This window comes from Lupinus angustifolius, chromosome LG10 (genome assembly GCF_001865875.1).
Source record: "Lupinus angustifolius cultivar Tanjil chromosome LG10, LupAngTanjil_v1.0, whole genome shotgun sequence".
Lineage (NCBI taxonomy): Eukaryota > Viridiplantae > Streptophyta > Magnoliopsida > Fabales > Fabaceae > Lupinus > Lupinus angustifolius.
In genome coordinates, this window is record NC_032018.1 from 3042903 (window position 1) to 3112086 (window position 69184).

The following is a 69184-nucleotide window of genomic DNA, read 5'->3' on the forward strand; positions in this document are numbered from 1 at the left end:
CAAGCATCATATATTTGATCTGTTTCTTCTGGTGTTGGTAGTGTGTCATTCATAAACTTGAACTTGTCCTTTGAAATGAGTGCCCTCCTCATAGCTTTGCTCCAAGAGTGGTAATTATTTCCATCTAGTCGTTGAGAGACAAGAACAAAACCTGGATTTTCTCCAGGGTGTAGGTAGTATGGATTTTGTGTAACATCCAAGCTAAGTTGTGTTTGATGGCTTTCTTCTGATTCTGCATCCATTGCCCTTTGATGCAGTGGTTCCGAATGTATGGCTTGTAAGATGATTTGTATACAAGAATGCTTCTTGCAACAGAGCTCTCAGATTGAGAGCTCTGATACCATATTATGAAAGTGTGATGAGATGTTTTGAGATGTTTAAGAGAATATTGCGCAATGTATTTTCATTGATTGATTTGTGATGATTAGTCACAAGATTTATACAAAGATGTGAGTGCCTTGCATAAGAAGTAACGACTAGAATATACCTAACAACTTCTAACTAACTCTTAATTCACATGTGTTAATATAATTATAACATGTGCTAAAAAGATCTAAGAGTTTTGCTACAAGTATTTGTAATGCTCTGCTACAAGTAGTAATGCAAGTGTTTGTGATGCAAGACTTGTCCATAGGGAGTGAAATTGTGCTTATGTCTATATGTGTAGTGTCTTAGCATCCTTGAATAGAAAACTGCACCAGTTTTAGTAGGCAACTGCATTAACTTTTAGCCTTTCTTGTGTGTACTCGTGGTATGTTTCTTGAACATCCTCAAGTCGCTCTATGATTGTTATATCCTATGTGTAGTATTCTTTCTTTTATGATCGTTGTGTTATGTACACACTGAGATGCTATCTGTAATTGCCGCCTTTTATCTATTCATGTCGTCTTGATGGAGTTGTAGGTATATGTATAGTATGTGGTTTGTGTTCTTCGATTGTTATGTATATGTTGCTCTCTGATCTCAAAGATATGCGTGGGTATTGCGTATGCAGATTGCTCTTTGGTAATGGTATGATGTGTGTGTGCTTATTCTCTGGTTTTTATGTGTTGTATACTAGATATCTCTCTAAAATTCTTTGAATTGCAATCTCTCTGATTGTGTATCCTGTGTGTTTTTGTTTCCTCTATGATTTTTCTTATGGTTGTGTATGCGTATCCCCCATCTCTAGTTCTGTTCTCTGCCTTTTATAGCTGATTAGTTGGGTCTCTTGGGTTGCCAATTGAGAGTCATGAATAGTCCCGACTTTTGTATTCTGAAACTGCTTAATGATTGCTTATTCATGCTGATTATTGCATCTAATTACAGTATTAAAGCTGCCTATGAATACTGATATTTATGATTAGTAACTGAAATGACGATTACCTGATTGACATCTTTTGGGCTCTCTTCATGGTTGAGTCTGTAACTAAAAGACTTTTGATCTTTGCTTCTCTAGTAACTCATGACTGATTGCTTTTTGTGCTCTCTTAATCATCTCATATTACTGCTTTCATTTGCAACAGTTTTGCAAGGAAAATATCTACTCTACCTGATGTTTAGTTTTTGTTTTGTCAGGTTCTCATCGTCCATTTCATAAAGGTGGAGAATCATTACTAGTTATGTTCCCAATATCTTCAGCTTTGGCATGCAAGTTTATGGATATAGCAATCTCTAACTTTGATCACCATACTTTGCAGTGAAGTATAGGTGCCCAAACTGTGCGATCCTGTATTTTCTAATAGGAATCCATGAAAATAGACAGTGTTAGCACATATGTTAGGAACAGATCAAGTGCATAATCAATGTTTTCATATATCAATTGCTTGTTTCCTTTGCACTATTGTTTTGATTCTCTTTTGTCTACTGTAGGTGAGGTCTGAATGCCAACAACTGCAAGGTCACCTGTGACAGTTTTGGGTCCTTCCGATGTTGTTTTTGAATGGTAGTATTTGATTATTGGCAACTTGGGAAACACAAATGCATAGAGAAGAACATATAGAAGCTCAAAGAATTTTGATATGGCAAAGAACATAATGACTCCTTGTATGTAATGATATCATTGAAGAATCATCCTTATCCGCATATTGAACCCATGGTACAAGACTTAGCAAAAATAATATGTAACAATAGTCAAACAAGAGAAATAATGATGATGTAGCATTATTGTTCTTCAATATTCCATAATTATTTTCGCAATGTGGATCTGTCAAGCATCACGTGATAAGACCATGTATGCATGCAATAATGTGCAAGAAAACTATTTAGTAAAATGGGAGTAATCACAATTTAGCAGGTTTGATGTAGTTAACTTTTAATTGAAATATTTTCATACACTATCCCAATCCATGAATGTTATTGTTATTAAACACATCAATTTCAAACTCACTTTGTTATAGTTGGAACTTAATTTTGAACTTTAAGAAATTTGGTTGATACCGAATAAGAATTCTATGTTAATAACGTAAGTATCATATCAGTAGCAAAAGTCATGAGAGTAACTAGATATATGATAAACTTACAATCTCACTTAATTGCTTCCACGCTTCAACTGTCACTATAGTTTTGTAGTTGCACTTATAACTTTTTAAACTGAACCACCCATAGCAAATAGGTCGGACAAAATTCAGTGTTCACAATTCTTCATAAAATAATTCAAATGAATAATAGATGATATAATGAATATATGTAAATTTTTACATATACAATTAAAGATATACACTCATTTTATATATCATGTATGTGTATCTATTGGACACATTAATAAAGCATCAATGCATACCTTTGACTCCATAGTTCATAAATGCAAGGCTATGTTATTTGAGAAATTTTATTGAATAGCTTAAATTTAAACTTGAAATTTGTGAATAGTTCATAACTAGAAGGTTACCTAACTTACATTTTTTGTGAGAAGATTTATTGAATAGCTTAAATCTGGACTTGAGAACATCCATTAATTATTCCTATTGTAGATGCCTATTTGTTGATACTAATTAACACTTGTTAATCATAAATCATAGTAATTCAGCTGCATATCCCTATAAGTCTGTAATCTCAATTCATATTTCTATTTATTTTTTAGCTCCAAAACTATGATTCCCCTTCTTCATAGGCCTTTGGTGTTTTCTATTTACTGTGAGCAACAATTTTATTTTATTTTATTTACTGCATTGCTGCAATTTAATTTGGAAAATTCAACTACAGCGTATTAATTGATTAACTCAAGACTACATATTTAAAATCAATATATGTTATCAATAAGTATGTTATATGTTCCTATTAGAATGCTCAAAGTAATTATTATCTATAAATCCAAATGAATTTTCAGATTTGATAAAGATAAAACAAATAAATTAATTATAGAAGATTTGTTATGCCACATGACATATGTGTTACAACTTACAACCAAGAGTTGTCTACAACTACATGTGAGTCAAGATAAATTTCATTTTTTAGAATTAAGATAATTAGTGATAGACCTGTCAAACATAAACCATAAATAGAACACAAATCGATTATTATGAATAAAATAAATTCGTAACCATACTTAATTTCCAAATAGTTTAACTATATATCAACTTTGAGTATCTATATAAAAAGAGACTAGTCAATCACTCATCAAATAAAAATACAAATACCAACAATTTGTGGTTTAGTAGTGTAAGACTTCACTTAATTCATAGAATGATCAAAATGTCAAGAGTTCAATTCCTTATAGTGACAATTGTTGAGAGGGGCATCCACACATTTCGAAATGAATTAGTTCATCATCCAACATATGAGCCCGGGATACTTACGATAGTACAAAAAAACAAAAATACAAATGCAAAAGAAAACTCTTTGAAGCAGAGGTTAAATAAAGAACTTAGAATATATATCCGTATACAAACATTAATTAGCAATACCCAGGACACATGCACCAAATAAATGTGATAACTCGTAATTTGATATTTGGTATTTTGACATTGTGATATAATTCAGTCCCCTATTGGAAAATTAAAAAGGCCATTATTGTTGGGAGTTAGGGATAAATGTAAAGAAGAACCTATGCTTCTAGAAACCCTAGTGTGAAGGAAACATTCAGGTACATGTAGGAGTCACTAAGTTCTTGTTAGGATTGACATTAAGGATGCTTTGAAGATTAATACATGAAATAATGAGGTAAAAGGTACAACATAAATTAAGGCTTACCTAGCTTTGATATATACAGTCCAATGGTTTGGTGATCATTTTAACCACTCAGTAATATTAGTCTCACGTACACAACCTAAAAGAATATGACAAAAGTGTTGTATATGAATTGAATAGTACATTAAAGCTCTTCTTGGTAATGTCAACATAGCTTTAGTTAAAAATATATAAGTCATGATTCATCCATATAAAACATGATATTGCTATATGTAATCTACATATGTTCATAAAAAAATATTTCACCAAATATATATTACTATATCTAAAACTAAAATGCCATTGGTACACATCTGATGATGATGAGTGAAAAATATTATATTTTATTTTAATAATCATGGATATTATGCATATATTTATATATTTGCTTTCCCTACAATTTGAGAGAGAAATAAGACGGTGCAAATGTAGACAAAAGACAAGTGGCAATAATTAAAAATTAATTATAGAGAATATGGTTACTGTTAGTTCATGTTCCCATTGGACTAGTGAGAAAGGTTTGGGTGGGTAGAAATGGGTGAAGGTGGTTGCACTGGATCATAGAAATCAAAAGTTGGAAATTAATATCCCTAAGTATGATGGTGTAACATAGACTCAACCCCTCGTGCGCATAATTAACAGCAACTAGTCCTCTTAATAAACTTAGCAAACTCATATTTTTTTATCTTCACAATTTTATATATTGAATTAATATGACATACATATATATAACACAGTACATTGATATTGTCAAGGTTGCAGGTATTCTTGGTTTTGTTTAGTAAATATAGAAAAACTAAAGTGACATTTTGGTAAATCTAACCAATACTTAAGAGGAAGAACTTATTAGTTATATTTAATTGAATGTATATTTTGTCAAAGAGTTAGATACACGTATTTAACAAAGATATGATAAGACTATCTACATGGATGCTTCTTGAAGAAGGGCTAGCTAGTTATAAAACTATAAAGTGGAGAGGCCTTAAGACCTGATCTTTGTGATGTTATTGAGCTTACTTTTTAGGATCATATATTTGTGGTGCCCTCTATCTTCACTTTTTTTGGTGAACTTGTTCAAGGAACATAGCAAAAGGTGAAGGTTGAATTCATTAGAGATGGTGGAAAATCAACCTCCTGGCTTCAGGTTCCACCCTACAGATGAAGAGCTCATCACATATTATCTTACAAGGAAAGTGACTGATACTAGTTTCACATGCAAAGCTATAACTGCTGTTGATCTCAACAAGTCTGAACCTTGGGATCTTCCAGGTAGTTTAAGAGTTCTTAACTTCTTCTACATAACATGATTTTCTCCTTTCACAGACACACATATATATACACATACATACATATATGTTTTTGTTCCATGTCCCTTTCTTCAAAAACTACCTTCTTTTTTCTCTCTTCATATATACATGGTATTTCACTATTAACTTGTAAGGGCTTATGTTCTTTGGCACAAATTTTTTGCATGGATTATTTGGGAAGGAATTTTATTGTTGGATATATCTATAAAGACAATTCTGAAATTGAAACAAAAAAGTAGAACAAAATTCTACTCAACCTTTAAGACTCGAGATATTCTTCTCTTTGCTCTCTAAATTTCTTCACTTTTTTCTGTCTAAGAAGTACAACTAATGAGCTAATATGTACATAACTCTTACTATGTATTCATTTGTTCTTGAGCTTGTAATTGATCAACATTACATCAACTCTCATGTAAGAATTTAGTTGGTTTTGATTGATTCAACCCTTACTATTGGATGAATCTGTTAGTTGATAACTAGATATAAAAAGGTTTCAGTCTTTCAGATAATAAAAATTGTATTAATCATATTTTAACAGTACAGATGGTAAACTACTTGATCATATATATAAAAAACAAAGAAATTGACCCATTCTAATTTGAAATAAATACGATGTTTGAATTCTTTATTTTTCGGTATCTAGTAATTGTAAGTAGTTGACAAATTCATTGTTATGCAATAGCAAATAGATATAGTAGAATATGGGTTAAAGGTTATAAACAATTGGATACTGGTTAGAGATTAGCTAGTATACAAACTATATTCTATATAATGAACGCTCCTTATAATCACTTTCCCTCATTTTATCATATTCAAACTATTTCAATAAATTTTGCTCTTAATATTTTCCTCTCTTTGAGGACTCTTGTATGTTTAGTGACAATAGCCACTAGCTATATATATATATATATATTCTTTGAATGAAGAAAAACAATCAAAATAAATAACCTATATAAGGAGCATGAATATTTACTTGTGTGTGGTAACAGGCAAGGCCTCAATGGGGGAGAAGGAATGGTATTTCTTTAATATGAGAGACAAGAAATATCCAACCGGACTTAGAACTAATCGAGCCACTGAATCAGGATACTGGAAAACGACAGGGAAAGACAGAGAGATATTTCGTGCTGGGGTTTTGGTAGGAATGAAGAAAACCCTAGTCTTCTATAAGGGTAGAGCTCCAAGGGGTGAAAAAAGCAATTGGGTTATGCATGAATATCGACTAGAAAACAAGCATCTCTTTGCACCTTCAAAGGTTAGTATATGCATGCATGCATCATAATTCAAATATAAGATTTTATCATCTAAACATAAGATTTTACATCTTATATATAGTTTTTACACCTATTTCATATGTAAACAAACTTTATCTGCAAGACTAATTAAAAGTTTAAATCATAAATTCGTTTGCTCAAATTTGAATGTAACTAAAAGATATATATCAATACATGTGTGTGTTTCATAGTTGAGAATTTAACTCTTGTAATGTTTGCATTTTTAGGACGAATGGGTGGTTTGTAGGGTTTTCCAAAAGAGCATATCAGCAAAAAAACCACAGCAGACAATGATATCATCCTCCCAACCAGAGTCCCCATGTGACACAACTTCAATGGTTAATGAATTTGGTGATGTTGATCTTCCCAATAATTTAAACAATATTGTAAATCCATCAAGTGCATTCACTAACATTAATTTAGGACAACCTTACAACACTGATCTTACCAATGTCAACACAAATATGAACTTGACCATGAATTGGCCAAGTGAGGTTCCCTCTATTCCATCTCTTTCATGGCCTTCAGGGTTTCTGAATTCAAATAATGTATCTGTAGATTCCTTGCTTCTCAAGGCATTACAGCTTAGAAGCTATCAACAACAAAGAGAAGCTGCTGCTGTTGCTGCAGCTACTGATCATTTTGCATCATATAATAATATGGCTCAACTAGGAGTTTCACAAGTTGGAACTCATGACCTAAGTTCATCAAATCTCAATGCTTCTTCTTCTTCAAAAGTTTTAGAATGTATGCCACAACAGCAGCAACAGGAGCAACCGTTCAATTTGGACTCCATTTGGTGAAGCTGTTTAAAGTGTGAAGCTAACATGCACTTGTAAAACATCCTTGTGAATTAATGGTTAGCCTTCTTATACATAAAATGGTACAGGTATTCTAAGTTAATGTTGGGATTTGAGGACTTTCTTAGACACAAATTTAAGTTATTTAAGATATATGTTGTCCCACATCAAAGTGTGTCACAACCTTATGCCACAGATTTATTACTCAAATGATTTAAATATTCAATAATTGATAATAAGAGATGATAATTCTTGGTTAATTAGAATTCATAAGATATGGTTGTGACACACTACGTTAAAGAAGAGTATATGTTATCTTTATCCGACTTAATATAGTTGGTGTCAACATTTCAAATCAGTTGTTGTATTTAGGTGTGAAAATAGGGAACTTTAATTTAGACATATGTCACTCCTTCCTATTCAATATAAAGGAGGAATTAAGATCTCCTAAATCGTGTTCAAGTATTAACTTCAATATCGATGAAAATCTCAGCAAGAAAAAATCACTTTCTGTACTATTGTACAATGAATTCAATAGTTCAGATGCAACTATAAAATATATCCATATATATATATATATATATATATATACACACGTGTCAAATCTCTTTCTGCTTGCATTCTTTCATATCGTGCAATACATTAGGCATGCAATTATCAACAACAAAATATATTCTCCATGCATGGTGGAGTGATATTACTTTTAGATTAATTTGGATTTTTCAATAAATTTATTTTGATAACGTGTATAAGTAATTAATTTATAGAAAATTTTAAATGAAAAGTGGTGCATTTAATATTTAGAAATTATAATGTTTTTTTTTTATTTTTTTATTCCTTACAGATAGATATCTTGACCCCAAAAAAAACCTTGAAATAATAGTATCATCAAATTTGACTAACATAATTAAATCCAATGTAACAAAAAGGGAAGTGAACAAGGTATGCAATTACAATATGGATAGCATATTTTGGGGGCTATACAAAATTGTACCTCTTATCCCATTACATCCTTAAAATATGTTATTATGTTACATTTATTGGATACACCCAATAACAAAAAACAACAAAAGAATTATCCTTTACTGTAGTGGATGACAGTACATGAGTATAGCCTAGTACAATGTGATGAAGGATTTACAATAATCTTGGTAAAAGTACATTGAGGCAGACTCTACTATACAGCAGAGTGTTTGTTCATGATGAAAAACCAGAGGGAAGCAGGTAACATAGATGATGGATTTTTGCTGATGCAAGACCAGAAATGACATCTTTGCAGAACTTTGAATAGATCAAACCCCATATTTTCAGCTCTAACATAAAGGAAGAACTATTCAAGTTGTTGTAAGTCTGCCTCTTGATTACCCTACGTATAGAGACAATCACTATATTTAGTGCAATTAATCCCCTTAGAAAAGAAGAAAAAAAGGCTCATATGTTCATGAAAATTTGCTAATTGTGCATATAGGAATAGGACCAAACTGATCCTGGAAACCTGTTGAACAAACACTAAGGTAACAGACAAAAGACTAACAAATAGAACATTTCAGTTCCACTAAAAGGAGTGGAACCAAATATAACAGAACAGGATGTTCTGTCATGTTATGTCTGCATATTAAACTTACTACCTAAAAACTGCAATCAGTCATTATATCAACTAGTTTTAGTATTGAGTATCCACAGCGCAAGAATCACAACTTTGTATGCATCAGAATTACATAACTCTGGAGATCAATCTTTTATAGAAGCACCACATGAAAACTATTGTTATAAACTTACGATTATGCAGTCAAATAGCAATGTTGATTCATCCAGAAACATCAAAAATGCCGATGTATATATGCCAACCTGTCTTCAAGGATCCCCGGAATTTTTTTATTTTGAAAACTCAGAGTCCTCATCATCTTCCTAATCGCTGTCTTCCATATCATCAAAACCACGATCATTATCAAAATCATCAGAATCTTCATCCTCGCTCTGCAAATAACAACCCAACAAATTACTTGTCATTGAAATGAAAAATTACTTTTCTACTTTATGTTCTTCCATCAATCTCTCTCCTCCCTACTCTCTTTCAGATGATAAGCAAATTAATGTTATAAACAAACACATACTCCATACGAGGCATTCTTATATTAGATCCCAAAACTTACAACCCAATTTTTCTATGAGAAATTGAACTCAAGCATGAGGAAATTATATACACCAATGCTATCACTTGAAAATTATATTATATCGGTTGGAAACTGGTTGATAAGCCTTCCTAAAGTCAAGCAGACAAGAGAATAAGGAGTATCTTACTTCATTGAATTCTGAGATGTTGTCTATTTGGTTGTGGTCCTCTACGCTCCACCTATCTTCAAGCTCCAAATCTTGAGACATGCCCTGGATTTAAAAAATAAAATTAAGACTAGTTGATATAGAGACCTTAGAGAAACCATAATGCCAACCACTCAATATGTAAACAGTTGAAATTATCTAGCAAGATATAAATACCAACATTGGAACAAAGCAGATGTGTGGAATGCAACCAATAAGTCATTTAACTACTGGACTTTTAGGAGTGACCTCTCCTCTACATCAAAATATAGCTAAATATATTATAACAAGTCAATACTTACAAGTTCTCTTCTCATTTGATATATAGTTTTCTCCAATTCAGTAATATGCTGACTCAGAGCCTGCACAGTTCATACGAGATCAAATTTAATATCGCAGGTATAAAAGAGATGAATAGATTAGTAATTGTGATATAGATAACGGGAACCTCATGTCGTTGCATGGCTACTGAACGCTTCAATGCTTTTGCCTTCGTTAGAAGGTTTCTAGGCCTTATAGTAATGGGCCTCCTATAATTCTTTCCACGATAGTAAATAAGAGCAAATCCTTTGGGAACTCTCTCTATTGCCACTAGTATTCCACCACTCTCATATTCCAGTAACCTTGCAGTGTCTTCAACAAAAGCAAGAGTCTTTTGCTTTGTTATCAATTTTACAAGCTCTCTGTATTTCCAATGCAGATGCATATTCTCAATGACACCATCGAACACACCACGTATACCTGGAGATTATCATAAGCAGATGTAAGTGTTGGAAATTGGAATAAAACTTTTAACACAGTTGAAAATTTAAAATTACCCACCAAGTGGTAAGTATGGCTTCATTCTTAAACCAACCCTGCGGAACATAGCACATTCTTCATCTGTGATTGTTTCCTGGTCATGATCAGGACCAGCTGGAATCATGGATGCTTCTATTTTAGACATCAGTTTTTCAGCTCTATGCTTTTTGCCCTGGGCCTGATATGCATCAGAGTGATAAATACAAATCAGGTTAAACATTGTTAAGAAGACTCCAAAATGTTAGTTTTTCATTCTATCCAGGACCCAACAACTTATGCTACATCCTTGTAAGAATATATTGTTGAAATATGGTATGTCAAGCTGATCCAGGCTTTATAATTCAGATTAATTTAAAATCTAAGTTGAACTCCATGAAACTGCAGGCAGACAAACATGCAAAAGCAAAAATTATCATAAAGATTCGACAAAGTTTTACATTGGTTGTCGACTGCCTAACATAACTTTCACCTTTATTTGGGCTTAGGACCAACTATGTATAGCATCAAACATACATAGGCAATTTATGCAAACGCAAAAATTAAGGGGGGTGAGGGGGAATAAGCTGAGAGGATTTATATTTTCCAGCAATCAAGAATTCCAAACCGTGGACTAATCCACAAATGACTATAAATTAAATCTGAATTTGTGTTAATATAAACCAAGTACTATCTCAAGCATATATTTATGAAATAAGCAGATACTTACAAGATCTAGTTTATGTTCAATTTGTCTGACAATCCTAAGACTTTTGGCTTTGGCAGCTTCTTCCATCATCTTCTCACGTTCTTCAGCAGATAAATCCCTTCCCCATCTTGCCTGAACCTCATAGAACTCTGCTAAAGATCCTGCATGTGGTGTTGCTTCATCTTGCCCGGATGGAGTTGCATCAGCAGCTCCAAACCGCACCTTCTCTTCAACATCCTGTACCTGTTTTGACAAATCCTCTCTTTCAGCCAAAATTGATGCCACACTTGTTGGAACAAAGTCCTTCCCCCGATATATAACAACGAAATATATATTCCTTGACAGCAAGGTGCCTCCTGTTAACACCTGAACCATAACAAAAAAACAAATCACTTTTCTTCAGATTTTCAAGTTAACAGAACTAATGCCCTTATTCTCTATTCTTAGCTTATCACGCGTTCGCGACAAAAGAATATGACTATGCAAAGAGAATTTAGCTTTAGCCACACTATTACATAGATTCTGCATACTTTCTTGATAACATTAAATAATGGAGAGAGAAAATGCATTTGGCATGTTTAATCCAAAAGTCTGCACTTTGTCCAGAATGTGATACCTTTGACTTGATACAAATTATACAATTACAAGCAAATATTTGGCAAATAGGAAATTACAAATAACCAAACCTTGAGCTCCTCAGACATTAGTTTATTGTTTGTGTTTTGGATACCACGTTTGACAGCAATCTTTGCAACTAAACTTTTCTCCCAAAGCTTAACAATAGCACAAGCCAGACCTTGGTGATGTCTATTTCTCCCTTCAGAAACGTCAGATTTTTTTATGTAAGTAAAAGGAAAATAAACAATAAAATATAGTAGTGGATGAATTTTACCTAAGGCAAAATGACAAGGAAGTGATCTGGCAAGGTTCCTTAAATTGGTCATCTCTGCATTTGTTAGATTAGCACGCATGCCAACAGGAAGAAGCCTAAAAGGTGTTTTGTAACCAGGAACTGTAGGAGGAAGTTTATCAGCATCAACAGGAAGTATTCCAGTACCCCACCATTCAACAAAACGAGGACCTAAACCATCAAGTAAGGCATTGTATTCTGCTTCTTCCTCTGTCATATTCTCAGACTGTTCTTCAATCTTCACAACTGGCTCAGTCTTCTCCAGAGTTGATGTTTCATTACCGTCTTTTGTTCTTGACAAACTTCCTGATGACACATCTGGTACGAAAAAGCCATCACCTTCCCTTTGATTGAGTTGAATCTCAGACGCAGGCCCTTGGTAATTAATACCACGATAAACCATCATAACACTTCCTGAGCTCCATGTAATTAACCCTCCAGTTCGACGCTGCACACTACAACAAGTCAGCGGACATGTTCTTGAAGTTTAACACAGTAAAAACCAACCTATAAGCATTGATCCATGTGCTGAGCACAGTGATCTTGCATAGCAGCAATGACATACTGACATAAAAATAAGAGAATTGTGCATCTCAAAAGCAACTCAAAAAATCCACCAAAACAGAAAGACAAAGAAGTAATTACTCATCTCCCAAAGAGACTCACAGCTTAAGATTGGTCCTCTAATTATAAATACATAAGATTGACTGTTTAATGTTACTTCATGCCATCAAATTGGTTCCTAAAAGCATGAAATTTAAGTGAATACCATTGTTGGGCAAATTTGTCTTTTTATGGTAAACCATATTTCTTTATATGACCAAAAGTATTTGATATGAATATGACAACAGCAAACAATGTGTGTGTTTCATAGGTAATTACTCATATCCTACATCAAAAGAAAGAAAGAAATGGAAGCAACCTCAACAATCTTATGAGCAGTTTTCATATCCCTAGCAAGTTCTTCATGAAACTTTAACCTCACCAGCTCCTCCCTCCTCCATGTCTTATGAATATTATCCATCACATCTTGTGTGAGCCCAGCTTTAGGCACATTAATCCTCTCTCTAATTGTCATCCCCTCTCTCCTCAACCTTCTCAATAATTCATCTTCAAGTGTTAATTCCGCCAAAGATGGTGCCTTTGCTCTTCTTTTACTCAATCCATTTTCTCCTTTCTCACCCTTCTCATTCTCCTTCTTATCCACCTTCTCATACTTTTCTCTCTCCCATGGCAAAACCATTTCATCATTCAACTTATCCTCATCCAACAACAACATAGAATCTGGCCTAACCCACTCTCTACTCAGCAACTCACCCAATCTCTCATCTCCTGTCACTGCAACAACGTCGTTACCCTTATCTTCTGTTTCTTCTAATTTAGCCTTTGCTTCTTCTTCTTTTTCATCATCTGGAGTTAACCCCAAGTTCCTTAACCGGAGAAAAATTCTCTCAACCGCGTTTTGCCCTTTATCACCACTCTGAAAGTGCCCTTTATCGGTTGCATTAGAAAACAAGTCTTTGGTGGTGGATTCGGTGACCCTTTTGGGAGCATTGTCCGAAGAAGGGGTTTTGGTAAGCCAGGGTGCAGAGAGGTTGGGTTTTGAGGGAGAATTGTTATGGTTATGGTTATTGTTATTGTTGTTTTTATTGTTATGTTGGGTAGTTCTTAGAGAAGAGAAAATGAGAGTGGGGAATGGGAAATTGGAATGAGAGAGGAAGAGAGTGGAGGAGCGAGGAAAATGGGATAGTGATGATAAATTTGACTTGAGGAGAGGAAATTCTGATAGTTTAGAATGGCTAATAGTCAACGCCATTTCTGGTTGAATATTAATGTTGCAGTGTTTCTGAAGCACATGAGGGGAAGATAGTGCCTTGTTTTGGAAGGGGAAAGAGAAGTGAAAAAAAGAGATGAGGTTTCTACTTCACAAGGTTATTTTTGGCACTGGATAAGAGCAAGTTGGAAAATCAAAATTATTCTCTTCTCAAAAGGTTTTTCAATTCTACACACAATTTTCTCTCAAAAGATCACTTTTTTTATTCAAGTCAGGAAGAAGATTGTTTTTTATTGTAACTTTAGAATTTATAGTAGCTTATTCTTTTATATGTAAATGATTATAAAATAAGCAAACGTTTTATCTCTTGATAGATACAAATTTCATGGAAGAGAATTGAAGAACTCGTGCAAACATTTTTAACTTGTCCAAATCCATCACTTTCTCTTTTTTATATTAAATATGATGTACAATATGTTACAGTTGTGTTTGTGTCTATATCAATCTATACTCTGTAACTTAATCAAATCAGGCTAAAAAATCCTTAAATGAAAATGACAACTCGCATGGAGCGGTCATGTGTTGGTTCTAAGTGATATATGCCACTAATTTTCAATGGTTAGAATCATATTTAGACATATCACATTATCATTTATATCAGATTCTATGTCATACAGTTGTACCTTAGTTAGTGCATTAGCCTAGTGGATAAATGATCCTCAGTAACAAGCATGGTTTCCAAAAAAATCTAGTTTTGGTTAGACTATAGAGTATAGACAGAAAATTTTCCCTAACTACATAATAGCAATCAATTATTATTTTATCACTTCAGTTCACACAAATCCAAAGTCAAAGAAACCTAATTCCCTATGCAAATGTGAAAACATTATACAGATTATAAACCCCCTTCCCAAAAAAGGAACTTCACTATAGAACAAAGGAAATGACTAGTATCAAATAACCATGTACAAGCTATATGTGCATGTGGTAAACATGTGTAAAATATGTCTTATGATAATTCCCACAAGTAATATTGTGCATGGGAAAATATCAACTATTAAGTAGATGAACTTCAGTTTCCACTATCAGAAGAAAATCTTCTGCTTAGGGAATGAGAAGAGCTTAAAATCTCTTGGCCTAGTTCCTTTATTTTGCTGAGAAGAAGCATTTGTTCAGTCTCCAGCTGAACTATATAGCCTCCCTGTGTATCCTCTAAAGTTTCTAGCTCACTCAAAGTTGTAGAGAGTCCTTCAAGATTTCCATCATCTATCATAGACCTACATTTGATCATCATCTGTTTTATCTGACAGAAGTTCAATTTACACGATGCGTTAGAATAGCAGCATATAATGAAAACCAGAATAATGATAGCTTCGCGAAATAAATAGTAGCATGTTTGGTACATGTTGAGAATAATTGCAACTTACTTTTTTATTTTTTGAAGAAAAAAACTATGTTAGGTATAATTTGATACATGTTACTGTTATATGGGGGAAACCAACTTCGAGAAGAAGCTAGAAGTTCCAACCTTCAAACTTATTTAGAAAGTTGTTTGATTATTTTGAAATCAACCATAATTTTCTCATTTTATCCCTACAAAACTAACTACTAAACAAATATTATTAAGCTATACAGATAGCTTTCTGTTTTTTTTTTAATTTACTATTAAAAAGCAATTTTTATACAATGATTACAATGCAAACAAAACATATTATCTTCACATCACTTATCAGCAAACATATCCAAACATAAAACTGATTTTATTATAATCTTCTCTTTTTAGCAGCTAATCCAAACACACAAGTATATTAAAAAGGATTGTCGCATGAAAGAAGATCTCACCTGATTAGGAATTTCGTGTAATTTACTTAAGGAAGGTTCAGAGTCTAGACTATTTCTCCTTTGAATCTCTGGAACTTTTCTAGTAATTTGGATGTGAATCTCACCCTTTCTCACCCCTTGGAGAGGTATCCACTTATCAGCCATTTGGTTTAAAGGCAACCTTTGATATTCTACAACACAATCACCTATGCTTGATGTTGGTAGCAATGCATTGTGGTCCTTAACGTGTAGTTCCAAGGGACTACCATCATCAGGGAACTCTAGGGTCTGGTTCCAGCGAGGGTTAAGAGTTTTGTATATAACCTACCACACAATGCCACAAGCTAGTAAGTAATTCATTTTTGCAAGACTGGAATAATACTAATAACAGCATGAAAAGGCAAGAGTATGTAGTTGTGATAAAAACATGGGGCATAAAACATATGAAAAGTTAGAGATTTCCTTTTAAAAATGTATAAAAGTTTGAGAAAATGTACAAATAGTGAAGCTAAAGGGAAGAAAGAGAAAAGGCAAATAATAAACAATTATAGTGTTGTGTTGTCTAACTATCCATTGTGCCATAGCTACCATCAATATCTATAATATCAGACAGATGAAAGTGTAGATCTTAGGTAGTGTTTGGCGCGTGAACTATTCTGTAATAAAAATGTTATTTTCAAGTCTTTTGTCTAGTTCTGTTTATAGAATGCACCAAATGTGGAACAATATGTTCTATTCCATCTTGTTCTGGCATATCTTCCAAATGCTACCTTTAGGACATTCAATTTCATAAAAAAGAAACCAAGTATGAAGTATTCCAACCTTTGTCCTTTTCTTTAAGTTTCCATAGTGTACCCTCACATATGGATCACTTGTGCCTCTAAGATCGGCAGCGACAAGATCCCTTGCTTCAATCAGAACAAGTTCTATCCAACCATTGCCTGATCCCACAGCTGAACCCTGTCCATTTCAAACAAGCAAAGCTACTTAGAATGAATTCGTCAGAACTGAAAATTCATCATGGTAAATAACTGAAGTGATAATACACAAATATCATGTCACAGCTTTTTGCATTCTTTTTCACATATCATAATGATTGAAAGAAACACTAATTCCTACTGAAAACACACCCTTGATCCTTCTTGATCTTCAAACTTAATTGCTTCTATTTTAAGTCTTAATTCGCCACACCGCACACCTTCAAGAGGAACCCAAACATCTCTCACTGATCCATCGGTTAATCCTTCCAAATTTACATGTGCACTACCAATGTTTTCGTCTCCAAAAATGTCTTCACTAAAGCCTTTTACTTTCAAGTATTCGCCATCCCCAATCTCATCAAATTCAAATGTCTGATTCCAGACAGGAATTGGAGTATGAGCGGTCCTTGTTTTCTGGATAGCCTGAAAATAATTTAACAACAGAATTTGATAAAGCATAACTAAGAAGAACCTATGACATCGGTTAATCAATTAATAGCAGTGTAGCCAGTCTCATAGACAAGTAGACAACCAGTGTCACTCACCTTTCCATACTGCAATTTGAAGTATGGGTCAAATTTTCCAGATTTGTCTTTCGTGGCAAGATCCTTTCCTTCTACAACAGTTATGATAAGTTTCCGTCCAGTTTTTAACTGAAGATTTGATGATCCATTAAGGGATTGCTGAGAGTTAGCCCGAATGTTGTTCAAGCTATGTGATCCATCAGAAAATTGCCACTCTTTTACTACAATGCTCACCTTCAACTATATAATGAAGAAAAAAACTAAAATGAATAAAATATCTCATGCAAAACAATTATTTTTTAATTCAGAGAGGTAGATCAATAATCCATATGTAACTACAAAAATACTCAAAGGGCATTTTGATAGGATCTCTAGGATGAAAAGCCAGTAACAAGACTAAAATAGAAAATTATGCTACTGTAAGAATATGATGCATTAAGAGGTCCCTTAATTTAGTAAGAACAATGAACAATTTGATATGGAAATCTCAACCAGAAGGTAACAGAATGCTAGTGCAATTAAAAGCATTAGACCAGAAAGACTATCAATATGAGACTCCGCCCTCCATTTTAAATAATTTATATCATATAATGTTTTAACTTGACAAATAAACCGATATGATTGAAGTCACAATAACATTCCTCTTGACATGCATAAAGAATAAATATTGAATAACTACGCAACTAGATTCAGACTCCAGATTGTTTTTATTTTACTTGATCAACATACATGTTTAGATTAGGAAAAAAGAATAACTTCGCTACATTATTCAAAGGCAAATCATGCTGCAATATGAAAACTGAAGTGTCTCAGCCATAAAGAAGAGGAGTGGGAATGATCATAATACTGTACCTCTGCAGAGTTAGCCCCCTCAAATGGGACAACCATTTCAATTTCGTCTCCACAAAACAGTGCTTGCTTTGCTATGACCCCAGAATCAGGTCCTATCGCCCACATTATTGTTGAATCATCTTCAACATGCCTTAACTGCTCAAAGACATAAACATTAAGTTAGCCTAGCATAAACGAAAAGTAGTAGCCAGAAATAGATAAATGGTAAAGAAAAAATCCTCTCTGAAATATGAATGAATATAATTGTATTGGTAGCTTATATCCTCACAATAGTACAGTATAAACCTATGTACCTTGATCTCACAACTTGCTAGATAGTCACACTTCACACTGCTGGGACAAGATTCATAAAGATTGAAACGCAGATTTCCCGCATTATCATGTAAAACCATATTAAATGGTGCATCCCATCTAGGGGTTGACCCTACTCTCACATCTGTTCTCCTTGTTAATTCCTCAACTTCTGCCTCTACAAATGTTTGGAGGTCCTTGTCATTAAAATTGTCTTCTGAAAAAACATTGGTTGTACCACTTTGTTGCCTCCTAGGTGCCTTGAAACAGCTCCTAGAAAGCTTATTTGCTGAAATCACTTTAATATATATAATTCCTCCAACAGCCTTTTTCCTTAAGTCAACGGCAGGCAATGAGAAACAACGGCGCCGAGGTTCCACCATGGTTTTAACCATGGTGTCAGCAAATAGTTTTTCCTGCATAAAATGTGAACTTACAATCAGCATAAAACATTAGAATCCAACGGGGGAATAGAGAGAAAATTAGGCCCCAAAAGAAAGTTTCTCAGAGAATTTGCAAAGAAAATGAACATACATCCAATGGATATTTTCACAGACAGAAATTCCTAACTTGACAAATGAAACATATTACTAAAACTAGTAGAAACACACCAGCCAGGAAGAGACACCAGGCCACTCGGTGGCAGGAAGTGACTGGCTTCCACCGCTTCCAAAGGCAATTCCTATTCTCACCTCAGGGGTTGATGCAAATGAATACAAAAGTGCTTTTCCATCAAGAACTGGTGTAATGAGAAGCTGAAAATGAATATAAGTGATGGTTAGATTAATAAAAAGTTAAAAGGACCAAGCAACAATTGGAAAATCAGTAGTTTGTCCCAAAAACTGAAGACAGTAAAATCTAATTGATAGCAGGAAAAAAGGTGGTAACTAATAATCATAATTCTCAAAGCAACAAGCTTTACTTACATGCTTCAAAAGTTAAACCAACTTTGTTTTCAAATCTCCTACTTTACTTTATATAACTTATTTTTTATTTAAAGAAGCAAAAATTTAAAGGAAATTGATTTACATACATCACCCTTGATATGAAGACTGTTAACCACAATTCGAGCAGTTCCAATCAATGGCTTTGCAAGCTTAGCAAGCAACAAAATGCTCATTTCATTTGTGTCCCAGTCGAAACCCACTTGCATGACGCGCTATAAAATTCCAACAGAATGCTTTATCAAAACATTATAGATATCTGGTGAATATCAATGCATAAAAGGATAAAGCAAAGAGCAATAATGTACTGGAAAAAATAACAGAGGCATAGACCTTAAGAAAAATGAAGGAGGAGTCAAACTATGTTATAAAACAAGGGAAATTCCGGAAACATAAGTAGGAAAATCAACTGCAATCATTAGGTGGAATTTGGTAAGCTAATATTCATAGATTCCTATAATTATTAGGTTATGATCTTTTTTAAATATTACTTGCTGATTTTGGCACATAGAGGTAGAAGTTATGGGAAGAATAATAATTTGTTAACGGAATATGGGAAAAGGCTATTTACTAGTGATATTTCAAAGGTGAAGTAAAACCTGATCACCAACAGTTGACCATCGCATCCCTTGAAGACCCAAGCTAGGAGGACATGATCCTAGTGAAAACTCCTGCAGCTCAACTCTTTCCTACAGAAGAATTGCTCTAGTTCAGCACACATCTATCAAATTTTCAGCATCAATCAAATGGTCCAATTGTTTCGGTAAACTAATTTAAAACTGTCACAGAAGAAAATGAGTATTGCTTACTAATAGTCTTGGCTTCCGGAGCTTTAAACGTTTCTAGAGACATAAAAGAAAGAAAAATCAAATTAGTTCATCTCATCACAATATATAATGTATGTCCAGAGAGTGTGTTGAACAGAATAAGGCATCCTGAACCGTATAACATAAAATGGGTGAGAGTCTTCAACTAGCAGTTTATCCACTTTCAAAAAAACTTCTTTACTACATGAGGGGGGGAAAACAAGTAACTCCAATGCTTATCGACAATGATGTAATCAACATAGCATTCTGCTTTCTATTATGCCATCACTGCTAGCTGTATCGTCTATTTCCACTCTGAATAAGTAGAATCTAAGCAATCTATGCAATACAACCATGATGAGTAAAAGCTAATTGTAAATTTCAGTGTTTGACTGTTAAAAAGATAAAAAGTACATCAATTCAGCAACTGGGAAAAGGCAGTGAAATTTCACCTCAACTATAGCTGATAACCTTAGTGAGAGCTTTGGGTTAAAATAGTTGGGCCAGATTTCTGTCAACAGCTTATTCAGCCACTCACAGTGCTCCAATGGTGTGATGGTCTATATGAAAGGGAAGTTGAAGTTAACTGCATACAACAATTCATGAATGTAAAAGGGAGAAAAGGAAAAGAAAGGTACCGAGGTATTCAGCATGGTTCTTTGCCATTTCTTATTCAAGTCCTCCACTAGTTGTTTTCTTTGATATCTACCATACTGAAAATGAAAGGAAAGTATCTCACATTAACTACAGATATCATGCTTAAAATGAAAGAGAAGTATCTCACATTAACTACTAATATCATATTATTTATACTAAAAAAAAACATCATCAACTCAGATGTGATAAAAGATGAAGATTTTCACATACATTCGAAACCAACTAAACATACTTAATAAAAAATGGTATGCATAAGAAATTAAGAAATGGTAGGTCAAGGGCTCAAGGCCTCAAAGCTTAAATATGACACTAATTTGGTATATTTTCTTCTATCAAACAAATACCTCTCCAAATTGATAAGAATGCCAACTGACCATATAAAAATGTAGTAAGATAACTTTTTTTTTAATTCTTTACATATAACTTTTTATCCTAATAAATTACATTTAATTACTTGAAGTTTAGACATTGAATCTGAAACTACACCAATTTAAAGATATTAAAAAAAATAATTGCATATAAGTTTGCAAGTAAATTTATCAGCCATTTGAGATCTACCTTAACATTTGTGGAAATAATATGTAATTCAAGGTTTGCCCCTTATTTGCTCATTACTCACTTTAGATTAGCATTGTCCATGACCAAAAAGAAAACTAGAACCAATTTGTTTAGCTTTATCATAAAAAGTGATTTTCCAAAATTGATTTTTTTGTGATAAGCAGAAAAATCAGCTTCTTCTAAAAGGTAAACTTCACCTTTATTTTCTTCTTCAAATAAACATATTTTAGTAAAATTCAACCAAACAGAGAGAATCAAATTGAGAGAGAGAAAACTAATCTAAGTGAAAACCTGTATAGTTGCCCAAACAGCAATTACAAGAGGAACCCAAGTGGAAAAAGGGAAGACCCATCTCTCAATAGCCCAAGCAATCAAAATCAGTGGAATGAAGAAAGGAATTTGAGGCTTCTCCTGCAATATATGATTGAAGAATTTCACTGTAGCCTCTTCAATATTACTTACTGAAAGGACCCTTTTCCTTCTACTCATTGCTTTGCTTAATTCCTTGCACCAAACCACACCCTTTTAAGGAAAACGGTTAAACCAAGAGGGAAAAAACAAACTTTTTTAGTTTTTATTTAAATATGTGATCATGTTTCTATGCAAATTCCCCATCCATGTTTAGAATAAAAAGGTGTATGAGAAGAAGAGAAAAATGAAATCCCGATAATATAGGGACCAATTGTAATGGAGTTTAATGAAAAAAGAAGAAATTGTTGGAAGTTGAAAACGTTGTTGTTGTTGGGTGTTGGCTGCTACACATATAAAGGAAAAGTGGGAAGAGAGAGAAGATTGAGTTTTGAAAAGTCAACTATATTGAGATGAATTCAAACTTAATAGATTGTTCAGTTGTTATCAATTGTTACATTTCTTAATTCTTCAATAATTGGAACTGAAAAGGGGAAAGGGTGGTTTTGGATAACAAAGTACAGAAATAAACAATGGAAGATTCTCAAAAAAGCTGAATTGTATGTACTGTGGACTTTTCTTACATTACTGAATGTTTGATGTTATATTGAGTATTCTTTTTTTATTTTTCAATTTGGGTATAAAGTTGGTAGGTTTTAAATAAATTATACATTAAGATGAAAATGGTGTATTTTGGAAAGAAATGGAACAAAAAATCTGACATCATTATAATAGTATTGGCGGGAAGAACAGAAAAAGTTTGGTATAAAAGATTAAAATAAAATTTGAATAGGAAACACATGACCAAAATATCAATTAAGCTTTGAGAGGTTAAAACTTTTAATAAGAACAAATATGATATATATTCCTTTTGTGACTACTATGAATTAGCACATCATAATCATAAGAAAGATAAAAAATATTAGGTTCATAGATTTATTCACATTTATTTATAAGTCCGTCATATAATTGTTATCGATTAATGTGGAATATTTTTTTCACTACAAGTGTATTTGACCATGCTTTGAAGGAAATTATAAGTAGAACAATGAATTTATTTGGCAAAGAAATATGTATTCATCCTTATGGCTCTAGAGAATTTTCAAAATAGTTCAAGATTATAAACCTTGTTTTGATAAGGTATTTGAAGTGACATGTGTCTTATAATTGTCTAACTACCAACTAAGTCATTAATTACCCTTTAACGTTTGGACCAAGAAGTAACTTTTAAAGTTGCAACTTGCATTTTAGGCAATTCTATCACATATGTCATGACCCACGCCTAAAATTCCAAAATGGGTGCTATCTCCCGATTAATAATATTTATGGGTGATGTGCTTCTATTTGTTAGAGTCATAGTTTGATTAAAAGGATACTTAAATTGACCCAAAAAATACTACTAGACGCGACAGAAAAAGTAAAAGGAGAACGGCAAAAGGGTAATTGACAGAGTCTTTCTCGTTATTCAAAATCAATGTGGGAGGATATAGAGATTTTGCTTTTTCTATTTTCATATTTATTTTTTTATTCTAATGAAAGTTTTGCTCTTTTATTTTGTTAAGCGTATTGATCATTAAGGGGAAAACATTTCTATTGTTTGATTATTTATTATTTTTCATAATAACAACATCATCCAAATTTCATGTTTTTTGGAAGAGCAACCTCAATTTTATCATTGAACTCTTCTCATCCACTTGAATTCTCCAAACTACTCCCTCAACTCTCACTTCACCCGGTCACAACCTCATTCTTCCCACGCCAGTATTAATGAGTTCAACTTCTCTATGGAGAGTAACCCGGAAAAATAAATTTATTATATCAATGATTTGTATTAGGATTTAATATATATACGAATAATGTAAATATTTTTTATATTGTCAGTAAATCATTCACCATTAATTTATTAATCATCATTGACTCTTAAAACAAATGATATGTTGATAGTGTAAAAAGCTCTACCTGTCAGTGCATAGATTTTAAACTATTTGTATTATGTTTAAGAGTATAAAATCTATATACTGACAGTCTAAAAATGTATTATATGCACTTCATCATCTATCATATCTGGATTATCTTTTTTGAAAAGTCAACCATAATTAAATATAAATAGTAAATGATACAATAGTAATATATAAAACTCATACACTATTAATGCATACATTTTTTTTTTTTTTTTCTATATCTATGTTTAGTGATCAATTATAATTTATAAGAAGGAATCATCAGGGTTATTTTATTCTCCCTTTTTTATTTGAATGCAAAATTTCAAACCAAGATTGACAACTCATAACTATGAGGAAACAAGATGCATGGGACAATAATGGGATCATAAAAAATAACTTGCCCCAATAATTATGATTGGTTTTATTTATTCATTTTTTATTATAATAAAAAAGGAGACTATATTTCTCAATGTGGCATACATCTATTTCTTTGTTGAAACATTACATTTAATGTTGGAGAATTTACAAGGTTGTGAACTCCAGTGGAGCTGGATCATAATTAGTAGCCAATGTTAGGCAAAATTTTGGAGCCAAAAACATCATTGTATAACCATTACTCCCATAGTGTTACTTTTCCAACTCACCTATTTTATGTTAAAACTTGACAGAATGCAGAAATAATAATATTCTAGGCACTTTTGGAGGAAGAGATTCATCTAATATTCTAATTCCTTCACTTCCAAAGTTGAATTTTACATCTTAAAACAACTACATCTGAGAAAAACAGTATTCAACATAAATATGTGCATAAACTTCACAATAGATGGCACCATCACTTTTTCTTCTTTTCCTCTTTATCTCTTTCAAGTATAACAGGAGCTGCTGGTATGCTGAACCACCATTCCCTCAACCTCCTTGTCCATCTCTCTGTGCTAGCTTTCCGTAGAGGAGAATACTTCGTAAATATCTCCAAAAACACTAACAGAGCTATGTACTTACTCGGCAAGAAAGCTAGAATCAATGCTGTTGATAGAAGAGCAGAGGCCAACTTCTCTGTGGCCTGAATATTATATAAAGGGACCAAGTATTACAATGTGTATAGAATTGTGCAATTAATATTTGAAAAGAATTATGCTTCCTAATATCAGTTTGGGTGTGGGAGCACATATCTCAGACAAGGGTATGTGGTAGAATCCAGTGCAAATGTGCAGAAAAAAGAGTTAGGACCAACTCCAATCAGATAGTGAAAAGTGTGCAGGTGTGAGTTGATGCTTCTAATGCAAATGTGTACATATATAGTAGGGTGAGCATGGGCCGGGTTAAAGCTTGTGCTTACCCGGCCTGGTCACTTTTTTGAACCCGGACCCGACCCTAAACCCGAAGCTAACCCGACCCCAAATAGCGATCAGGTCAACCTTTAAACCCGACCCTAGACCCGATTAAATATAATGCATACTCATTTTAGATAAAGACTTCTCAATATTATTTATTATTATGAATATATAGTTTGATATATAAAATGATATATGTATATATATTATTAATCATGTATATATTATGGAAAAATTAAAGAATAAATGATACTTTCGAACAAAAGGGTAGCATTACTCTATACACATTTGAGTAGAAACACGTACAAACATGATGAGCGAGTGACCATGAGACGGGACGGGTCATGCTTGGTCCCTACCCGGCCCTAAATATTGATCGGGTCTATTTTTTGAACCCAAACCTGGTCTAGACCTGATCAGACCCGACCCTATTCGGACCCGATCATGATCGAGCCGTGCCGGGTGAGCGGGTAGGGCCGGGTCCTACTCACCTATAGAAATAGCATTGTTGCAATGAACAAGCTTCTCAAATAATTTTCCAAGTGCCACAACAGGGTATGTGGTAGAGTCAAAGTGTACATATACAGAATAATGAGGTGAAACCAACTGTAATTAGATGGTAAAGTTTCAAAAAGAACAAGATATATTATAGATGCAAGTACTTGTATGGAATAAATAAAAGTAAAAAGTACAACAAAATTTCAAAAATTAAGGTACTTGTATGGTATGACAAGATAATATTATATAGATATGTACAAACATAAGTAACTAAATCACAAGATAAAAACAATTTTCATAATATTCTATTTACAAGTTTTTAACAAACTCTACGAAATATTTCGAGTAAGAAAAAATATACAAGACCCAGGATTTGAAGGGAGCAAAGTAGTAGTTTGTTTCATTTGTTAGCAAATAAAACATAATTTGATTTTTTGCATGGAATGATGAGTTGTACTTGAGTATATCAGGTGCATACTCATACTCATCAAGCGAGCATTGGTAAGTACCCATGTTTATCAAGAAAGTACCAGTGCCAACAGTGTAAGAGAACTATTTAGGAGTACTCGTGCATCATATGTAAAGACTGTCCTCATGTGTATGCAGTTCATGTATGTAGCATAAACTTCTAAAATAATTATCTAAGAAGTGCATCCAGCTCCTTTATAGAAAAAAGTACAAGTTTGCAACAGGGAATGAGAGAAAACCTGAGGAAAAATGGACAGAAACAAGCCTCGGAGCTTGAGCAGAATTATGTTACCATCCTGTATGACTTGTTCAGCTTGAGAGACGGCATTCTGAACAGCTAAAAGCTGTTCCATTGTATTCATTGGAGGAGGGACTGCTACTTTAACTTCAGAGACAGGATTATCTCGGCTAAAATATCGTGTAATCATCATAAAAGCTGAAAAGAACATAAGCACAAGTGCCACTGCATAGCCAACCCAACCCCTGCAATGATAAGATGATCTAAAGATTATAACAATGCGGCAAAAAATAATTATAAGCATAAAAATATGTTTAAAGAGAGAACGTTTTCAATATTTCTGTGTTTCTTTTCATGCAAAATATTTGGTGTTACCAAATGTTCGGTATTAAGTATTAACAATAGGAAGTGAAAATGGAGATCTTAAATTGTGAACATAAAAACCGACGATGGTGATCGGTAGACCCAATCGTATAGACAAGAAAACAGAAGAAAAAATATGTGGCTTGCACTTTACTTGTAGAGAAGACCATTGGAGAGAAAGCATGTGCCACAACCGCAGTGGTGTATTGATGTCAGGCAACATTAAATTTTCAGATCTACTTAAAAGAGAAATGATCTTGATTATTGCAACATTTCTGTTTTATCTTTCACACGATTATGATTTAAAATTTCCTGGATATGAACCAAACTTATAACCACTTAACCTATAAATGCCTAGGATGCTGCATAAATACTTAAATGTTCATTGTTTATTCCTCAAAACTCTTTCTCATTACAATAGTAGTATAGCACACCACTGAAATCGTCCAATGTCTTTCCCCTCAAAATTAATTTTCCAGTTTCTATAACATTTCATAAATTCCAATTAAAAAAACTCCCTTCTCTCCCACGTCTCAACAAATAACAGGTCAACAGAATACATATCAGTTTACGGAAGTTTTACCTGTAGATGATATAACTGAAGAGCAAACAAAACCCGGTAGACTTCCATGGATCATCCCAGTCTGCCAAAGACTGAAGAGACTTCCTAAGTTCATTTAGAGGAAAAAGTAACTCCTGAAAGCAACGGTAAATGAAAAGCATCAAAATATCATAATTCAAGGGAACAAGGTTTATTATTGTAAATTTGGGATAAGAAAATAAAGCTAAAGGATACGATATAAATTGATTTGTCCAGGTTTAATGGCTTATCCTACAACTTGGCTTCATTCCATCTATTATTACCATCATTTAGGAAAAGAAGAGACAAGTTGTGCATTGCAAACAACATGCACATTCGATGACCTACTCAAACACTTCCACATGCTTGCAGATTATCCTACCAAGAGTAAGTAGAATATAGACTAATGTATCTTCAAAATACTAAAATGCAAGACCCTTGTGTTTTTGACTTTTGACTAATGATCAACAACAGCATAGACAAGCTGAAAATAAAATAGTACCTTCATGACAGCTAAATTAGTGTCAATTCCATCAACTTTAACACCTTCAACTGTCGCTTGGGCAGACACAACCTTTTTATAGTTGTTCTTCGATTCTTTAACTGCTCTTTCCAATGATGACATTTCTCCCACAGACACTTCACCTACAGCAATCCTGCTCTCATTTGAGTTGTTTGGATTTGTTCCAAATACAAATCCTAAGTTAGAAACCATGTCCGAGGCCGAGATAGAATACATTCCAGATCCAGCCCTTGTATCATTCTCGCGATCAGAAGCCCTTAAGTTTGACATATTTGCAAGAGTTTCTAATATCAAGTCTCCGCCTGGGAGCTGATCGCATACATTAAACATGAGAAGAGTGTCATACTGTATATCGATTGAAGAATTAATATCTTGAATGGCTTGTAAACGCAAAATCCCTAAAACAGCTTTCCAAATTGCTTCATCCCGTGCAACCCCTTTCATTCTATACTTGCTTATGAATTTGTGAACATTAAGAATCTCTCGGATGATAGCTAGCCAATAATCACGACGAGCATGACCTTTAAGCTCTGGAAATTCAAATACAGCTGGTTCTGATCTACATGAGATTTTGAAAGTTGATAGCAAGTTAATTTTCATCAGTTATTCATTATCAAAATTATATAAAAATATAATTTTGAAATTACTTACAATGAGACTGAACTATATAAGACTGCTTTATCAAAGAGTCGAGTACCCCATGGTCCAGTCAACTCAGGTTTAACGACTTGTTTTAGATCATCTGATAAATCATATATTTTTGGTTTCTCATATGATACAACGCGGTGTGCTTCGAAATAGAGTGAATGATCTGTGAGAATTAACCTTCCTGCATGCATGCCACAAAGAAGGCTCGGTAAAGGCCATAATAATAAACAGTGCATACTTCTACTTTATCAGCACATATATATATTACAGTTTGGTGGGAACATATGCTTGATAAAGATGGTATATATGTATTTTTTTCACGGGCTTACCAGGCCAGGCAGATATTCCTACATGCTCAAGGACTGGCTGTGTGGTGACTGTTCCATCAATCTCAAGAATCTTCTCGCCTCTAGAGGATCTTATAGAAGAGAGGAGAGATGACTCTGAATTACTCTTCATTTTTCTTATGGCTCTATGAATATTTAAAGAAACAAAATAAAATAAGTATTATAAATAGAGGTGTAATGTCAGGGTTTGATCATAACTATACAAAGCCCTGTTATTGAATTATATTTCAAAATTGTTCCCAACAATGTAAGCTTTTGGAAAATATAAAATCATTCATTTACATTCACCCAACAATGTAAGCTTTTGGAAAATTTGGTTCTTCACAAATTCAATAGCTATCAAAGATACCATCCATATCCTTGTAAGCTACAGTTTCACTCCCTTCTCAAATTAGAGAATAATTGTCGCAGTACAAGTGAATTCTATTAAGTTGGTTTAGAAAAGTATAGGACCACATTGGCTAGTTAAAAAGTAAATGTGGGGAATGAACAGAAAAGTTTGTGAAACTATAAGGACTAAGTCGGAGTTAAAATTAACTCTGGATTACCGAATTTCACTTCCTCGAGCCAAAACGTAAATATTTTCATCTTCTCCTTTAACAAATAGAATTCTATGAAATGACACCAAAGGAGAGGACAGTAATCAGTCTAAGTTGAGAAGAATTCTATATAGGAAATGAAGAATTTTATAAGTTTATGTTCAGCACTCCTACTTATAAATATGTCTCGTGCCCTGTCCAAAGAAAATAAAGAAAGGAGAGAAGAGAAATAAACACTCAATACAGAAAATGCAGAAAGGTGGCCAGCAAAAAGGTTATCACCTTTCTAGACCACTAAGGTACTTGTCATAGGTGGGGAACTGAAGACGACCACAAGTTGACGAACTCAGCACCTCAAAAAGATGTTCACTAATGATGACATCGGCAATGATAGGAATTGCAGGAGCTATTCGACAGAAAGCCTCTAAACCAACAGATACATCCTCATCGACCTTCTGAAAATTTGAGGCTCATCATTAATACAAAGGATAGAGTATTAAAGATAACACAAACTACAGTACATATGGTATATTATATATAATACAAGGGCATAGATAATTAGGAACACATACAATTAATAAGTTATACATTTGATATGGCAATAACAAGGGAAGATAATGAATTATGAAGTTCAGAGAATTGCAAAAAATAAATTTCGAGTATAATATGTATTCACCCATAAACGTAAACAGAAATAATTAGCATTAACAGAAACATATTGTTATTCTAATATGCCAGTCATTTATATCTCATACAATATACTAGAGTTTATTGTACAACTTGCCATCAACCCAAGCAACAAAATGGCATAGGGTAAGACAAGATTCTACATGTAATTTCAATTTTCAAAACTGATTCCTGGTACCAGTAGATAAAATTTTAATCAATTCACAACAACGAATCTAACAAGAATCTCACCACTATTCTGAAAAACATACATTAGTTATAGGTTGGCTGGCAGCAGCAGGGGTCTCCCAAGCTAACATCATGTTAAATGTCAAGCGCCGGACTGTTTTATCAAAGAGATAACCTGTCATTTGTGTTGAAAGGGAAAGTGCTTTGAAACTGCAATATTCCAAAAAGTTCCTCGCATATTGTGACGGATGCTTCATAGAATCAGAAGCCTCTTGATTGAAGCTCTCTTGAAGCTCACTTGGAGATATCTTAAGGATTCTGCATTATTTGTTTGTTTTTTTGTTACACTTGAATTAACAATCAAACATTGACCATTGTGTCAAACAAACAAATATGAAAGATCCAAGGCTACCTACTATTCAAACTAAATCAAACAAGAGTAAAAGTTTTAAAACTTCTAATGAAGCAAAAATTGCTATGTAAATGAGATAGGATCCCCAGAAGCACACACTTACTTTGAGCATCTACGAACAACAAGGTTGGCAACCGGAGAGATCTCGGATATCCAATTCTTCCCAGCAGAAGGTGAATTTTCCATCTCTTCGAGCTCTTCATCAAAGTAGCTCCTCTTGCCAAGCAACCATTTAAGTGATCCATCTTTTACCAGACCTTCAAGCATGTTTCTCGTTTTGCCTGGTACGGCCAACTCCTTTCTCCTCAACTATTTTATAGAGATGAAAAATAAGATACTCAATGTATCCAATTATTCCTTAAAGCTTTAGCTTTTACTGAAACATAAATGCTGCCTACAAAAAAAATCACGCCAAGATGAATCCTCGAAACCAGATAATCAAACTAAGAATCACAAAAGGTTCAACACATGCACTCCAATCAGCATGATTCATTTCATTGATATTATAGTTTGATCAGAGTGAGCAGACATCCAGAAAACCCAGGCAGAGAAGCAACAAAGGGGATGTTTGGTTTGTTTTATTTTTCAATTTCAGATGACATGTTTTCACCAATAATTACAAACAAATTTCATTTTTCAAAGTGGAAACAAGCTAGCATTTTTTGCTAGGGTTTTGCTAAAAACATGAATGTTTATATTAGAAAACTAATACATTACTCCTTACCGCTTCAACATCACTTCACAATAACAATATTTATTTTTTGGCTCTCTAACCATTTTTGTAATTATAGTGAAAACACATCAACTGAAAATGAAAACATAAAACAAAGCAAGCACCTAATAGTTGTTACAATTTCTGAAATTTTCCAAGAGTCCTACAAAAAATTTAGGATCAAAGCACACATGCAATTGATGCAAATTAAAGATAAAAACAAGGGTGCTCACAAAAACAGAGGCCTTAGCTATTTCAATATTAAAAACCAAACATAATCATGCTTCTTCCACTTGCATAAACCCACCATTAGATTCTCATCACAATCCCAAATTGATGCTAAAAAATATATATAAAAAGAAAGCAAAAATTAACCCCCAAATGCAGCAATGAGCAAAACCAAAGTAGACCTTAGAATGCAAAAAAAAATCTCAACTTTAGCAAATGGGGTGGCTTGAAATTGTGAGATATTCCAAAAAATCGAGCACCCATTTGAGATCATGTAGGGATTGTGAACTAACCCATATAAAGTAATGTCACAATCTGAGTTCAGATCGAGAGAAGTTGAATAAGCACAAATGAATTACAAGAGATAGAGAGAGAGAGAGAGAGAGGTTACCATTTTTCTGGAAAAAATGAAGTATTTGAGTTCTTACCTTAGTGTGACAGAATATTAAGGTGCTTGCTGGTGCAGGAAATCCAATAACGTGTTTCTGTCTCTATTCTTTACCCACTTGTTGTATTTTCTTGTTATCAAAGATTTGGATAATAAGTTTATAAATCATTTAGTTGATGAAGTATAATATTATTAAGCTTTTTCCAGTTTTCCAGTCTTAATTTCAGGCAAATTTGGCAGATGTGACAACAATTAGGTTGATGATGCTATTTTGGTGATTCAGAAAACAACATTGTTGTTAGGAACCTAAATTTAAAATCTTAATATCATAATTTTGTTCCATTTAAATCATTTTGATAGTTAAGGTAATATCCCAACAAACTTTACTCTAGTGGGTAAAAAATAATCTATTAGTTATAATGTTGAATTCAAATCCAACAACTTATAAAGTTAGTTTATAAAAAAAAATTAAAGGACATTATTTAATGTCACTAGATGCTTAACTATTTTTTAACATAAATACTTGTGATTACTACATTGAATAATAAATAGTCTTTGAAAAAAATTAATTAAAATATTAGATGCGTCAAGATTCACATGACTGAATATAAGTTAAATTGTATATCATTTAAAGGTTTTATGTTGTCTTTTAAAATATATTCTGTCCTTTTACTCTTGCTCATTAATTTATGCATGTAGTTTATTTTGAGCACAATTTATATATATCTAATTGTTTAGCATTAACATTTTAAAATAATTGCACCTAATATGTATTATATTAACTATCTTAAGTGTCACATTATTCAAGTGTCGACAGACATTTTGTGTCTACCGATCCGTATATTTATTTTATGATATTAAGTATTAAATTTGTATTTTTATTTTAGAGAATTAAAATGTTTTGTATTGGATGTACTTCATGTTATAATATTCGTATTTATTATAATATCCAACTTAAAGTGAAATTTATTGATTATAGTTATTTAGGATAATATAATTTTACTTTTGAAATAAAAAATATTAAAGGAAAAATAGGAAAATAAAATCATAGTGGTAATTATTTCATATTTTGGCTTTATATATATAGTATAGACTATGCGTATAATTTTGCTTGTGCCTTAAATATTTTTATCTTGGTCATAGGGGAGAAACAGGGGAAGAAAAAAAGGCAAATGAAAATGAGAAAGCATTAAGGCACAATTATGAGTATTTAAATTCGGATAGTCATATTTGCTGCTCTAAAAATTGATATGAATATGATTAAGAATTATGTTTTTAATTTTTGTGGTATTAAATATTCTTATTGTGTCATGTTCACTTAAATATTTGTAGTCATTAACCGTTCTTTCACCAAATTTTCTGATATATCAAATGATGTTTACCTTAGAGCTGTTTTTGTTAAATCAACTTATGGAGTGGATCAAATAATGTTTACTTGGTTACAGAAGATACTTTATTCTAATTCTATATTCTTAGTTTCTTACTTTTGTTTTGTTTTGTTTTCATATCAGATTTAATGCAATGAACCAGACAGGCGTATTTCTGGGTCGTTGGACGAAGCCCATTGAGTAATTTGGACGGAGCGAGTAACGGGCTTGGGTTTATAAATTTGGGCTTTAAAAAATAATTTTATGAACTGTAGTCTATTGTCATGTATATGATTTTTATTAAGAAGTTAATGTTATGGATGATGTGTTATTTTTTACACTGTCCTGAACAACCTTAATGGAATGAGTGATTACAAGTTTAAAATTCCTTAACATGAAGAGACAGTCATCTTCATTTTGGCACACTAACAATCTTGTCAAGTCAACATCACTGGACCTTAAAAGATGATAACTACAAAATGAGGGTGATGTTTTTAATTCTAAAGTCATGAATAGTAAGAAGATATTACTCTGGTGAGGTCTTGTTAGATCCCTATTAAATTTAAAATGTTAAAAATTAAATTCTTATAAGTGATATTTGTTGGGAGGACAGTCACATACCCTAAAAGAAATTAATATTTTATATAAATAATGAGAGAATACTCTTAGTAACTAGTCAAGAACAAACTTTTGAATCTTAAATTTAAGACTATACAAACGTATAATGATGCTATGCTTTCATTCTGGCTTAATTTGGTGGGGTTATAGTGTACCTGACCAACTAACAACTTCCACTTTCACTACAAAAGCTAGTTAGTGAGCCGATTACACTATCCTTGGGTCCTTGAACTTGCCCAACACAAGTCTTCTATCCAACTACTATATCCTAAAATGTGTTGCCTAATCTAAAAGAATAGTGCTACATCTTATCCTCAATCTTTCTATAAATCTTCTTTTTATAAAGAAATAACTTAATAAAAATATCTTACAAACAAAATTACAATTATATATAACTCAGATTCATGTCGTATAAGGTTATACTCATTTTAATGATCATTTTACTTTAAAAGAAATTAGTCTCTAGTTATCAAATGGAGAATATTCTCAATAAAAAACGAAATTAAATATATTTTTCATTTAACATCTTCAATATCAAGAAGATGATATCACACATATCCGAACCAAACATGAATTTTTTAATTCATTTAGCTCTCATACTTAATTAGTAAATGAGAAAATTCCCTATCTTTTTTATTTAATTTCTATTCCATTCCAAAAATACTATATATACCAATCCTTCAAGTATATATCAACAACTTTAAGAACCTTATGTCCATATTCCTCCTCCTTATCCATGCATGTACCTCTAAGAGACAAGAAAGGCAATGACCAAAAGTAGGTCAAATACTTGTGGAGAGGCAAAGTTGGCTTTAAAAGGTTTACTAGCTCTTATCATTTTCTTCAACTTGGAGAAGCCACAATTCCAATCCTCCTTTGAGCATGCCCTGGCCCATTCAACCTGTCCTCTTCTCTCAATTCTATGGATACAATGCATCTAACCTTTCCTTCTCTTTTCACTAAACAATTACAACAAATATGCTATATAATCTTCAATGCATTTTCTCTCCTCAATCATTCATTTAAGTCTATGCATTGTTAGTGTCAAGTTTTTCACATTTTCGGCACATTATCTAACATTGATTTGTTGTGTTATTTCTGTTTATGAGTCAATGATAGTTAACATTACGAATGATGAATGATTCGCTGAGAGTACAAAAAATATTTACGTTACCAGTGTATACCTATTAATTCTTTCATTTTATGCTATATAATATATAAATATATAGTTTTCATACTCAATTTATAATTGGACTATACAATAGTGAACTTTTTTAGATTATACAAACAATACAAGAAGAATGTTAGCAACACACACTAACACTGTGGGAATGCCTCCGAGAGAGTCTTTTCTCCCCTTCAATTTAGAAAAGACTATTCCTTTTTGATAGTATTGTTGTTGCAGTGGGTCCTACAAGACATGGACCTTCTAGTTCATCGATGATGCTAACAATTCACTCTGGCTCTATCTGTGGAACTTGGTAGAACAAACATGAACTAGGATAATCTTTCTCAAAAAGTTCCCGTCTCCATGTACTAGACCAATCACATTCATCCCTATGATATACAAATATATTTTATGTTTTCATTATTTTTCTTTTTAATTAGGTGTCAGTTTTTAATTGGTTTGGTACACAAATGTGACACCAAAAGTGGGACAAGTGATATTCATTCAACAAAAGTCACATTAAAATTTGCCAAGAATTGTAGCAAAATTTGGTATTAACTATGTTCATTTTATGCAAGATTTTCCAATCTGAAGCAGCAAAAGAGAGGCACATATATACAAACAAGGGAAATATACCTTCAACTTAAAAGAGTCTAAGAGTACAGATTGATGAAGTGGAAAGTAGAACTAATACATTGCATTGAAATGCTAAAATGTAGAATGACTAGACTGCATGTAATTAGAATTACAAGGTTCAAGGACAATTTTATTCCCAAAATGATATAAAGTACCATCTTCTTTATTCGGAAAATGATAGAATCAATTCTTGTACCCATGAAATTTCAAACTTTAAAGTTCTGATATATACATCCTGCATGCTTGTGCATGAATTAATCATTGTACTCATTGTTTTATTATCTGTGCTTCAAGAGCATAAAATAATTTTTCTGCCTTAAAATTTGCTTTTTTTATTTTTTATTTTCATTAATGAATCTCACTATCTTAAAAAAACTGATTGAATAAAAAGAATCATAAGCTCAACCACCCTCAAAAGTTTATATGCAGAGAGGCAAATAATTATAATTGTTGTTTGCTTAAGTATTCTACAGTACACATACTTTGGTCACAGATACAAATACATCACAAAACCCTTATCTTGTTTTTTGCTATTGATTTTTATATGGAAAACCAGACAAGTGGTCAACTTGAATTTGACATATTGAGACAAAATTCTGTTTTGCAACTGCAACCACACCATTCCAATAAAGTTCTACAAAAATGTAGGTTCTTATCAACTTCCATTACATTTCTACACATGTTTGAGGGATTGTAGAAGCAAGAATGTCCACTTGAGTTTGTATTTGCATGGAGTGGAATGAAATTGATCTTTTAAACTTGTAGCAAGTAAAGTTGGCAAATGAAGGTTCTTCATGTCATGTATAATTTCTGAGGCTAAAACATCCAAAACTAAAGTCAAAGGGGCCATGATGGTTGAAAGCAAGTGACTCTTCCATATCCTTCTCTCTCATAATTGCCTAATTCTTTTGCCTCAGATGCTTTTGCTCTCTGCCACAAATAAATAAATAAATAAAATGTCATATTCACCACCTCTTGTGATCTTATCCATCACAATATTTTGCATATATATGAATTGAGAGATTTTCATGCACACTGAATAAAACTAGCATATAATTTTTTCTTATAAATTGGTCAATTAGACCATGGAATTTTTAGCAAGTACCTGCATTGTTTCTAAAGTATCTGTCTCTGAATTGAAGCCATGAAAGGTACTTGCTGCAGTAAGCTTCAAAGAAAGGAACTGCAAGAAAAACTAAACATAAGTTAATACTAAGTCTATGTTAAAAGTATATTTTCCTTGCAATAAATGAATACTATTTTATCACACTATCTCTTATTCTTTAAACTTTTGTTCCCAATTACCTCAACTTGATTCTGCAAAGACTGGACATAGTTGATAATTTCATCCAACATTACAGACATGCTCATGGTCTGAAATTCCATTAATAAAAGTGAAAATATAAGAGAGTGACCAATGAAGTTAGACTAAACTGATGTTTTGCAAAGGAAAAATGTCTTTACCTTGTAACACCCTGGGACAATGTTCTGTAAGCACCTTAATTTGTCATTGATTTTCCCTCTTCTAACCTGAATAACAATAAATGATAGATATGTATTATTCCACATTCATCTTGATCAAACTAGGCAAGAAAAATAGCTAAAGTAATTGAGTTTATTCATATCTATTGATTTAATTCTTTATCTTTTTGTTGTGAATTGATTTTGTTACTTTATCCTGAAGGAAGAGGACTTAGGAACTATACCCTTTCTGCTATGCTGTGACTATCAGTAGCTTGACCTCTTCTGGCTCTGACATGAACCACTTCCTTTGGTTTTTCCTCTTCTGTTACATACCTTTTTGCTCTTTTAACTCTTTCAAAATTCTAAAATCATTAAGAGCAAATAACAAATTAATCTTTGTCTTGGAAGTAAGTTTAACATAGATATCAAAGTAAAGTACTTCAAAACATATTGCATGCCCAAAAAATAGAAAATAGAAGAAAATATAGTTGTAGAACTTCACATTTCTTATCTTTCCTCCACTCTCACAAGCTGCAGGGGTTGAATTTGCTGAACTGGTCTCAGGAGTAGTATGAGTATCCATTATTTTCCTCTTTTTAACTTCATGGATTTCATTTTCTGCTGGAAAATTTGGAAGGGAAACTTGAAGTGCATTGTTAACAAGACCTTGAGAATTTCCTTCAAAGTTTCCTTGAAATTCATGTTCTTGTGAGCCAAAAAAACTGTCACTAGAGAAAGGCATCATCAAGTTCTGCATGTTCACATGTGAATTGTCTAGTGCATGTGGATTCATCCCTATGAATTGATTTATGAGTTCCATGTTTGGATCAATGAAGCTTTGAAAATCTTCAGTGAATTCAGCCATGTGATTTAATAAGTAACTAAGAATTTTTCTGAGATGTTTAACTTGTATCTGGATAATGTGAGATACAGTTCTATTTATAGTGTAAGAGTTGCAAATATATTGGTGAATAGAAGTGCTCTGATGTGGCCACGTGGCAGCTCAAGGTTCTGTAGTTTTTGTTCCCTTGGTGGCCCCATATACATGGGAAAATGTTCAATATCAATAAGTACCCATGTTTTGTGAGAAAAGCAGTGTCTATTTTTGGAGCTTTTTAAAACTTTTAATTTGGGAACCCTACATGTGTTTTCTTATTTTATCTAATATTTAGCTGTAGTGTAGAAAGTTCACTTGTTAAATAATGGAGATCCCAGTCATTGGTAGTTTTATTTGTCACATAAACACTTATTAACATAGGTTCCAATAAAGGGTGGAAGTAAAACCAATATATTTTAAAGAAAATACACACCCTCATCTCTAATATTATATTAGAATAAATAAATCTAATTCAATCTCAAAAACAACTTCACAAGGTGGACTTATTCATGATATTATAAATTGTTTTTTCTCACATGTTTAACTAAGGTAATACTTCAGCATTTAACACCATATGTCAATGTAAATTATCTCACCACCACTACTAGTCCAATCCTTGTGGCTTAAACCATTATCTTCATAGCTCAATGTTTGTGATGAGCACCATAACTTTTTATTTTTGAAGTATTGTGTGTAGACCGTAGAATATAATGGAGAGTGATTCTCACCATTGCCTTAAACCTCTCCTAGCTCCCCACTGTGGGAAATTTGATTCTCTCATTTCTGCAACCAGCTTCAATGAACATTTGGCCAGTGAGGGTTTATATACTGAACTTTTACTTCAAGCTATGATTTTGAAAAGTTATTGATTAATGATTATAATACTTTCCTTTCTAGGAACTTACCAATTGAGTTGGGTGGTATCAACATCAAAACAAGAGTCCAAAATATTTGCAAGCGAGGAATAATATTAGACATCAAACTGTATCATTGAAGCCATTGCTACACATCACAGTCACCTAAAATTGTCACTTTCTCTTGCCCCCACTACAAGCATCACCCTAAATTAGTGAACTACAATTTTCCAATATAAACACACACATATATATATATATATATATGAAATGATTATATATCTACATATACATATATATATATAAAAATATATATACACACTACATATAATACAATGACAGCCATATTATATGTGATCTTTTCCTCCAAGTTTATCTTCTAGTTTGTCCACACTTGAGACAGCATAAGCGTGGTGATTTATATTCAATATATGGACCTTATTTCTCTCTACCCTTTAAAGTATTATATATGAAGTTGAAAATATATAGTTTGATAATCGAACATGAATGTAATGGGGAAAGATAAGCAAGGTTTCTTAGTGAGCAAGTTGTATTAAGTAGTTCATTCAACCTTTCAGTTACATGCTGCTACTGTTTGGCCACACACTTTCATTTTTTGCTCACACTTGCCTAGCTCTGATTTGGACTGATATGTGAGAAATGAATGAACCAAACTTTATAACAGACCTCTGACATGTGGGGTGTATGTTTGGCATACAACATTTCATTCAAGCCTCATAAAGAGTTACATTCCAAGGTCTCACAGTCTAAAGAAAGCATATATATGGGCATTGAAAGGTAGGGGTTACCCTACATATACCCAATTGTAGCCCTTACCCAATTTTGGATATGGTTTGAACATTTGTTTTCAGGCATTAAGGGCTCACAAACAAAGACAAGTAGTTAACTTACTATAGACAATGTTTCTAAAGTGGTAACTAGCTCATTTCTGCAAATGACTATAGATCGTATAGCTTATAATTTATAAGTTACTCTAGTTAATTTATCAAATTGATAAGGGTTTATAAGATTTTTTATTCAAAAAATTTCTCTAACCAAACAAGGGTATTAATTTATTTTTTTGTCAAATAATTTCAATAACTAGCTTACAACCCCTTCAAAAGTGATGTGAAACATACACAATACATTATAGTCTTTAGATTTTTATTATTCGAACATAGTGTATTTAACGTTATATATTCCACATGGATATATTTATCTTATATACACAATTATTTGTTATCTCATTATTGTCATCGAACTTTCTACATTGAACATTTTCCAAGACCTTATTATTACCTATTACACTTTGCAAAGCCATATACCTAGTTTCATAGCTGAATGTAAGACCTTACTAACTGAACTATACAAGATCTGGTTTGTCATTTCGCACTACCCATAGTCTCCAAGTGGAAAATATCTTCCATAATATAAACGTGCAGTAGTTAACTCGCCCATGCATTTGCATTTAAGCCTTAGTATAAATAAAAGGTCTACAACTATACAAGTTCAAGGCTTGAAGAGGATGCCATATATGCAAAGATATAGATTGTAGCTAGACCAGATTTACCTAACATGTAACTACATTTTTTTGACCTTTGGGAGCTAGCTAATTTGATCACTCCCTCTTTCTCTCAAATGTCCTTATCTTATTTTGCCTTTAACTTTAGGGTAACAATTCCCACTAACACTAAAATGGTTTCTCAAGTTAGTAGAGTGATGTTGATACTAAAATTCAGAAGGGGACTATTTGTTAGATAATTGAGAAGTTTAGCGAAAAAAATTTCTTATAACTTTCACTCAACTCTAACCCTATTTGAATCTGTGCTTTTCAAAAACACTAATCTCCTTTGTATGTTATCCCTTAATTAACATATTGGAACTTGCAACAACAACTTTTAGAACTTATTTTTGGAGAAATTACATTGATCTCCCATGTAATGATCTATTTTAATTACACCGACCTCCCTTAAGGGAAAAAGAGATCAGTAGAATTGGCTAAATAATTTTTGAAATCTTAGAATACTAGGTATAATTAACTCAGCCTAACTTTGGTTTAACCCCCCACCCCCAAGGAATGCCAAATAATTAACTATACTAAATTGTCTACGTAAATTTAAATTAGATTACAAGGGTGTGAGTTATTTTCCACAAATTTAGGCATATATGGTTCCCTTCTAGAAGAAAACTTCTTGTGAAGTTTGTCACCTTAGAACAAAATAAATACTATGCATATCAATATAAACCAAACACCAAATTGCTAAAGTATCTTTCATCCACATTCCTGGTTAGAGTCCAGAATTGTTGATCTCAAACTACTACCATTAAAGTATCTTCTTATGAACAATGTAGAGATGGACTGTGTTTTCTTCTAGAAGAAAAGGACAAACTACATTTGTTTTAAATCTGTATCCCATTTTCATCTTATGAAAGCCAAAACAGTAGCACTGCATTACTACATATATGCTATTACGTGGATGTATTGCAATCACCTCACTATAGTCCAAATATTACATCTACAACCTAACAAGTCCCAAATGAATATTCAATAGTCCATCTTGTCCAATTTTCTTAGTCCTGGTAGGTAATCTTTTTTAGGAAAAAATTAACTATATCCTAGGAAAGATGACATATCATATGACAAGAATGTAGCTAATCTTCACCCAAAAGATGATTTGATATGGTACCAGCTTTTTTTATACTATGTTTAAATACATCCAGAATTAAATATTTTCAAGGAGACAAATATTAGTGGCTGTGTGAAATCAACTACAAACGAACAGAAAAAGTATGGGCACTCAATAGTTCATTACTATTGATGTGTTGGTGCGCTATCTTTGATTTATTAGTATAAGTATATTTAAGACAAGGTTCATTGAACCAGTGAGATTTGATGGAGTGGCTGCAAAATGATTGATTGATACAACTATCTTTCGTAGTTGTATATTATTATTTTTCCATTTTTTAGCATATATACTTATTTGTTTAAATTGTGTAGTATGGAACAAATTTCTGCACTATGACTAAAGTTTTCTACACCATCATATGATGTGTGCAAATTCAACCATAGGCCATGGAGATTGCATACAGAACATGCTTTTGCCTGATCAGGTTAAAAGTATGGACTACTTGAGACTATGACTGCTGTTTTAACTTCTTAAAAAAATATCCAATCTAACTTTTGCTTGGCCAACAACTAGACAACTAGTTTAGTTTCAGATTCAGTTGAATAAGGTCACATGATAGAAACATGCATATGTAACGTTTAATCTTGATCCTTCAAGTAAGATCCAATGGTTCATAGTAACTGTTCTCATTTTTTCAGAATAACACATTGTTTTCACGTGAGTCACTCTCTATATATATTCAGATTTACCGGAACAAAATCAAAGTTTAATCTGGAGCTAATTAAATAAATCCTGTTCGCAGGTCCTTCCATTAGTAAAATTCTCACTTGTTATTATCATGGTTCTCATCTAATCTTGATTACTCTTATGGCTTTTGACTAATCTCTTGCTTTGGCTTTTTGCAAGCAAAATGCTTATGTGATGGAGCTGCATGCAACTTGGAAACTTTACGGTACTAATTTCTTGTCACTATCAGCAATATTGCAATTGCATTATTGCAGGACAATTTGAAAAGAAGAAAATTATCTGAAACGGGCAAAATTATTTGACTACAACAGGACTAAATATCAGTAAGAAAAACAAGAAAACTTGAGCCACAAGGGCATGGGTTGGGCTTGCCTTGTATATCTGAGAAAAACAAACAGATATCAGATATCACATGTCTTTCTCCATATTTCATGTCTTGTCCAATTAAAAGTGTCACAAAGAAAAACCCTAAAAGCATAAAATAAGCTTCAAGACTTAACATCATCAGAGGTGCTTATCCTACAAAAGCACTTTTTTAAAGAATAAATCACTTTTTAAAGAAAAAAAGCCCAATGATCTTAATGTCCATCATGGTTACTTCTTAGTTCTGGTGGTATCTTCAAATCTAGGCCTACTTAGATATTGGAGGTCAATTTTATTTTGTTTATCTATACTCATGATATATGTAATTGAAAATTAAACTTTCACATCCTCAAGAATTATTATAGCTTGAAAAATTAAATTGTTGTGAGTAGTTTTGCTATTTGCCATTTGTCTTTTGTGCTCTCTAGTTCTATCTTCATACTAAAGGATTCACAAGAAATTCTCATATTTCTCCCCACACAAGAGACTTTGAACCATTGAACCACATTACTATTTTGAGTGGTCATTGTCCCCAATTTTAACTACATTTGTTTTTGTTACAAATTTTAGCTACATTTTTAATTGTATAGTTGATGTGTCACACATTCAATGATGCAAAGTAAGAGAAATCGGATCATGTAACAATCTCTTAGGGCTCACACTTCAATCAGATGTATTCTTAGGACTCACACCTCAATCAGATGTATTTTAATCTGGAGCACATCTGTCGTCCTACATGTATCAGTAATTATTATTGGTTGAAAAATGCATTTAAAATAAAATTTTAATAATTAATTCTTTTTCTGACCAATCACAAGCAGTGCCACATAAAGTGATATATTGTTTTGGAACAACAGATGTTTACTCATTTTGATCTACCCTAATAATTGAGTGTCCTAATTTTGATCTGAAATTTTAAATCTAGATCACAAAGAATTCAAGTTATAAAGATTTACAGATGTAGTGAATAGGATTATATTATGTAGCTCAAATTCTATGAGGAAGAAAAAGAAAATATTAGACCATTTCAAACCTTAGATATTGATATTAACAGTTTTTCCCATACACCAATTATCGAACTTTTGATATTGATACAATCTTGACATTTTCCAAACCAGACGCAAAAACATTAAAGACAATCAATTTTTGGAAAACTTATTTGTATTAAAATAAATAAATCAATAAGTGTCTGGGATCAAACTCCAAAACAACATCGTCAACTTTAAAAAATTAGACCATAAAACAAAATTATGCATGAAACGAAGTTAGATTTCATGAAATAAAATTGGGCCCTCATTTTTTCATAGGCCCTAGGTCATCACCCATAATACTTAATACCCCAGCCGGTCACATCTGCTTTGCATTGTACATGAAGATCAACCCTATAAAGTTGGTAATATATATATATATATATATATATACACACGAGATCTCAATTCTCATATAAATTGTGAGAATAATAAATTCGGGTCTTACAATTCATTATGGATGGTTAGGATTAAAAGTTTGTTATTAATCATATGATAAATATATATATGTATGTTTTAATATTAATCATTCAAATAAGATCCAATGATTTATATTAATTGTTCTTATATATTGTTATTTGAGTCACTCCTCTATATATATTATAATATAATATATATATATATATATATATAAATAAATGTGTCCTCAAAAGTGGGCTTAGGCAGAATTCCAGAACATCCAGAATGAAATGTAGTAAGCTTGTGTCAAAATTACTGTTTTTTCAATTATTATTTTTGGTATTAACAATAATATCTCTTTACCTTTTTGGGTAATAAATTAATCTCTTTCAAAGTTTGTATTTATCTTTCCCAATAAGTATCATTTATAGGAATCGAACCCCAACCTTAAGAATATTACGAGTAAAATGTCTATTTTTTTAAAAAAATCATATGATTAATGATATATTGTCATGTAAAATTATAATATAAATTCTTTCATATTAAAGTGAAATTTGTCATTTTCAAACAAATCATTAATAAATACTACTTTGTAATATATATTATTTTTTATGATGTAGGAGGACATATTATTTTTATTTTCGCATATGCTAGGGTGCCTATGCTTTCAATATTCATTATAATTTTTACAATACAAAAATAGTAAAGTGATAATAAGTTATGTTAAAGAAAATACTAATGTAACATATTTTTAAATACTTTTAAGCTATTCATTTCACTTATATGTTTTCACGAAAAAATATGCTTATATTGTTCAAGACCAATTTTATATAAGAATTTAAAGAATCCATTTTCAATTACAATATTTAGTTCAGCTCTAATTTACATTTCCATGACAATCTCCACTCATTAAATGATTGATTCATCCTTTTGAAATATTATAGTTGTGTCTATTATTCTAGACAGTAAAGGTTTAGCTTTAAACCTTGTAAAATAATTAAGGTTTTATAAAGCAAAAAATGTTTAAAAAAGAAATAAACGAAAAATTAAAAGCAATAGGCCAATAGTGGCTATACTTGCTAATAATATATTTGAAGCACTAATCCAACGGCCAGCATACATTCATCAGAATAATTATTCTCACCGAATCTGAACCGTCCACATACGGTTCCCTAAAGCCCAATCTCAAACGTTCATATAATCTTTATAAACCAAGTTAAATCCCGAACCCTAGCGTTCTTACATTTTGCAGCCTCACTCTTTGCTGTGGATTTTTCAGAAGCTCGCATCTGCTTAAGGTGAGATATGAACCTGACACCCTTTTAGATTATTAGTCACCCTTCCAATTCTTAACGTTAATCGATTGAAAATGAAATGAAAGTTCACATTTTTAGATTCTCCTTCAAAATTTGTTGTTTTGAGATAACTCTGTTATTAGCTTCATCTATTGGTCAGTTTTGTTTGTTGTGGTCAATGGGTACAACCCTAGTTTAATAATTTGTAGTTTTTGAAGTGATTTGTATTGCTTGAATGAGATTCAAAGATATTTATACCACATTTAGCGTAAGTGATGGAATTACTCATTCTCATGGGTTTGTTAATTTATAACCTGATTGTGTCTGTTGAGGAAGTTTGAAAATTGTTGTATTGTTAGGGTGGCTATCATCTTTACAATCTTGCATTTAGTTGATTATTTACCATGCTGGATTGTCCTGTACAGTATCTTGGTTAATATATATGGTTGGCATAACTAGGTGATGCAGATGTGATAAACTTGTTTTTTCTTTTGTTTAATGTCAGTTTTGTATTTGTTATATAGTTCTTACCAAACACTAATATTTTATATTTTGCATATAGCTTTGACCAAATTTTGTTATTTGCTTGAAGTTTTGAAGATGTATACATCAAGGAAGAAAATCCACAAGGATAAGGATGCCGAGCCAACTGAATTTGAAGAGACTGTTGGACAGGTTTAATTCTTGATTAATATAATTGACCCTGTTGCATTAAATGCTAATCATTCTTAAAGTGCAACATGTAATCATGTTTTTGTTCAAATTTTTGTTGTTACAGGCATTGTTTGATCTAGAAAACACTAACTCTGACTTGAAAAGTGAACTGAAAGATTTATACATCAATTCAGCTGTGTAAGGATTTGTATAACATCACTGTTTGTATGAAAATACATGAGTTTTCTGTCTGTCTTATAACTAGAGTTTTTTCCCTTATATACAGTCAAGTTGATGTTTCTGGGAACCGCAAGGCTGTGGTTATCCACGTCCCTTACAGATTAAGGAAAGGTTTCAGGAAGATTCACGTCAAGCTTGTCAGAGAGCTTGAGAAGAAATTCAGTGGAAAGGTACACAGGGTCTAATATCCGAGTTATGTATTGATGCATTAGCTAGTTCAAAATTCTTGTTTATTTTCTTATAACTGTTCTTCTCATCTGTAAATGTATAGCTGTGTTAGGTAAAGTTGCAATGCAGTTACTATTATGATACAATGGCATCTATGTCGTAAATATTTCTCCCTTTTCCGCAAAACTATTCTCTTTTTCATCATGCTTCATTTTGTTGTATTGCTTAAACTTATAGGATGTGGTTGTGATTGCCACTCGGAGGATAGTGAGGCCACCAAAGAAAGGTTCTGCTGTTCAGCGTCCCCGCAGCCGTACACTCACTGCTGTGCATGAGGCAATACTGGAAGATGTTGTCTTGCCTGCTGAGATTGTTGGAAAGCGTACTAGGTATAGACTTGATGGATCCAAGATTACCAAGGTAAAGTTATTATAGCCAATGAACTTTTTGTTGTCACTTCTCATGTTAAATCAACCATGATCATGGATGTAATAGCGGTATATATATTCTTACAGCCTGACTTATGAGGAAGAAAGTTTTTCACGTTTTTTATTTATAAAAAATTAAACATCAGTTTCATTTTCTAATTGAATTCTTGTCCTCTGTAGGTTTTCTTGGACCCCAAGGAAAGAAACAACACTGAGTACAAGTTGGAGACTTTTTCTGCAGTCTACAGAAAACTCTCGGGCAAAGATGTTGTGTTTGAGTATCCTATTACAGAGGCTTAGGTTCCCCTTTATCAGCTTTGAATTTGTTAAACAATTCCAAATGGTGGATGTGGTTAAAATTTTGTTCAAGTTGATTTTCATGCTGGATTTTCTTTGGTGAACTTTACGACTTACTGTGGTCTGGTTCATCTATGTAGGATTTAATTTTCTTCCGAAATACTAGTGATTCCTTTACTATGAAAAATCCAAATGATTTCTTAATTACCATTTCATCTGGAATGGGGTTTTATAATCTTTATGCTTGAAGGTGCCAGTAGAAAAAGTATTATTCACGATTATGAAACTGCAAAAATGACCACTTTAATAAAAATTAACCAAACAAATTGAGTCCCTTTTCACAATAAGAAAGTTAGTCACTTCATGTATTTGTTGTCAATTTGTGATAAGCTATAGAATAAAGTAAACCCAACCCACTACTGCAACGTGCATTTCTGACTCTTTTTCGTACTTAGTTGTTGTTGTGAACTTAATTACAGTTACAGTTGCGGGTTAGTCTTATCTGAAAATTTGTTGCTACTAAATGTTAGTCTACTTTTCGGAAGGATGATTAATCTGTAAACAAAAATGAAGTCATTGAAAATAATATGGTTCTAGGTACAATAAACGAGAAGGAAGAGATGCTTAATATACCAAAGCAAAAAGGCCTTATTCCTTCATAATTTATCAAATAGATCAAAGTATTTATGTTCTAATATAGATATGAATCATATGATATTACAAAAAGAATGCCCTTGACTTAAAAGATGATTGATTACAATTTACATAATATGAATGAATGTCATCTGCCTTCATCAAAAGAAGATGTAGAGATAGAATTTCTAGAATAATCCTCTGCAAAACTACTACCTCCTGAAGTCTTGGTTGCACTACTACCATTAGTGTTGGTGAATGCAGAATTTGTGGTTGTAGTCCAATGTCCTACTCGACCATGAATTCCAGGTTTACCTGGTCTTGGCAAGGTGAAGGAGTCACTTGAGATCATCAGATGAACTGAATTCATGTCTGGTCTATCCGCTATACTCGCTTGACAGCACAACAAACCCAGATGAATGCACATTGCTGCTTCATCGCCATTGCATTTACCAAGATTTGAGTCAACTAGATCCATAATCTTCCGTCCCTGATAAAGCATCCATGCCTAGAAACATAGTATATGTTGAATAGTTTGATAGAAAGGTCACATATTATGCTACCTGATCAGTATAGATTATGGTTTGAACTTTGAAGTTCATGTTAATTCCATCAATATGGATTTACTATACATATTGTTCCATAAAATGCAGGTTTTAATATTTTCTTGTCCAATATAATATAAGCAGGCAAAAAGCAATATTGGCTACCAAGAAAAAAATGTAAGCATCTCTAGAATCAAGATTTGTCTCTAGCCTCTACCTCAAATCCCTTGATCTTTAACATGAACGTATATAATTGAATATAAAGAATAAGAATCATAACTTGACACTAGAAAGTGTTTTCCCATGTTATTAATCCATTGTAAATATACTTACAAAAATTAATATGCACACTATATCAGGTGAACGTTACTTTATTATAAGAACCACAGTTAAAGAGCATAATCTGTCCATGTTAAATGTGCATTCAGGCCTCTCATATGTTCAACTTACATAGTTCAAGAGATCTGCCTTCTCTGTACCAAGCTGCGCATCATGGTTTTTTCTCCCACTAACTATTTCCAACAACAAGATTCCATAACTGAACACATCTGTCTTCACAGATAGATATCCACGCATCGCATATTCAGGGGCCATGTAACCGCTGCAATTTAAATCAAATAAAAATAAAGCATAAGGATGACAAAATCAGAATAAAAAGAAATAACCAGAAGTGAAGAATATACTCACTGTGTACCAGAAATCCTAAATGTCTGCACATGAGTGTCCTCCCCAGGAAACAGCCTTGCCAAGCCAAAGTCTGAAATTTTCGGATTTAATTTCTCATCCAGCAATATGTTACTAGCTTTGATGTCTCTGTGAATAATTCTTTCCGGGGCCTCTTCATGTAGGTAGAGAAGTCCTCTCGCCACACCGATAATTATTCTAAATCGTGTTGTCCAATCCAAAGATGGAGATTTCGTTTTATCTGAAAATTGTTATTTATCGTTAATCCCGGCTCATAAACAACCAGAAAACAAACATAAAACATCAGACATGTTCCTCCGCATGCATTAGAAATTACTCATTACCAAACAGAAAGTGATCAAGGCTTTTGTTAGGAAGATACTCATAGACTAGCATCTTTTCAGGCCCTTCTGCACAACAACCCAATAACATAACCAGGTTCTTGTGCTGAATTCTCAATAATAGCTTGACTTCATTAGTAAATTCTCTAACTCCTTGCCTTGATTTTAATGACAGCTTCTTAACAGCTACTTCTTGACCATTTGGCATCAACCCCTGCAAGAAGCATGCACAACTTAAATTAAATTTTGCTAGAGGACAAGGAGCAAATCATCCAATAGCCTACCACCAAAAAAGGCTCTAGGGTAAGTAGAAAGCAAGGGACACAATAAGGTCAACAAAACCAAGCCTTAATCGGTTGATCCCACTAGGTGAGATCGTCTATATGGATTAAACGACACCATAATACTCTATCATAAACCATGTTCGCTGAAAATAATGAGTAATGGCCTATCAGAAGCAGGGGAAACACTGAAGGAGGGCACAAAAATCATCGAGTCCTCATAGTTAAGTAAAATAATGAGTAATGGCCTATCAGAACAGCTAAGAGTAAAATAATGAGAAATGGCCTATCAGAACAGCTAAGGGCTCGCTAAATAAGCTAAAAAAACTATTTGTTTTTATAAGCTTTTCCGATAAGCTTATTGAAATAAGTTACTCTCCTAAGCTTATTGAAATAAGCTATTCTCGTAAAACTCTTCCAAACACTCCCTCAATGAAGATTAAAACATCAAATTTTGCATTTCCTACCAGGAACAAAACACTTACTGCATGGCATTAATTACATGATAATTGGAAGAGAGAAAGTTGAACCTCCAATCATTGAGAAAAAATGGAGAGGACAGTGAGATGAAAATACACATGAAAACCAAAAGACAAAGATATTCTTATCCTTTAATTTATACTGAATTCCATTTTTATCCTTAAATATACATTAAGGAATCTCATTGTCCTATCCGGTACTGGAGAAGAGTCTGGTTCGAGAAAAAGGGAGTACCTTGAAGACAGGACCAAAGCCACCATGACCAAGCTGGTTGAGGTGAGAGAAGAAATTGGTAGCGACCTGAAGAGTGTGGAGGTCGAAGATAAGGTCAAAAGAGTCGCCGTCGTGATCGTCGCCGTCACGGTCGGAGGTTGCGGCGCCCTTCTCCAAGCAGTTGCAGAACCTGGAGAGAAACCTCATGGACAAAGACGATGTCGTTTTATCCAGAGAAAAATAGTGCTACCTGCAAGACTTGGAGAAAAGAGTAGAACAATTCTTGTCTTCTTTAAACCTTGTCCTTCTTCTACTCTTACAAGTAAGTCAACGTTATTCAATTATGTGTCTTTGACTATTCAAATTCAATTTCAAGTCCTTTTCGCATTGGCAATGGGATTGACACTTGGAAATTTGTTTATAAAAGTACATTTCACTAAGGGTCCGTTTGTGAGTTGGATTTTGAAGTGGAAATAGGGGAATATGAAAGCTTGAGAGTCATGTTACAAATGTATTTCATGACCACAAGTCTTCCATTTCCATCTATCCTCCTTCAAAATCAAACTCACAAACATACTCTAACTTCAATTATGTTATAACTATGATCATTGTAAAACTAATGAGGGAAATGAAATGAGACTTCAAGCAACACTGCCTATACAATTGAATTATTCCATAGGAGTGGTATATTTGCCGTATTCATTATATTTGTTGTTGTGTTCACTAAGGCTATAACCAGAGTGAACTCTCTACAACAACATTTTGTCAATTATAATGACTAGTAAGTACATAGCATGTCATTTCTGAATTCTGATGCAGATTATGATTTTTGTTACATTTTTTTCTTGCACCATGCAACTATATCTGGTAGTGCCAATTCTGATTTATTGAGAGATGCTTTGTGGGGTCCTTCAAATAGTGGGTGGAGTGGGGGTACCATGTTGTAGCAAGTATTGAGCATTGGAAATAAGGAGAATTAGGGACTGTTTTGTCATCAAAGTTGTGGGCTTATTCATTCTTCCACGTTGGGAGATTGGTCACATGGCAAGTTGACAAAAATGGGTTATATGCCTAGGCTAAAAAGAAGAAACACTGTTATCTGTTTGGTCCCATCCTCAATTGTGATCACTACATTCCATGTTATATAGAGCTTGCCCATCAAGAATATTTATCTCTCTTCTTTCTAGTTTATCTTTATCTACCTAAGCTTTTGGTTTGGTTACAATAATGTGTACCTCAATTATAACTAAGATGTAAAAAGTGGTGTGATGGGATAGACATTTTCCAATTTTATTATTATGGTTAAAGTGTGGCCAGTGTTAGTTTAGAAGTTAGTAAGATTAGTTTGTTGAATAATATCTTAGTTACTATTCTATTGTTGTAAGTAATTAAGTCACATGAATGGCTTGGTTACTAGTTAGTCGCCAAACTCATTTAAGTTACTTCAAATGTAATATCTTTTACAATTCGTTATTTGTACACTTGATATTTTAGTATAAGCACCACACAAATGTTTTTCTTGTCTTAAGTAGTGAATGAAATTGTTTAAGATAGGTAAAGGTAAAACGTTTTACATGTCTTTTAACCTCAATGTGCTTTCACATTACTTTTTAGCTTATGTTAAAATTGGTTGATATCCGAGAAATGGTTTGGACTAACTTGAATTTTACCTACTCTTCAAAAGGCTTCAATCTTTCCAATTATCATCCTCTTCAGTCTAAAGAGTCACAGAGTCATGATCATCCATTTATATGACCAAGTAAAAGAATATGGATAGCATGTTACCTAAACTTACTCTTTCAAGTATTCATTGGGTTTATAAAGCAAGTATTTCGGTGTCAAAACTACACTTTAATGTGACAATATTTCTAGAATATGGGGACAACATACATATATTAGAATCAATATTTTTTTCTTCCTGGTTCTACATATGTTAATTATGTTTTTGGAGTTAACCCTTATTTGGACTAGCACCTGCTGACAACAATTTTAAGCTTAGTCCTTGAAAATTTTATCACCTTGTACAAGTTTTATTGTCAAAACGAATAATACCCAATGAAGACATAGACAGAAGCAAAACAAAGTTATGTTTTAGTGTATTTTTCACTACATGTCCCAAAAAATGTGAAGCTTTAAATTTCTGTTTTGGACTATAGTGTAAGAAATACAGTGAAGTCCCCCCTAATTTTGTATTGCAAATCTAGAGGATCCATTTCTAAAAGAAGAATGGTCTATATGTAACAATTTCGTGTCACTAACCCTTGAGTGCTTGTTGAATATGATGGATTTGTTTGGGAGGTAAGATACTATTAGTAAGCCAATTATTGAAGATCTAGCATTCAAATATTTTGAACATATGCAAGTTTGGTTTTAATATTTCCCTTATGTTTCAGCAAATCAAACAGATTTTTCTCTGCTTCCAAAGATAATGATTATACCTTTTGCCAGTAATTTGTTCACCATCTCTACTGGAACCTCTAACTTGGGATACTTGACTTACAGGCTTTTAGCTTCTAATTGATTAATCACTGACAAAAAAAATTATGTATGAAAATTATGAACAACCCTACTATTTTTGTCAACGTGCCCATAATAAATCATCCTAAGATACAAGGAACAAAAAATGATAGAAGGATTAATATAGTATATATTCTAGAAGAAGATGAGATTCAACATAACTGTAAGGTTGCTTATCTTATGATTTAAGCTTATAAATTTAAATCGTAGAAATAGCTTCTTTACATGTGAGTGAGTGTAAGGTCATGATACATATATCCTCTCCATATCCAAATTGGTGGTTTCACTTGGCCTCTATTTTATCAATATAATCAAGAAATATATATTTGACAGTACTCCCCCATCTAATTGATTTTATGTTATATATTAAATTGTGATGGTTTAAGTAAGAGATGAGACAACGTTCCTCTACCTTATAGTAGATGGGTGAAAATAACAAAAGGCTTAATCAGCGGTTGAGAAGAAAACCCTCAAAGTCCTTTACTTTATAGAACATATTTTTTAGGCAAAAGCTCCAAATATTATTCCTTCAATTCAGTAAGATTTGATTGTGCAGTCACTTTCCTCTAATCAAGCAGCATTTTTTACTAACGTTGTAGCAAACACATTTTTTATTACAATTTCCATGTTATTGTCACAAATAACATTTTCTCTTTTAAGGCATCTATTTCTCTTCATCTTTTGTTTCTACTCTCCAACAATAACAGACAAAAACTCATTCTGCTTCTTTTTCAGTGAAGAACTTTAAATGTCCTCTGATCTTCAAATTTTCACAGATTCTTATTTCTTACTTGAAACTTGAATACATATTCATACTTGCATTTCTCCCCCCCCTGCATACTTGAGGCTTAAAGAGTTATTTCTCATTCTCTATCTTCTAAACTTCTTAACCAAAACCAACTTCATAGTTTCGAACTTTCAATACGTAGATCCATATTGTTTTGTTTTACCTTTGATTTCTGACATTTATTGTTGTTTCTGTCTTTGTAAGGAACTCGTGGTTATGTGCTCCGAAGCAAGTCCTCGTCGTCTCTCTTTCTCTAATGATTTCTCTGAACTACAAGTGTTACCATTGAAACGTGATGTTCAATGCAAAGACACAATGCTGCATGACTCAAATTCTGACTTTGAGTTCAACACAAGCAGAAGCAATGAATTTGAACCATCTTCAGCAGATGAACTTTTCTCAAATGGTGTGATCCTTCCAATTCAGATGATACAAGAGAGAAAAAGCCATTATACAAAGCTTCCTCCTCGTCCATGTTCTTCAAGTGCTGACAAAATCAAGAAAGAAACCATTAAAGAACTCTTATTAGATGTGAGTTCTGTTCATGAGAAAAAGCCTCATTCTAAGTCTTTTTGGGGGTTCAGTAGAAGTAAAAGTCTCAACTGTGATACAAAGCAAAGTTTGATATGCTCTTTGCCTCTTTTGTCAAGAAGCAACTCAACAGGTTCAGTGCCAAATCCAAAGAGAAAATCGAAGTCATCACCATCATTGCATTCTTCAAGTTCTACCTTGAATTTGTATCCTGTGCAAAAATCTTCTTCAGGTAAGAGTTATGGAGGATCTTATGGCAACAGTCTTAGGATCAGTCATGTTTTAAATGTACCAACTCCTTATGTTTCAAAGGGTGGGACAAATCTCTTTGGTTTAGGTTCATTTTTACGTTCTGGGAAGGTTAAGAAGAACAAGAAGTGACTTATATTTGTTCATATGCTATTATCAACTAATCATCATGTTTTGAATTCTTCTTTGCTTTATCAGAATCATTGTTTGTTCTATAAGTCAAGAAAGTAAGAAGTAATAGAGGTTAATTATCTTAGTAATCAATTAAATCGATTATGCTATACCTACATAGTGACTTCTATAGGTGGCAGTTTCATGCACACAAAAAAAAAAATCCTTGATGAAACCTTTACTCGTTGAAAATTTATCAGCTGAATTAGCTTTTCCAATAATTTACTCACCTAATCATGGACTAGACTATGGTTTGTTTATGTAATTATTATGACTAATCATAGAGGTGATACCCTATTGAAAATAAATGAAAGGTGAACAGAGTTTCCATTACTATTCACTGCTACATCAGTGTTTCTAGTAGTATGAACTTTTTTTATTGAATTTGGTTTCACATGAGCACTTAGTGCATGCTTAGAAAACTAGTGGGAAGCCACATTTCACTGTAGGAAATCATGTGTTGAAGCTTGGCTTTATAACTTTTGTGGAAACTTGATTTTGCAACTTGCAAAAGACAATCCAAACATGCACCAAGTATGATTGAGCTCAATTAGTGCACTTCCATAATTAGTGGTGGCTTCCCAAATGGATCTAGAAATGCCCCCACACGGCTTTCAAAACCATATATCTTCACTGTTCCAACTTATAAGTCAACAAAGATTATTTATTTATAAGTATATAATTTGTTGGTTTGGTTCAAAATTTCAAGTGGGAAAAAATGCGAAGTTGATTAGATTAATTGGCTTAATTTGGTTCATGTTGCACACCTTTTGTTAGCACAACCCAACTCAAACCTGAGCAAACCAAACAACAAAGGGTTGGTTGCATTTGGGTAAATCACCCATGTTTATATTATTAGTCTCATATTCACCCAACAACTCCAATGCTATCAACACTAATGGAATGCATTGAAGACAATAATAGAAGACAAAGGAAAATATGCTTTCCTGCTATGGCAACTCAATCTGATTTTAAGTCACTGCAGCAAATTCTTGAGTGGCAACACAACCATAGAAGGTGTTTTCTGAAAAAACTTCAAACTATTTTCACCAGTAAAACATCTTTGCAAAGTTTACCTATCTAATCCTTTTTGAGGCAACTAGACTTATGGCATCTCTTTCTTGATCAACTTCTATAATGGCACAAAATCTGTTGCCTTCCAAATCCAATAAGTCAACCAATGTTACAAGAATATAACAAAACAAAAACAAAATAATATCATTTAATAGTCATTGATGACAGTGAATTGTCTTTCATTTGCTTATTTGTTCTAGAGCTACATTTGGATTTTGTGCCGTTACAAATTTCCCTGCTAGGTTAGAAATGGGAAATCAGTAACAAAAAATGGAAAAGTTTTGTGAAATGTATTATACATCATAACTCTAACACTTGCCATTCATTTCAACTGATCAACTGAACCAATTCATTATTTTTTTCAAATAAAGGAAACAGACCACTTTTCACTATACTTCTATCAAAATAAAGATAGAGCACATATTATTATTCTTATGATAAGGAAATCTGTATATGCCAATTTTTCTCTATCTTTATACTGATAAAATTACTGTCCTGTATTAACATACTAAACACGAATAGATAATACATAACTTCCTGTATTAACATACTAATATATGATTAAATGCATTCTAATCATGGACATCATAGCCTCATGAAGCAGATTCACACAAATCCTACAGAAAAAATAAAGTCAACAACGCTTGTTAGTGTAACATTCATTATTCACGATTATGCAAATAATGAATAATTTATTCTGTGATGGATAGACAGCTTCATGGCTCCAAATTTTGTGGAACACAAAAACATTACTACAATACACAAAGATCACCTTCTTGAATGGTATAGATTAAATAAACAACTGAGAAGCTGAAAATTGCTCTATCCAGGACAGCAGGATTCTACTAATTTGAAGCTTTATTGAAGATTTTCAAAGGAGTGCAATGAAAGTTGATCTATGGAATCTGAAAGGTACTACATTCAGATAACTAAACAGAAATTCAAAATGTCATGATTATTGAATCAAACTTTTGATTTACATGGATGATTTGGTGATTACAATTATTTATGTCACAATGTGCAATAAGTCAGGAAATAAAATATTTGGGACTTCCAGAATCCAGTTTTGCTATTCATTTCAGCCCCTGCATGATAATCATAATTTCTAGTTGACCCAATTGAATTTCAAAGCTACAATACATAGAGAGAACAACAAGTGCTAAACTTCACTTCATTCAGGAACATCATGCACTTTGTATGACTCTGCAGTAACCTCTGTCAGCCACAACCCAGGAAAAAGTGTCTGCAAAAGAAAAGAAAAAAAAGAGAGAGTCATGTAAAATGTAAACACAAGTTTCTACACATGAGTAAGTGCAAATAAATGAAATACTATTTTCACAATTACCCTCACAACAATTTGAAACAAGAAAAGAAAACGAAAACAATGTACATCCTTACAACTATTATCAGTGCTAAATAGTGATCTGTAAAAGCAATTAAGGCAGCATAACATAGTAGTTTTGGTATTCTCTGCAACTGTATCACGACTGCAATGGCAGCCACATCTCCCCAGTTCACAATTGCAGTGAACACAACCACAATTAAATATTATTATCGATTTATCAGGAATAAATATCATAAGGAAATGAAAGTAGAAAACAAACAAAATGCCACCCAAAATAGCAACGAAAGTTCAGTTTTCACTAACCTATACTCCATTAACCAATCATTTTATGCCATTTTTCTTACATTTTAAAGCATCGAATTGCAAAAAACAAGATTTTCAATTCATTGATATAATGAGTTAGTTACTTACATCCAATTGCCTCTGCACAATCCTTGGCCTCTTCTTAGGCCTTCTGGGAGGCTTGGTCCCAACCAAAGCCATGAAATCATGTTCCACCTCTTCCTTGAACAGAGAAACTTTAAACTCAGCTTTCTCACTCTCATTGATCTTCTTCTTGTTCTTCTTCTTATCCTGCTTCACCGGTGAAGAAGCAATACCCACATCAAAAAAGTTGCAATTTTCTTCATTGGGTGTTGTTGATTGTGGTGCCTTACACGCAGCTCTTCTTGCCCTCAAATTCCAAGGCCTCGCATTTGCAATGGCACCACCTTCGTCCCCTCCATCCTCCAAAATCGAAACTTTGAGCTTCTCAGTGGGAAAAGATTGGATTTTGTTGATGTGGGGTTGACGAGATTTGGATTTGATACGTGAAGATCGAGGATCGAGAGAAGAAGGTTGAGGTTGATGATTTTGGGAGGTAGCGTTGACACATTTGAGGAACTTTTGAGAACCCCATTTTAAGCAAGGTAAGTTGAAGTTATGAAGTGATTTTGATCTTTCACTTCCCATATCAATGAACAATGATTGATCACCTTGTTGTTATTGTTGTTGTGATTGTTCTACAGTGTGTATGGGAAACAGAGAATTGAAATTCGTTGAGTTTAAGGTGTAAAATTATGTTTTTTCTGAGTGTTTAAGTTTGTGTCTGAGGATGAGTGGTGTATTATAGTTTGATAAGATGAATAATAATTGTGGGGAAGAAGATTGAATTGCAAAGTGAGAGAGAGAGAGGAGGAGGAGGTGTTTGTTTGGTTTATGTATGGAAGCAATCATGTCACGTAGGAATGAAATAAAAAAGAAATTTTTTATTAATATTCCTATTTTTATCATATCTTTTATTAGTTCGGTACATAATTTATGACATTATTTAAAATAATATATGATTGTCCATCATGTTAACAATGACAGCTACCTGAGACCAGTTTAAGGTTCAGATAAATATTTTGTATTTGTTTTACTATGACAATAATAATAATATGAAAAAAATAATTTCAACCTTCGTAGGAATTTGCTTCACCAAAATTCAGTGTAATATCTTAGTTTGGTCATTTTCTTTCACCCGAACTTAATCCAGTTATGACCTGATAAAAGCATGTTTGGTTGAAATGAGAGTAAAGAGAAGAGATTTTGAATCCACCTATGTTGGAGAAGAGCTAAAGTTGAGAGATAGTTTTAGCCGAATTTGGATTTTCTAAATAAAGTTTGGTAGCCTTATGGACTTGTTCCATGATTAGGAACAACTTTTTATTTCTCTTTATCGATTAATTAAACATTTAAGAAATGAGTGAAGTTATGAAGTCATCAAAATTTGAAACAAGAGAATTATATATAGGTAGTCAAACTCGGAAGAATTAATTGAATACATGCTTACATAAGTCAAATTTGAATTTTTCTAAGTTATATAAATTGGAAGATTGATTAAATGGTTTAATAGTTATCCACAAATTATGGAAGAGTTTTTTTACATTATCCCACTGAGAGACAAATACGTTTTGAATTTCTTAAGTTACATCTCCAGTTAATCAAATGAGGAAGAATTCAAGGGGTTGAGATTTAACACGAGTATTTTGATAATATCACCTATCTTTTTCATTAAATATTCTAATCAAATGTCAACAAGATTATCTAATGCACTCTTTATTTAATTATCTAATATTCACAATTAAAGCACTCAAGACATGGTTGGAGTTATAAATAATCAAAACATCTTATAACTACTTAATATAATGTAATTTCTTATTACCTATTTTACCCTTCTAATTAGTCATTACTACAATGTTTTTATATTTAACAGATTTTAAGTCACTGCAGCAAATTCTTGAGTGGCAACACAACCATAGAAGGTGTTTTCTGAAAAAACTTCAAACTATTTTCACCAGTAAAACATCTTTGCAAAGTTTACCTATCTAATCCTTTTTGAGGCAACTAGACTTATGGCATCTCTTTCTTGATCAACTTCTATAATGGCACAAAATCTGTTGCCTTCCAAATCCAATAAGTCAACCAATGTTACAAGAATATAACAAAACAAAAACAAAATAATATCATTTAATAGTCATTGATGACAGTGAATTGTCTTTCATTTGCTTATTTGTTCTAGAGCTACATTTGGATTTTGTGCCGTTACAAATTTCCCTGCTAGGTTAGAAATGGGAAATCAGTAACAAAAAATGGAAAAGTTTTGTGAAATGTATTATACATCATAACTCTAACACTTGCCATTCATTTCAACTGATCAACTGAACCAATTCATTATTTTTTTCAAATAAAGGAAACAGACCACTTTTCACTATACTTCTATCAAAATAAAGATAGAGCACATATTATTATTCTTATGATAAGGAAATCTGTATATGCCAATTTTTCTCTATCTTTATACTGATAAAATTACTGTCCTGTATTAACATACTAAACACGAATAGATAATACATAACTTCCTGTATTAACATACTAATATATGATTAAATGCATTCTAATCATGGACATCATAGCCTCATGAAGCAGATTCACACAAATCCTACAGAAAAAATAAAGTCAACAACGCTTGTTAGTGTAACATTCATTATTCACGATTATGCAAATAATGAATAATTTATTCTGTGATGGATAGACAGCTTCATGGCTCCAAATTTTGTGGAACACAAAAACATTACTACAATACACAAAGATCACCTTCTTGAATGGTATAGATTAAATAAACAACTGAGAAGCTGAAAATTGCTCTATCCAGGACAGCAGGATTCTACTAATTTGAAGCTTTATTGAAGATTTTCAAAGGAGTGCAATGAAAGTTGATCTATGGAATCTGAAAGGTACTACATTCAGATAACTAAACAGAAATTCAAAATGTCATGATTATTGAATCAAACTTTTGATTTACATGGATGATTTGGTGATTACAATTATTTATGTCACAATGTGCAATAAGTCAGGAAATAAAATATTTGGGACTTCCAGAATCCAGTTTTGCTATTCATTTCAGCCCCTGCATGATAATCATAATTTCTAGTTGACCCAATTGAATTTCAAAGCTACAATACATAGAGAGAACAACAAGTGCTAAACTTCACTTCATTCAGGAACATCATGCACTTTGTATGACTCTGCAGTAACCTCTGTCAGCCACAACCCAGGAAAAAGTGTCTGCAAAAGAAAAGAAAAAAAAGAGAGAGTCATGTAAAATGTAAACACAAGTTTCTACACATGAGTAAGTGCAAATAAATGAAATACTATTTTCACAATTACCCTCACAACAATTTGAAACAAGAAAAGAAAACGAAAACAATGTACATCCTTACAACTATTATCAGTGCTAAATAGTGATCTGTAAAAGCAATTAAGGCAGCATAACATAGTAGTTTTGGTATTCTCTGCAACTGTATCACGACTGCAATGGCAGCCACATCTCCCCAGTTCACAATTGCAGTGAACACAACCACAATTAAATATTATTATCGATTTATCAGGAATAAATATCATAAGGAAATGAAAGTAGAAAACAAACAAAATGCCACCCAAAATAGCAACGAAAGTTCAGTTTTCACTAACCTATACTCCATTAACCAATCATTTTATGCCATTTTTCTTACATTTTAAAGCATCGAATTGCAAAAAACAAGATTTTCAATTCATTGATATAATGAGTTAGTTACTTACATCCAATTGCCTCTGCACAATCCTTGGCCTCTTCTTAGGCCTTCTGGGAGGCTTGGTCCCAACCAAAGCCATGAAATCATGTTCCACCTCTTCCTTGAACAGAGAAACTTTAAACTCAGCTTTCTCACTCTCATTGATCTTCTTCTTGTTCTTCTTCTTATCCTGCTTCACCGGTGAAGAAGCAATACCCACATCAAAAAAGTTGCAATTTTCTTCATTGGGTGTTGTTGATTGTGGTGCCTTACACGCAGCTCTTCTTGCCCTCAAATTCCAAGGCCTCGCATTTGCAATGGCACCACCTTCGTCCCCTCCATCCTCCAAAATCGAAACTTTGAGCTTCTCAGTGGGAAAAGATTGGATTTTGTTGATGTGGGGTTGACGAGATTTGGATTTGATACGTGAAGATCGAGGATCGAGAGAAGAAGGTTGAGGTTGATGATTTTGGGAGGTAGCGTTGACACATTTGAGGAACTTTTGAGAACCCCATTTTAAGCAAGGTAAGTTGAAGTTATGAAGTGATTTTGATCTTTCACTTCCCATATCAATGAACAATGATTGATCACCTTGTTGTTATTGTTGTTGTGATTGTTCTACAGTGTGTATGGGAAACAGAGAATTGAAATTCGTTGAGTTTAAGGTGTAAAATTATGTTTTTTCTGAGTGTTTAAGTTTGTGTCTGAGGATGAGTGGTGTATTATAGTTTGATAAGATGAATAATAATTGTGGGGAAGAAGATTGAATTGCAAAGTGAGAGAGAGAGAGGAGGAGGAGGTGTTTGTTTGGTTTATGTATGGAAGCAATCATGTCACGTAGGAATGAAATAAAAAAGAAATTTTTTATTAATATTCCTATTTTTATCATATCTTTTATTAGTTCGGTACATAATTTATGACATTATTTAAAATAATATATGATTGTCCATCATGTTAACAATGACAGCTACCTGAGACCAGTTTAAGGTTCAGATAAATATTTTGTATTTGTTTTACTATGACAATAATAATAATATGAAAAAAATAATTTCAACCTTCGTAGGAATTTGCTTCACCAAAATTCAGTGTAATATCTTAGTTTGGTCATTTTCTTTCACCCGAACTTAATCCAGTTATGACCTGATAAAAGCATGTTTGGTTGAAATGAGAGTAAAGAGAAGAGATTTTGAATCCACCTATGTTGGAGAAGAGCTAAAGTTGAGAGATAGTTTTAGCCGAATTTGGATTTTCTAAATAAAGTTTGGTAGCCTTATGGACTTGTTCCATGATTAGGAACAACTTTTTATTTCTCTTTATCGATTAATTAAACATTTAAGAAATGAGTGAAGTTATGAAGTCATCAAAATTTGAAACAAGAGAATTATATATAGGTAGTCAAACTCGGAAGAATTAATTGAATACATGCTTACATAAGTCAAATTTGAATTTTTCTAAGTTATATAAATTGGAAGATTGATTAAATGGTTTAATAGTTATCCACAAATTATGGAAGAGTTTTTTTACATTATCCCACTGAGAGACAAATACGTTTTGAATTTCTTAAGTTACATCTCCAGTTAATCAAATGAGGAAGAATTCAAGGGGTTGAGATTTAACACGAGTATTTTGATAATATCACCTATCTTTTTCATTAAATATTCTAATCAAATGTCAACAAGATTATCTAATGCACTCTTTATTTAATTATCTAATATTCACAATTAAAGCACTCAAGACATGGTTGGAGTTATAAATAATCAAAACATCTTATAACTACTTAATATAATGTAATTTCTTATTACCTATTTTACCCTTCTAATTAGTCATTACTACAATGTTTTTATATTTAACAAAAAAATATTAATAGGAGTTAGAGAAAGTTACATACCTAAAAATATCATATTATCAATGTAGTTTTTTTTAAAGAATCATCATTCATTTTCATATTTCTTTTATCACAAAAAATATAATATCATGTACACTAGATATAAAAAATGTGATACAATTATAAATAAAATGCAGGTCGGAAAACATGAAGTGTCTATCGACACACTAGTTAAAGATAAATAAAATAGTAACATGTATATGATTTAATATGTATATATTGACCGCGTAAATGTTTTTTTTTACAGTAAATCATTTTCCATTTATATGGCAATTATGATCGAGAGGGAGGATAAAACCTAAAATGGGCGTCAAGTAGACCTAAAAATTGGAAGATTTCTTTTTTTTGTTTGTTATTTTCCTCCTACTTGTATAAAAAAGAAGATATCAGGTTTTTTAAGTGAAGTTGTAAAAAAATCAATTTTGACTTTGGAAACATTAATTCAATACAACGTACCTAAATCCCCACTGTATTTTGAGGTCCATATAGATAAAGAAATATAACTAATATTTGTTATTTCTATTAAATTTATGGAATATTATTTCATTTTGCCTTTTATCCTTCTTTAATACTTCATTTTCCTTGCCATATTTCGCATAAACCCCCTAAGAATATAATTACAAAAACATCATTAATCTTTTTATTATTCAAATTTTTTTGTTTAATTAAGTTAAACCTTGAAGGACAGAAAAAAATGAAGAGAAGAATAATCCGATATTACTACTTCTTCTTATTTTTATAAGAGACTTTTGAGGTTATAGTATTAATCTTTATATAAAATTGTTTTTAACTTTTATGTATATTAATTATTAAAATATTAGAAGTTAAAGAACAACAAAAGAAAGTGGATTTCATTAGAATAACAAAGAAACTAAATTAACTAATGAAATACCATAAAATTAAATATACCTAACTTCTAACTAATTAATTAAACTATTTTACACCTGTTTAAACTAACTATTAATCTAATATCAAAATATATTTCAACATAAAACATGAAACCACTAATTAATAAGCATAATGGAGATGAATTAGTCTCTTTAATGATAATTTTGGAAGTAAATCTTGACACATTTAATAGTAATATTATTCATCACTTTCCTTAATTCACGTGAAATTATTGAAAATAGACTCATACATAAGATTAGAGGTAATATTTTTTTGGAAAATATATATTGAAATAATGCCTTTAAAAAAAAAAAATAAGTCAGCCACCCAGAAATTAGTTTAGAAAATTCGATTCGCGAATTTTTAGTTAGGAAGTTGTGTTAAACGATTACAAATTCTAAACTGCAAAATTATTTGTTATTTTTCTTCAAAAGTTGTAAAATTATATTGATCCATCACAACTTATAAAACACCAATTTTTTAAAATTCAATTTTATAGTCATATTTGATTATCACGTCTTTCTGTAAGACCATTTTGTAAAAAATCGTTTCATAATTCTTATTTATCATCATGATTTGTATAAGGCAATTTTTTAAAAACCCAATTCATATCAAAGAACCTAGGTAAAAGTATTAAATTATTTGCTTTACCAGCTTAGCGACTAACTTAATGCATGTTCCACAATAACTCATTTTTTGGGTACAACATAACAACTCATTTTATTCAACATAAGGAAATCATTTATTTTATTTATGGATTTTCAGTCTTTCAAATTCAAATGACACGGTTCGTAACCATTAAACTTTCAAACAAACTATAATATGCATGTTCCATAACAACTCATTTTTTGGGCACAACATAACAACTCATTTTATTCATCATATAATAAGGAAATCATTTATTTTATTTATGAATTTTCAGTCTTTCAATATTCAAATGTCACGGTTCATAACCATTAAACTTCCAAACAAATATAATTTTTAGTCCTAGCTGATGTATAAAAATACATAATATTGGTATTGTTTTGTGATGAATTCAAGTACCGTCTCTTTGAGTGTTGTGTATACATCTTGATACTCTCTCTATAATAATAACACAAAATTTTCAATAGAGACTAAGTACATCAATTTTTCATCCTTCTATTCCCACTCTTCTAATCTCATTCTTTGTCATAATTATACCACTATGAAGAATAAGGAGCATTTACGTTTCATTACACCATCATATATGAAACTATTCAGTTTTCGCCAACGTTATCTCATCAACTTCTTCACTCATGTTCTAGTCTTTGGTTTTGGTTTTGTCATTGGTATTCCACTCACTTTTTATCTTTACGAAACCTTATCAATCAACTTCCAAATCCAACGAATTTTACTCCCATCTTATGGACCCAACTCAAAATTTTCACCACCTTTGTTACCATATCCTCAAATAATCTCAACCACTATTAATGATTCAACATCAAATATTTCATCAATGACCAATCATAAAAGGGTCATCACAAACTCCAAATCTAGAAAAGGATTGAGTGATTTCTTGAAGCCTCCAAGGGCCATGCATGATATGAGTGAGGAGGAATTGCTATGGAGGGCTTCTATGGTTCCAAAGATTAATCATCCACCATTCAATCACACACCAAAAGTGGCATTTATGTTTTTAACAAAAGGGCCTTTGCTTTCGGCTCCTCTATGGGAGAGATTCTTCAAGGGAAATAAAGGGCTGTATTCTATTTATGTCCATTCCCTACCTTCTTTCAGTGGAACAGTGCTTCCAAGTTCTGTGTTCCATGGCCGCAGAATCCCCAGCAAGGTTAGTATACATTTATATGGCAATTTTTTCATTGAATATATGATTATTGAAATGCACTTTTATTAATTGTTTCTTCTTGTCATTTCTTTAAGTTAATTAGAGTTATACTTTTTTTTAAAACAACAACAACAACACCATTCATTTCATAATAAACCAGTACAGTACAGCAGAGAAAGAAAGAGTTACAAGTTGATAAAGCGATAATTAGGTAAGCCTAATTAAATCCCGATGAATGAAAATTGGAGCCAAATTCCAAGTACAATTAGTTTCAGTCAGAATGTCATAAGTAGCTAACTTATCTGTACAAGTGTTACCCTCTCTATATATATGGGAAATTTGAAAATTCATCCCTAGTAACTGTTTTTTGCATCTGTCCCAAACATTAGATAACTGCCAAGGAGGAAGAGTTTTGTTGTTGAAAATGTCAACTGTCATGCTTGAGTCACACTCAAGCCAAAGATTTCTCCAACCTCTGATAAAAGCAATATTTACTGCCTTTATTGCAAAATGCAACTCCGCATAAATAGCATTTTGGATGCCCAAGTAGGAAGAAAAACAACTGAAGGAACTCCCAAAAGAGTCTCTAAATAGACCAACCCCTCTGGCATACCAGGAGACCCGTGAGCAACACCATCTGTGTTGACTTTTATCCAACCATATTTCGGTTTTTCCCAAATGACTTCAATTATTTTAGGAGCCTTAGAAAGATTAACTAACAAGTGAAAATGATTAAGGACAATTAGCTCCTTTATGTTGGTTGATGCAGCTGCAACGGAAGAAATTTTCCCAGCCAGATTTGTTTCAGCTTTGATTCTGCTGAAAACATGAAGAGCATAGATTCTCCTATCCTCAAATCTTTTTTGATTCCTACAGTACCAGATGAAGCTAATGGCATTAATCACGCAAGCCAAAAGAACATCATTGACTTGGTTGTTGAAGATGCCTTTACAACTGCTCAAGATAGAAGCAATAGAAGTAGTATTCAGATTAATTGAAAAGGTTGCCTTGATCCAGTCCCAAATGTCCTGAGCAAATTTACACGACAGAAATAAATGCTCAGCATCTTCCGAGTCGCAATAACAGAGGCTGCAAATTAAGGCTAGCATACAACCTCTACTTTGGAGGTTATCATCAGTGGGCATTTTGTGGTGCATAATCCACCAAGTAATGAAAGACTTTGAAGGAGGAATGCTCCTATTCCAAATTTGCTTGCACCAAAACAGCTTTTGACTAGGACTAGAGAAGCCCTTGAAAGCAGTCTTAAGTGTCAACACACCATCATTTGCATGCTGCCAAATCAATTTGTCATCCCCCCCCAGCTCTGATGTACCTAGCAATTTTGCTAGCAATCTCCGAGGCCTTCCTAGCTAGCACAATTGGGATCCTCCATCTGGCACCCGAGATAAAATCAACCACATTAGATGTAAGAGACTCATGCACATGCTGAGGAATGTTTAAAGTATACACCAGGGGGTCACCGATCCAACTATCCTTCCAAAATTTCACTTGATTACCATCACCAGTTAACCACACAGAGTTCGAATTGGACAGAACCCAATTCTCTTTGATGCTAGGCCATATGGAAGACTTGAAATATCAAGGTGAAGGAGGGGAATGGCGGCCATACTTTTTCCTGAAGAAAAAGGCCCAATCCTGCTTTGAGCTTCTCATTTCCCAAGCCAACTTGAGTATAGCAGCTTTATTAATAAGCTTGATTGATCTCAGGCCTAACCCACCTTCCTACAGGGGGCGCAAACCATTTTTCAAGCCACAATGACCAATTTCCTCACCCCTATATCCCCCGACCAGATGAAATTCCTGATGCTTCTGTCCACCTTGCTTAGCAATTGAGAAGGCCATTTATAAATTTGAAAACTAAACATGAGCATACTCTGAATGATGGATCTCACTAGTTCAACTCTACCCATGATGGAAAGAAGCTTACCCTTCCAAGTGCCCAACTTTGTTAGGATTTTGTCAGCAATTGGTTGAAGATGAACCGACTTAGGCTTACCTTTAAAGATAGGGACTCCAAGGTAATTAAAAGGAAAACTCCCCATAGAGAAGCCTAAGTAAGAAGAAAGAACAACAATTTTCCTCGGTGAAGCATCACCAGTGTAGAACTTGCATTTGTTAATGTTGATATTCTGGCCTGAAACTTGGGCATAATCCACGATGAGACCTTTGAGGCATTGAAGCTCTTTTTTTATACCTTTGCAAAAGATTAGGACATCATCTGCATGCAGAGCGTGACTAGGAGTAGCAAGACCATAAGGCCCAGTTATGGTACTAATTTTATGCTCATTCACCAGTTTTTGTATTCCTCTGCTTAAAACCTCATCTGCAAGACAGAAAAGCAAAGGAGAGAGGGGATCACCTTGTCTCACCCCTCTTGTACAACTGAAGAAGCCCACGTTCCTCCCATTCACATTAATAGATAACCTTGCAGAGTGCAATATAGCAGAAATGAAGGATATGAACCTGAGACCAAAACCAAAGGCTTGAAGAGTGTCTTGCAAGAAAGCCCAATCCAATGTATCAAAAGCTTTCTTGATATCCAACTTGATTGCTAAATTTCCTCTGAAGGTCATATGATCAAGCATGTTGATGGCCTCAGAGGCAATACAGATGCAGTCATGAATTTTTCTGTCCTTTATGAACCCTCTTTGATGTTTCGAGATGAGCTTAGGGGCAGTATCAGCAAGTCTATCAGCTAAAACCTTTGAGATGATTTTAAATTGGAAGTTAGCTAAGGCAATAGGTCTAAAATCCTCAATTTTATCAGCACCTATAACCTTGGGAATGAGAATGATTGAGTTAGAATTCAAGTTAGGCATAAGCTAACCCTGTTGAAAAAATTGCCTAATAGTGTAAACATCCAAGTGAATAATATCCCAAAATTCCTAGTAAAAACACCCACCATACCCATCAGGTCTAGGAGCTCCATTCCCATTCATACTAAACACTGCAGCTTTAATCTCATCGTTATCAGGAGTAGTAGTTAACTTAAGATTATCCACCTCAGAAACCATGTGGGGGATAACATTCTGAATTAAAGAATTATGAGAGGTGATATTAGAGGAAGAAAATACCTCTGTGTAATAATCCAAGATATGAGTAGCTATCTCCTCTTGATTAGATAAAATGGAGTCTCCCACCCTTAGTATAGAGATAGTTTTAGTAGACTGTCTGATTTTAGTAATTCTGTGAAAGAAAGCAGTGTTCATATCACCCTGAGAATGCCAACTAATTCTGGCTTTTTCTTTCCAAAAAACTTCTTCCATATCAAGAGCATGAAGCAGGTCGGACCGAGCCAAAACTTCTTGATCCAGTAAAGATTGATTGATACCATCATCATTTAATTGGTTTTGAATATCATCCACTTTATTTTTAGCATTCTTAACTGATTGGTGGATGTTACCAAAAACAGAGATGTTCCAAGCTTTTAACTCAATTTTCAGGATTCTTAACTTCTGAGCCAGAATAAACCTAGGACACCCCACAACTGAAGACCTCCAAA

General features: G+C 32.8%; 11 protein-coding genes across 21 annotated transcripts in view; 4 read left to right on the top strand and 7 right to left on the bottom strand.

The window, feature by feature from the left end:
• On the top strand, window positions 5111–8046 carry LOC109358292 (NAC domain-containing protein 77-like). Of its 3 annotated transcripts, none has more exons than XR_002108943.1 (4): window positions 5111–5415; window positions 6443–6708; window positions 6955–7631; window positions 7678–8046. XR_002108943.1 is itself a non-coding variant. In XM_019602446.1 (3 exons), the coding sequence occupies exons 1-3, from the start codon at window positions 5262–5264 to the stop codon at window positions 7528–7530; spliced, it is 996 nt and encodes a 331-aa protein (XP_019457991.1). In that variant the 5' UTR covers window positions 5111–5261; the 3' UTR covers window positions 7531–7655. The 3 variants fall into 3 exon arrangements, 1 of the variants encoding a protein (XP_019457991.1); XR_002108944.1 differs by having other exon boundaries at window positions 6955–7586; window positions 7669–8046; XM_019602446.1 differs by lacking the exon at window positions 7678–8046 and having other exon boundaries at window positions 6955–7655.
• Window positions 8439–14224, bottom strand: LOC109358289 (CRM-domain containing factor CFM3, chloroplastic/mitochondrial-like). Of its 2 annotated transcripts, none has more exons than XM_019602438.1 (10): window positions 13165–14224; window positions 12225–12690; window positions 12019–12149; window positions 11354–11698; window positions 10669–10825; window positions 10295–10587; window positions 10149–10208; window positions 9829–9912; window positions 9376–9504; window positions 8439–8893 (listed from the first exon to the last, which is right to left on the bottom strand). In XM_019602438.1, the coding sequence occupies exons 1-9, from the start codon at window positions 14056–14058 to the stop codon at window positions 9436–9438; spliced, it is 2499 nt and encodes an 832-aa protein (XP_019457983.1). In that variant the 5' UTR covers window positions 14059–14224; the 3' UTR covers window positions 8439–8893; window positions 9376–9435. The 2 variants fall into 2 exon arrangements, with proteins under 2 accessions (XP_019457983.1, XP_019457982.1); XM_019602437.1 differs by having other exon boundaries at window positions 9307–9504.
• Window positions 14819–22230, bottom strand: LOC109358290 (synaptotagmin-5-like). Of its 3 annotated transcripts, none has more exons than XM_019602439.1 (14): window positions 21741–22226; window positions 20873–20947; window positions 20687–20794; window positions 20238–20270; window positions 20028–20117; window positions 19518–19643; window positions 19096–19239; window positions 18487–18900; window positions 18194–18328; window positions 17363–17581; window positions 16968–17240; window positions 16660–16797; window positions 15859–16161; window positions 14819–15319 (listed from the first exon to the last, which is right to left on the bottom strand). In XM_019602439.1, exons 1-14 carry the CDS (start codon window positions 21936–21938, stop codon window positions 15089–15091), a joined length of 2487 nt encoding a protein of 828 aa, XP_019457984.1. In that variant the 5' UTR covers window positions 21939–22226; the 3' UTR covers window positions 14819–15088. The 3 variants fall into 3 exon arrangements, with proteins under 3 accessions (XP_019457984.1, XP_019457985.1, XP_019457986.1); XM_019602441.1 differs by lacking the exon at window positions 14819–15319 and adding an exon at window positions 15765–15786 and having other exon boundaries at window positions 15818–16161; window positions 21741–22230; XM_019602440.1 differs by lacking the exon at window positions 19518–19643 and having other exon boundaries at window positions 21741–22227.
• LOC109358291 lies at window positions 24471–32102 on the bottom strand. Of its 4 annotated transcripts, none has more exons than XM_019602444.1 (10): window positions 31971–32101; window positions 30706–30996; window positions 30274–30508; window positions 29618–29790; window positions 28779–28921; window positions 28453–28630; window positions 27781–28360; window positions 27282–27394; window positions 26337–26580; window positions 24471–24860 (listed from the first exon to the last, which is right to left on the bottom strand). In XM_019602444.1, the coding sequence occupies exons 2-10, from the start codon at window positions 30867–30869 to the stop codon at window positions 24633–24635; spliced, it is 2058 nt and encodes a 685-aa protein (XP_019457989.1). In that variant the 5' UTR covers window positions 30870–30996; window positions 31971–32101; the 3' UTR covers window positions 24471–24632. The 4 variants fall into 4 exon arrangements, with proteins under 4 accessions (XP_019457989.1, XP_019457990.1, XP_019457987.1 ...); XM_019602445.1 differs by having other exon boundaries at window positions 24569–24860; window positions 29618–29787; window positions 31971–32102; XM_019602442.1 differs by lacking the exon at window positions 31971–32101 and adding an exon at window positions 31836–31941 and having other exon boundaries at window positions 24569–24860.
• Window positions 36226–38094, bottom strand: LOC109357865 (transcription factor BEE 1-like). Of its 2 annotated transcripts, none has more exons than XM_019601922.1 (6): window positions 37686–38094; window positions 37426–37545; window positions 37184–37249; window positions 37025–37093; window positions 36825–36902; window positions 36226–36649 (listed from the first exon to the last, which is right to left on the bottom strand). In XM_019601922.1, the coding sequence occupies exons 1-6, from the start codon at window positions 38046–38048 to the stop codon at window positions 36557–36559; spliced, it is 789 nt and encodes a 262-aa protein (XP_019457467.1). In that variant the 5' UTR covers window positions 38049–38094; the 3' UTR covers window positions 36226–36556. The 2 variants fall into 2 exon arrangements, with proteins under 2 accessions (XP_019457467.1, XP_019457466.1); XM_019601921.1 differs by having other exon boundaries at window positions 36825–36914.
• Window positions 45249–47361, top strand: LOC109358866 (40S ribosomal protein S7-like). The gene is made up of 6 exons (XM_019603346.1): window positions 45249–45376; window positions 45966–46048; window positions 46152–46225; window positions 46314–46437; window positions 46673–46855; window positions 47044–47361. The coding sequence occupies exons 2-6, from the start codon at window positions 45974–45976 to the stop codon at window positions 47161–47163; spliced, it is 576 nt and encodes a 191-aa protein (XP_019458891.1). The 5' UTR covers window positions 45249–45376; window positions 45966–45973; the 3' UTR covers window positions 47164–47361.
• Window positions 47895–50720, bottom strand: LOC109357738 (G-type lectin S-receptor-like serine/threonine-protein kinase B120). 2 transcript variants are annotated; one of them, XM_019601766.1, is made up of 6 exons: window positions 50606–50718; window positions 50359–50551; window positions 49367–49577; window positions 49026–49263; window positions 48789–48939; window positions 47895–48301 (listed from the first exon to the last, which is right to left on the bottom strand). In XM_019601766.1, exons 2-6 carry the CDS (start codon window positions 50542–50544, stop codon window positions 47942–47944), a joined length of 1146 nt encoding a protein of 381 aa, XP_019457311.1. In that variant the 5' UTR covers window positions 50545–50551; window positions 50606–50718; the 3' UTR covers window positions 47895–47941. The 2 variants fall into 2 exon arrangements, with proteins under 2 accessions (XP_019457311.1, XP_019457310.1); XM_019601765.1 differs by having other exon boundaries at window positions 50359–50720.
• On the top strand, window positions 53574–54708 carry LOC109357867. Its single transcript, XM_019601924.1, has one exon. It carries the CDS (start codon window positions 53858–53860, stop codon window positions 54551–54553), a length of 696 nt encoding a protein of 231 aa, XP_019457469.1. The 5' UTR covers window positions 53574–53857; the 3' UTR covers window positions 54554–54708.
• Window positions 56345–58216, bottom strand: LOC109357719. The gene is made up of 3 exons (XM_019601740.1): window positions 57423–58216; window positions 56837–56909; window positions 56345–56751 (listed from the first exon to the last, which is right to left on the bottom strand). The coding sequence occupies exons 1-2, from the start codon at window positions 57960–57962 to the stop codon at window positions 56838–56840; spliced, it is 612 nt and encodes a 203-aa protein (XP_019457285.1). The 5' UTR covers window positions 57963–58216; the 3' UTR covers window positions 56345–56751; window position 56837.
• Window positions 60032–61897, bottom strand: LOC109357721. The gene is made up of 3 exons (XM_019601742.1): window positions 61110–61897; window positions 60524–60596; window positions 60032–60438 (listed from the first exon to the last, which is right to left on the bottom strand). Exons 1-2 carry the CDS (start codon window positions 61647–61649, stop codon window positions 60525–60527), a joined length of 612 nt encoding a protein of 203 aa, XP_019457287.1. The 5' UTR covers window positions 61650–61897; the 3' UTR covers window positions 60032–60438; window position 60524.
• Window positions 65041–69184, top strand: part of LOC109357921 — an 8641-nt gene continuing 4497 nt past the window's right edge. The window contains exons 1-2 of the mRNA XM_019601976.1: window positions 65041–65270; window positions 65349–65664. Of these exons, the coding sequence (XP_019457521.1) occupies window positions 65041–65270; window positions 65349–65664 (546 nt within the window). The remainder of the gene's footprint in view (window positions 65271–65348; window positions 65665–69184) is intronic.

What these genes read in the sequence shown, in the direction of transcription:
- LOC109358292 (XM_019602446.1), top strand. Translation starts at nt 5,262, where the DNA reads ATGGTGGAAAATCAACCTCCTGGCTTCAGGTTCCACCCTACAGATGAA. An exon ending in TGAACCTTGGGATCTTCCAG is followed by an intron (nt 5,416 to 6,442) that starts GTAGTTTAAGAG and finishes GTGTGGTAACAG; the next exon opens with GCAAGGCCTCAATGGGGGAG. An exon ending in ATCTCTTTGCACCTTCAAAG is followed by an intron (nt 6,709 to 6,954) that starts GTTAGTATATGC and finishes TTGCATTTTTAG; the next exon opens with GACGAATGGGTGGTTTGTAG.
- LOC109358289 (XM_019602438.1), bottom strand. Translation starts at nt 14,058, where the DNA reads ATGGCGTTGACTATTAGCCATTCTAAACTATCAGAATTTCCTCTCCTC. An exon ending in CTGCTCATAAGATTGTTGAG is followed by an intron (nt 12,691 to 13,164) that starts GTTGCTTCCATT and finishes TGTAGTGTGCAG; the next exon opens with CGTCGAACTGGAGGGTTAAT. An exon ending in TAATGTCTGAGGAGCTCAAG is followed by an intron (nt 11,699 to 12,018) that starts GTTTGGTTATTT and finishes GTTATGGTTCAG; the next exon opens with GTGTTAACAGGAGGCACCTT.
- LOC109358290 (XM_019602439.1), bottom strand. Translation starts at nt 21,938, where the DNA reads ATGAGTAGAAGGAAAAGGGTCCTTTCAGTAAGTAATATTGAAGAGGCT. An exon ending in CTGTTTGGGCAACTATACAG is followed by an intron (nt 20,948 to 21,740) that starts GTTTTCACTTAG and finishes TTTCATTTTCAG; the next exon opens with TATGGTAGATATCAAAGAAA. An exon ending in GGTCAACTGTTGGTGATCAG is followed by an intron (nt 19,644 to 20,027) that starts GTTTTACTTCAC and finishes GGAATTTTATAG; the next exon opens with CGCGTCATGCAAGTGGGTTT.
- LOC109358291 (XM_019602444.1), bottom strand. Translation starts at nt 30,869, where the DNA reads ATGCTTGAAGGTCTGGTAAAAGATGGATCACTTAAATGGTTGCTTGGC. An exon ending in CCAGCCAACCTATAACTAAT is followed by an intron (nt 29,791 to 30,273) that starts GTATGTTTTTCA and finishes TCAAATTTTCAG; the next exon opens with AAGGTCGATGAGGATGTATC. An exon ending in TTCAGTTATATCATCTACAG is followed by an intron (nt 26,581 to 27,281) that starts GTAAAACTTCCG and finishes TTATCATTGCAG; the next exon opens with GGGTTGGGTTGGCTATGCAG.
- LOC109357865 (XM_019601921.1), bottom strand. Translation starts at nt 38,048, where the DNA reads ATGGCTGAATTCACTGAAGATTTTCAAAGCTTCATTGATCCAAACATG. An exon ending in TTGTCCCAGGGTGTTACAAG is followed by an intron (nt 37,094 to 37,183) that starts GTAAAGACATTT and finishes ATGGAATTTCAG; the next exon opens with ACCATGAGCATGTCTGTAAT. An exon ending in ATACTTTAGAAACAATGCAG is followed by an intron (nt 36,650 to 36,824) that starts GTACTTGCTAAA and finishes TATTTGTGGCAG; the next exon opens with AGAGCAAAAGCATCTGAGGC.
- LOC109358866 (XM_019603346.1), top strand. Translation starts at nt 45,974, where the DNA reads ATGTATACATCAAGGAAGAAAATCCACAAGGATAAGGATGCCGAGCCA. An exon ending in TTGAAGAGACTGTTGGACAG is followed by an intron (nt 46,049 to 46,151) that starts GTTTAATTCTTG and finishes TTGTTGTTACAG; the next exon opens with GCATTGTTTGATCTAGAAAA. An exon ending in ATGGATCCAAGATTACCAAG is followed by an intron (nt 46,856 to 47,043) that starts GTAAAGTTATTA and finishes TGTCCTCTGTAG; the next exon opens with GTTTTCTTGGACCCCAAGGA.
- LOC109357738 (XM_019601765.1), bottom strand. Translation starts at nt 50,544, where the DNA reads ATGAGGTTTCTCTCCAGGTTCTGCAACTGCTTGGAGAAGGGCGCCGCA. An exon ending in CCTTGATCACTTTCTGTTTG is followed by an intron (nt 49,264 to 49,366) that starts GTAATGAGTAAT and finishes AACAATTTTCAG; the next exon opens with ATAAAACGAAATCTCCATCT. An exon ending in TTTAGGATTTCTGGTACACA is followed by an intron (nt 48,940 to 49,025) that starts GTGAGTATATTC and finishes TTTAAATTGCAG; the next exon opens with CGGTTACATGGCCCCTGAAT.
- LOC109357867 (XM_019601924.1), top strand. Translation starts at nt 53,858, where the DNA reads ATGTGCTCCGAAGCAAGTCCTCGTCGTCTCTCTTTCTCTAATGATTTC.
- LOC109357719 (XM_019601740.1), bottom strand. Translation starts at nt 57,962, where the DNA reads ATGGGAAGTGAAAGATCAAAATCACTTCATAACTTCAACTTACCTTGC. An exon ending in TTGTGCAGAGGCAATTGGAT is followed by an intron (nt 56,910 to 57,422) that starts GTAAGTAACTAA and finishes TTTCTTTTGCAG; the next exon opens with ACACTTTTTCCTGGGTTGTG.
- LOC109357721 (XM_019601742.1), bottom strand. Translation starts at nt 61,649, where the DNA reads ATGGGAAGTGAAAGATCAAAATCACTTCATAACTTCAACTTACCTTGC. An exon ending in TTGTGCAGAGGCAATTGGAT is followed by an intron (nt 60,597 to 61,109) that starts GTAAGTAACTAA and finishes TTTCTTTTGCAG; the next exon opens with ACACTTTTTCCTGGGTTGTG.